Below are 72,089 nucleotides of genomic sequence, written 5' to 3' on the forward strand. Positions count from 1 at the left end.
CAAGAATAACATTAAATACATTTGAAAGGATAGAATGTAAAGATGAAAATTTTAAAAAGATTGTAAAAAAAAAAAAAGGATATGATTATATAGGTGAAGAAAACAGAGCCATACACTAGATTTTGGGTGTATTTTGATCTGTATGTTAGAAGAAACTGAATCCCAAAATTGTAAAGAAAGAAAATTTATGTATACACAAAAATTAAATTACAATGAGAGGAGAGAATGTAACTGTAAAAATGCAAATTAAAAAAGATTTTTAAAAAGATATGATAAAATAAGAAATTGGTTGAAAAAGGAAAAAAATGAAAATGGAAAATAAAGAATTATGGGGAAAACACCATGAATTCTATATACTTTATTCCCTGAGCGCTGGAGTTCTGCAGTTCTCTAGATTCAGTAAACTTGGTCTTGGCTGGATGTCCTTGCTGATCTTCCGGCGGCAGTGGGGGTGGGGGGGGGCGGGGGGACCTGTTGCATTGATTCTCAAGTGTCTTCACTGGGGTGGAGCTGCATGGCCCTTGCCAGGGGGGCCAGGCTAAGTAAGTGGATCCGGATTGCTTATGTGGCTTATGTTCCCTGAAGGCTTTCCATACCACTTTAGAGGATGAGTGAAAAGGGTGGCCTCCCAATCTCCAGCCCTGGAGCTGGGAGCTCAGGGCCCCACTCCTCAGTGCACCCTTAGGGAAGAGCAATAACTCATGTCTTCCCTGGTCTCCTTCTGCACTCCTTCCTCACCCAGCCCATGAGGGAGCGTTTCTATCTCAGGTAGGAGACCTCATTTCAAGTCTCTAAACACTGCAGACTCCTATGTCCCACTCCCAGGCCAAGGAAGGCAGGATCTCACAATTTCTGCCCTTTGTTGGGTCCCTGCCAGAGAGCAGTCTGGTTCAAGGTTTATGGCAACCTGAGCTGAGAGTCGACTCCTGGGCTCGCTGATTGCAGCTGGCTTCCCCACTCCGATGCCCAGGTGCTCTGCTACACTCAGGCACCCCTGGTCTTCCTGTGACCCTGAGGATCCTGAGACCACACCATCCCACCTAGGATTCCACCCCTCTTTGCCACTTGATCGTCTTTCAGGCAGGGACATCCCTCACCAGAGCAGTCTTCCACAAGTTCCCACTTGGTGCTCCACTGCTGTCACTTTCCAGTAACCAACTGCTGGAGGCTCTCTCCCACCCCTGTGGTCTATCTTCCCATATAACCTTGGATTCACTTCTCTACATCTCCTACCTGGCAGAAAGTGGTCGCTTTTCTATTTGTAGAGTTTCAGCTACTCTTCTTAGATCTCCGGTTGAGTTAGCCTCTGTTGAGAATGATTTAATAGCTATTTAGTGAATTCCTGGAACCAGATGAAACTAAGGTCTTACTCCTCTGCCATCTTGGACTCTCTTTGGATGATCATTAAAAACATCACTTGAGTGCAAGAAACCCGTTGCAAAATGTTCCCTTTGTTTATATTATTTATAAAGAGATCCACACTCATAATATGTGATGCACAGTTTATATGTATACTTATATATACAGTAACGTTGCAAAAACAGATGGCCAGCCTGTGACAGAGCGGTTCTATATCAGGTGATGAGACCTGTTTCAAGTCTCCAAACCCTGCAGATTTCTGCAGCTCTCACCCACACTACTCCTCCTGAGGAAGGAAGGAAGGAGGGTTTCATAGTTCTGCAGCTCACTGGGCCCCTGCTGGAAAAGCAGTCGTGCAATCTGAATTTATTAGATGTATGGGATTAGATGTATGGGATTCAAACATTTAAACATTAAATTAAACATTTAAAGCAACATCTTTAGATGTTAAACTATGGGAAACTTTTTAGAACGTTATGAGTGACTTCAAGCCAGGTTATAGGAAGTTTCCAGTGAGGCACCACCAACCAGATGGTATAGTACAAAGAATAAATTTTTGCATCAGGGAACTTCCACATAAAGAATAATGCACACCTAAAATAAACATCGAATGGTTATTATATAACACTCTGTTCTTTTGCAACACTAACAAATGAGTTGTGAAACTAAAAATGGAAACAGTTCTACATTTGCTTTGGTGTCCTGATTAAAGTGTTGTCAGATGTGTGAAGCCATAGTTTCTGTGAGGACCAAAATAATCTTGCACCTTTTCTTTCTGCACTTGATAGGGAAACTCACACATTGACATTTTAGCATGGTAGCTCAGCAGTGAGATTTGCAGGTATTGTGAGATATCAGAAAACTTAGCAATTATTTAGATGATTGATTCCTGGTGTGCTTTCCATTACTTGGAACTGACTCTCCTCATTGCAAGCATATTAGCTATTCATACTCACAAGACATTCAAAATGAATGTTTGAAATAACCTCCTCTAATGATGGCATTAAAATAAGGACAGCAACAGTAAAAGTTTCCCCTTCATCTTTTCTTTTGCTGTTTTTGGTGAGTTTTCTCTCAAATCTCAGTACCAGCATTAATTAATACAGGACACATACATAGGATACATTAATGGGAACAGATAAATGTTTATCTCAAGTCATAGTTGCATTTTATTTTATACAAGTATATGATATTTTCAGAGTCAAATTTTAAATAGTATTAACAGTTTAGAGAATAACTGTACTTGAGGATGATTTATTTTTTCATCCATCCCTATTCAATTTCCTCTGCTACATGCTCTGATATATTTGTTCTCCAAGAAAGCTCATCAGCTATTTCCCCAAAATGAATTACTTAATAAAGGGAGTTAAACTTTCCACTGAAAATTCCATTTTATACTTCAATATTTTTGTTCTCTTGATTCAAGAAGGACTTGTCATTGGCCCTTGAAAGTCTAGTTTTGACTTTATATTCTGTAAGAACTTTTCTTAAAAACTCGTATCTTGGGGTGCCTGGTGGCTTAGTTGGTTAAGCACCTGACTCTCAATTTTGGCTCAGATCATGATCTCAGGGTCTAGAGACCAAGCCCTGAATAGGGCTCCCTGCCCTCCTGCTTAAAATTCTCTCTCCCTCTGCTCCCTCGGCCTCCCCCCATATGTGCATGCTCTCTTTCCCCAAACAAACAAACTTGAAACCTAATGTTATTTCTGACATAGTAATATGTGTCAATGGATACATGATAATTTTTTTTTTACTGAATGATAACTGGCTGTGAAACAACTGTCCAGACACCTTAACACATTTAACCCTGTGTGGTATTTTTGGGAGTCTCAAATGTGTCTTCAATAGCATCCAAAGAAAGCCATTTTAGAAGATGACTTTCACATATGAAACCATCTCTTGATCTCTATGTCTCTCTTTCCCAATTATAGCACAAAGTAAAATACATGTAAACACTCTTTTCCACCAAGGTTACCAATATTCCATCAGAAAGACTTTTCCCTATGAGCTAAAGTGTTCACATTTCTATAAACTTAAAAAAGAAAAAACTGCCACCCGGATAAAGCAAAGTAATATGATGTAACTATTTGTGGTCAGATATGTGGACTTAGATTTTAGCTCTGTTATCCCCTAGTCACCTGACATGATCCTTTATTTTATTTTATTTTTTTAATTTTTATTTTATTTATGATAGTCACAGAGAGAGAGAGAGAGAGAGAGGCAGAGACACAGGCAGAGGGAGAAGCAGGCTCCATGCACCGGGAGCCCGACATGGGATTCGATCCCGGGTCTCCAGGATTGCGCCCTGGGCCAAAGGCAGGCACCAAACCGCTGCGCCACCCAGGGATCCCTGATCCTTTATTTTAAAATGTGGGAATTACTGCCTCCTGATAGAGGGTTGTGTGAACATTATAAATAATGATAACACACTGTCCCAGTCAAGGGCCCAGAAGAACAGATGTTAATTAGTGTGCATCTTGAAAACACTTGAAACTAGGAGAGTAGATGGAATTTCACAAGAAAAATACATTAGAGGGGTAGGCTTTACAGGAGGTAAAATAAAATAGGCTTACAGGAGGTCTTTGAGAGGCATTTGATGAACAATTAGGAAGATGGAAGTTACTGAAGATATTGAAAAAGAACAATACAAGAGGTAGAAAAGGAATCAAGAGAGAAATATATTTTATAGGTCAAGTATTTAAAAAACCAAAAAGAAAAGAAGCAAACTGTGTAATTTTTCATGCAGAGACAAAATGGCAGGGAGCATGTGAAGAGGTCACTGGATTTGGAGATTACGCAATTGATTATTTCTTAAATATTTTAGCAGAATGCAGGGAACAAGAAGAGGGTGACAAGAGAAATGATACTGGAAAAGAGATGAATGAGGAAAAGTTGAGACTGTAAAAAGAGTATAAAAACTGAAAAGTTCTATATTAAAAATGGAAAGAGAGGAAAAGGGAAATATTTATAGAGCATGTATTTATATACATACTGATACCGATATGGGCATTGGGGATGCAGTAAGACAAACAAACAAACAAATAAACAAAAAATGAGTCACAAATCCTGACCTAATGTGAATTTTAAAAGAATTCAAGGAGAGATAAAGGAGTAGGGGTAACAAGAAGAGATACTAATCTTGGACCTAGGATAGAGTCTTTTGTATTTAAAGCAAATACAACAAATGTAAAGGTGAATGAAAGAGTTGAAGGTGGGAAGAGATGAAACCTGAGGGAAATCATACATATTATTCTCATTTCTCCAGATATGGACACCAAATTTTTGTTGACATGGATGAGCTAGCTTTGTAAAAGGAATAAAGCTTGAAACAACTATGACTAAAATGCTCAAAAGAATGGAATAAAATATCTTCTAAATTAGGTTTTCTGCAATGCTGTTTCTGAGAAGCAAGCAAGCTACTGAATCAGTGCAACCTTAGGATGCTCAGTAAATGCTCCAACTGGATTTTATCACCACTTCTTCTACTCCCTAAAAGCTGTTAATTTAGGAGGAGATAAGAAACTGATGATATATTCTTTTAAATGCTTTATTTGATGGTTTGGTGCTTGCTTTTGATATTTTAAATAATTGTCCTGAAAGTCAGGAGATATCCAGAGAATGCAATCATAAAAACCAAAAATGTAAAAGTGTTGCCATAGTTTATCTAACTTTGAAAATGTTGCTTATCGAACTAAGAGGTAAGCTTTTGGCTCATAGGAGTGTATATTATCTGAACTAAATACTTCGGCAACTAAGCAGTTCTCTGAATCCTATCCAAACCTTTTCAGAAGCCTGCCTTCTTCCATGGGTAAAATGGGTTGTATGCATCCTAGAGTACCATCACTATTTACCTGAAATGTGTAGTATTTTAATAAAACTAAATCTTGCTCTGTGATGCTCAATCTTTGTTTTTAACATGAAATTCTGCTTTATTCAAAATGGTTTCAGAAACTATAACATATTATCTAAGATTTGATTTAAGCCTCTATTGCAAATATAATTTTCTTGTACTATAATCTTTATACAATTAATCATAACTGAAATTCCTACATTGTATAATGCCCTTAAAGTCAATATTGTTTGTTGCTTTCTTATAATCCCTCTAGAAAAATCTGTATAATAAAAATCCACTTGTCCTCACAATAAAAAGTATTTTAAGATAGAGCAAATACTTAGAATTTGTGCAATAATTCAGTACAATAGTATAAAAGAGTTATACTGCAATTACGTCAGTCGTTATTGGGTTATATTACTCTGAAACATCTGATGAGGAAGGGAAATGTATCTAACTTTAGTCAACGTTTAAATGCTATAAATAAAACTAATTACAAAATCTTCTAAATATGCACAATGTGAGAGTACTTAATGCCACTGAACTGTATTATTAAAAATAATTAAAATGGTAAATATGTATCCATACATATTTGCATAATAAAAATCTAAACACAAGAATGTACGTTTAATTTATATTGATTTGCAGAGATGTAGCAGATGTTGTTGACAAGGTAAACTGAGTACTGTTATAGTTTCTAAGATCTTTTAAATGTAGTGCTCTTAGTTATTCATTATTATTTGGCCTCTACTTTTCTCACATTGTGCCCTTGCTGTAAGAGTTGCCTTGTTACCTACATTGGATTCAAGCTACATGTGATCAAAAATTATGAGTATGATGAGCATTAATGTTGATGTCATAAGTGATCCAACAAATTTATTCAGGAATGTTTTGACATATATAATGATATCAATTATATAATATCAGTTTTAACTTAAAAATTGTAAAATACTCAGAGTAAGAAAAAGATGAAAAATTAATTTCAAATTGGTACATAAGTCTATGTACATGTATGCCTAATGAAAATAAATCTTTAATTCCTATTATGTACAGTAAATATATAATAAATAAAAAATGTGAGATCACATCTTTGAAGTATCAGGCATGATGAAATATAGACCTAGTATAATCCTTTTTGAATAAGCATTTTTATATATACTATGTGTCGATAGAAATAATGACATCCCTACAATATATGTTTTCTTAATTTTAACAATACATAAACAAATTTTATAAATATCAATACATTTAAAATTTTTGGCTGAGATGGGAAATTAAGCTTAGGGATTGGTATCTAAAATTTTCAGACACATAATACATACATAATATAGTGAATGAATGAAGAATAGACCTACTCAGGTTGATTTTTAAGTATGAGTATTAAAATACTACCTTATAATCTAAATTCTTCATACTAATTTTAAAAGCAGGAGGCTTTATTTTATCTTTGCATTGTGGAAGGATTCTTTTTTACCTGAATACATTTCATTTTTCCTTTAAAGTACATATTCAAGGCAAAATTTAACTTTGTAAAATAACTTTCAAACTTAATTCTTTTAAAAAACTGAATACTTTGAAACAGACAAAAAATCTGATTAGGGTAGTAGTATAATCATACAAAATAGAGTTTCTCCTGTACTGGTGAAGTGTGATTTAAGGGCAAGGATATATTAGCACACACATCTGTGCGCACATGTGCGCGCACGTGTGTATGTGTTTGTACTAGGATGTGTGGCTTATGAGATGGTAGGACTCAGGAGGTGGAGACTTGCTCAGCAATGTCATATCTGCCTTCTCTCTAATCCTGAACTTAATGAAGGATTATAAAATTTGTACTTTTAGGCAGGACTTGTCTGGGGTAAACAAGAGCTTTTAAATGCAGAAGACTTTGAAATTATTATTTTTAAAATTAGTCGCATCCTGTAGGCCTCTATGGAGCTGAATAAACATACTGGGTAGCAAGTCCCCTGCCAGCCTTCAGACAGTCATGGTAAATATGTATCTCATCTCTCTTTAGGTCTCATCAGAAAGTGAACAACCTAACCAAATACATACACACAAACACACACAACACACAACAAATCTGTTCATCTATTATGTAAACATTTATTTTCTTCTTAATATTTATGTTTCTCACATGCCTTATATTAAATTTCCAACATTGTTTTTTAAATATCAAAATATTTGGAAACAGAGGAAATAAGGGAAAGATCAGTAAAGTGGTAGTAGGAAGCTTTTACAAAGATTTAGATAGCTTTTATATTTCCAATGCAAATCATATATTTTATATTACTTGTTGAATGAAATGCACTGTTCCATAAAATAGTATTATCTTCCTCATTTTTCATTCAATTCACTTTTATGTTTATTTTTTCCTTTTAAAAATATTTTATTTATTTATTCATGAGAGAATACAGAGAGGCAGAGACATAGGCAGAGGGAGAAGCAGACTCCCTGCAGAGAGCCCAAAATGCGGAACTGGATCGCAGGACCCTAGGATCATGCCCTGAGCTGAAGGCAGATGTTCAACCACTGAGCCACCCAGGCATCCCTATTTTTTTTCTCCTTTTTAAATAGGTTGTGGCAATAACAAAATAATATGAGATTTACCCACTTAACAATGTTTAAGTATACAATACAGTATTATTAAGTATAGGCACATTGTAGATCTCTGGATCTCTGGAACTTATTCATCTTGTATAATTGAAATCTAATACCCGTTTAACAGCAACTCACATTACACCCTTGCCCCAGGCTCTGGCAACTGCAACTTCCATCTACTTTTTGCCTATATTAGTTTAATAATTTTTTTATTTATTTATTTATGATAGTCACACACAGAGAGAGAGAGAGAGAGGCTGAGACACAGGCAGAGGGAGAAGCAGGCTCCATGCACCGGGAGCCCGACGTGGGATTCGATCCCGGGTCCTCAGGATCGCGCCCTGGGCCAAAGGCAGGCGCCAAACCGCTGCACCACCCTGGGATCCCTGTCAATTTAATTATTTTAGATTCTTCTTAAGTGGAATCATGAAGTATTCATCCTCTGTGACTGGCTCATTTCACTAACCATAATATTCTTTGGTTCTTCCACTTTTTTAAAGAATAAATAGTCTTTCATTGTTTGTATATATTGCATTTTCTTTATTCACCCTTCTTTTTCTTTCTTTCTTTCTTCTTTCTTTCTTTTCTTTCTTTCTTTCTTTCTTTCTTTCTTTCTTTCTTTCTTTCTTTCTTTCTTCTTCTTCTTTTTCTTTCTTTCTTTCTTTCTTTCTTTCTTTCTTTCTTTCTTTCCTTTTTTAGTTATTTTTAGTTTAAAAAAACAAAAAAACAAAACAAAACAAAACAAAAAAAACAAACAAACAACAAAACCAGACTTTTCCAAGGGTGACAAAGTGAACCGAAGGTCAGACGGAAGGAAGCAGGGTGTGTGGGCTGCTCAAAGCTCTTGCTCCAAAATCTGGAGGCGAGGAAAGAAGGTCCTCCCAAGAATTCAAGGGTGACTGGCCAGCAGAGGGATGACTTTGATGACTTTGGTCACTGGATCAGTCTAAGTCGGCTCTAAGGTGATTTCCACCTGCCAGATGGTTTACATGATTAACATTATCACACTTAGGGGCTATTACATTAAGGAATGACGTAGGAAGCCAAGAGAGTGGCTTATTCAGTTGGATTCTGAATAACAGGAAATAGTCTTTATCTGGTGCAACCATAATTTCATTTTCCATGGAGCGAATTTGAAGAAAGGTAAGGTTATTCTGGGGGTCAATTTCACGCAGGGTGCTCCGGGCCTTCAATATGAAGTTGTGCATGAGGTTTAGCATACTGTGTGGTGGTGGGATTGTCCATGGTGCTCTTGATAGGAATGCCTTCTGTGTTCACCACAATGATGCCCTGTATTCCCTTCTGGCACTGAAGTCGCTTCAGTGTCTCTTGCACCTTCTGCCATTTCCAAATGATCCATTAGCTCCTGCGACACGGGCACTCAGTCCAGCTATCCACCTATCTGTTGATTGACATTTAGTTGTTTCCATATCTTGATTATTGTGAAAATGCCTCAATTGAAATGGGAAGTGCAGATGTCTTTTTGAGATCCTGATTTCAACTCTTTTGGATAAATACCCACAAATGGAGTGGGACTGCAGATCATATGGTACCTTATTTTTAATTTTTTGAGGAATCCCCCATACTGTTTACCATAATGACTGTACCATTTTATATTCCCATCAACAGTACTGATGTATTCCAATTTCTCCACATCCTCACCAACACTTGTTATCTCTTCCTTTTTTGATAATACTATCCTAATAGTTATGAGGTGATACCTCCTAACAGCTTTAATTTGAGTCAACCTAATGATTAATGAGATTTAATATCTTTTCATATATCTGTAGACCTGAAAGTATAAAACTCCCAGAAGAAAACATAGGGTAAAAGCTTTATGATTTTTTGGTTGTGACACAAAAAACACAAGTGACAAAAGCAAACAAAACGAAATCTAACCCTCAATAAAAAAATGAGCTAAGGACTTGAATAGACTCTTCTACATAGAAAACATGCAAATGGCCACCAGGTATGTTAAGCTTATTTTAGGGTCAATATAATCCCATATGCTATTGTCTCTAGGCAAGGAGATCCTCTCTCACCTCTTCCACTTAACATTGTGCTGGATGTAATAATTACTGCAACAGAAAAAAAGAAATAAAAGACATACATACAGATTTCACAGGAAAAAAAATAGAACTGTCCTTATTCAGAGATGATACAATTATCAATGTAGAAAATTCTAAAGAAAACAAAACCAAACAAAAACAAAGACCTTTTAGAACTAATAAATGAGTTCAGTAAAATTGCAGGATACAAGATTAATATGTGGAAAACTGTAAAACACTGATGAAAGAAATTTAAAAATATATATTGAAATAAGTAGGGATATGTGCTGAACATATAAATGGAAGACTCCATATTTTCAAGATGTCGACTATCTCAAATTAAGTTTATATATTCAACACAATATCAAAGTTACAAGAAATTTTTGTTAATATCAACAAACTAATTGTAAATCTGTATGGAAAGGCAAAGATATTATAACAGCCAAACAATACTTTAATAAAAAGTCAGAGGAATCATATTACCCAAATTGAAGACTCACTATAAAGCTACAGTACTCAAAACAATATGGTATTAGAATTAGACATAATAGGTACAATAGACAGCCTAGAAAGATACAAATGTAGTCAACTAATTTTTGACAAATTGGGATGTATCCAATGTAAAAGGGTTATCTTTTCTTAATATATGATGCTGCCAGCACAACTGGACACTCATATACAAAAGATTTTAAAAAATAAAATGAATAAAAGAGAATGGAAGAGAATAGACTGAAATAAGATAAAGCAAAATTAAAGGTAAGTGGGATACATAATTTATACCTTTCATAAAAATGAACTCAAAATAAGTCATATACCTCAATGTAGATTCCAAAATTATAAAACCTTGAGGAGAAAACACCGGAGAAAATCTTCATGACCTTTATTTTAGCAAGCTTTTAGATGTAACACTGAGAGCGTAACCCATGATGAAGAAAAATGATAAATTGAACTTTATAAAAATTAAATTAAAAACATCTCTTCTGTGAAACATACCCTAAGAAATGAGAAGACATACCAAAGACTGAGAGAAAATACTTTAGTATTAATACACATGTATGCTATAAATTCAGTGAAAGGGGTTTAAGAAACAAAGAGCCAACATGAATAATTTTGGAAAACATTGTTTTGACTGGAAATCATAACTGTATATAACCAATTACTGCTCTATAATCTACCTAACTTAATTCATAGCTTCAGTGCCATTTCTGGAAATAAAAATTTCCCTTTCCCAATACATCATTACATTAAGCATATTAAGAATATAATCAGTGATGTAATTACTAGCACATAATTATGTTTTGACAAAAAGATAGTCCCATAACATATATCCATAGTTCTACCTCCCTTATCTCTATACATTTATTTATCATCTATATATCTGCTTATACTTGTATCATTCATCAGTATCCATTATAAATGGTAACACTCAGTTTAAAATTTCAAAGAAATATTTTCTTTCTGAAAACTTTGAAACGCATGGCCTTTCTGAACGTTTTACTTGGGGATAATTTTTCAAGTAAATATGACCAAGTACAAACTTCTGATTAAAAGTATGTTTAAGGTTAAATTAATAAAACAACTCTAAAACTCAGGAAGTATTCATTTCTTTTTCACTAATAAGTTGCAAAATTTAAGCAATCTTCTTAAAACATGGGCTAGGAGTGTCAAATCTAAATATCTAAATCATACACATTTAAATAAAATACTTGTGTCTTATCAATATAGCCTATAAAATGAGAAATTCAACTGATGTTTACCTACATATGTAATATTTTCAGGGTGCTAGTATTATGTAATATTTGAAAATATTTTTCTCTCATGCAGAAAGCTATAATGTAATACATCTCTTTGATGTATTAAACTTTAATTTAGATAGTGAAAAAATTGAAATAATCATATTACTGTTATTTGTTTCAGAAATTATTCTCTTTTTTAAAGGTAAAGCTTTAATTTGTGCTTTAGATTTTTCTTCCTTTTGCATAAAGGATAGGCTTAAATTTATTTTTAAAATGTTTCTACAAATAAGTAGAAAAAACTTTCATTAATTGGATTGATATATTTTGGGGGGCGGAGGAGGGAATAGACTTTTTTTTCAAGGAGCTCAGACTGTTACTATAACTTCAATACACATTTAAAAAAATCAGTTTCATTTATATGTAAAATAGGACAGCCTTTCTCCTGTCTTTTGCCAATCAGTGTTTTTTCCACTCAAGCAAACCTGTATTTATTCTGTAAGAAAATATCTATTCATGTGAAAAAAATCTAGCTCTTCCAATTTTCTTTTAATTTGCATTGGTATCTTGGAGTTATTCTGAAATCTATTTTTCTTCCCCACTAAAAATGTCATTTTTCTTCACGCTGCTTGAGTTGTAACTTTAGAAGCATGACGTACACAGAGCAAGAAGGTGAAAAAAAATATTTCTTTTGTCTATAAATTTAAGTTCAGAAGCGAAAGGACATATCAGCAAAGCAAAAGGATAAGCCTTGATAGAGAAAGAAGAAATAGAAAGAAGTGGAAGGGAAGAATATTTCTACATGCTCCATTAAAAGAGAAACTAAGGATTATCTGAAGCCTGAAATTCTAATCTAGGTTCAATTTTCTTGAAGCATTTCTCATCTTTAATTCACTGTGAGAGAACAAGCAACATAATATTAAATTCCATGCTGGAAACCATGATATACAATATTAGTATATCGAATATACTCATTCAAATTGCATTAGTAGTTACTACTGCCTAGGAAAAACGGGCATATTTCTGCACTAATAACAGATGAGAGTGAGGGACTAACAGCAAATAAAACTTCATTATCATCTGCTTTTATTTAAAATCAAATTCAGGTCTCTTTCCTAGTTGCAGATTGTTGTTAGAAAAGAAAGAACCTGAAATTATTTGTTTTATAATTGTGCTTCTATTCACATTCATGTTTTATATATAAGATTTATAACCACAAGGTTAACTTTGGACAATAAATATGCACAATGAGTTTCTCTGCTCTGCAGTAGCAAAAACTATATTGAGAGAGAAAGGTGGAAGAAAGTAAGGAGACAGGGTGGAGGGGAGAGAGAGAGGAGGGGGAATCCAAAGATAAACCAGAAATATCAAAAATTTGTATATATAAAACATAGTCACTCTGAAAATGCATTAATTCACCAAATGTTTATTGAAAATCTTGCCATAAAAGAGTTAGTTTGTGAAAAGTCAAAAGTCTCTGTTCCCCAATCTCACCACTACTTTCCCAGCAACCTTCCCCAGCATGTAGATTGAGATACAAATTTAAACAATGTGGTAGGGACACCTGGGTGGCTCAGTGGCTGAGCATCTGCCTTTGGTTCAGGTATGATCCTGGGATCCAGACCTGTATCAGATTCCCAGCTGGCTGTCTGCTTCTGTCTCTGCCTCTCTCTCAGTGTCTCTCATGAATAAATATAAATAAATTTTTAACAAAAACAAACAACAATGTGGCAGTTATTTAGGTTTGGTTAAATGTCAGGGGATGAGGACACAGTGCCAAAAATTTTTTCTGCTTTTAAAGATGATAATACATTAAAAAATTACTTTTGGTCATATTTTGAACAATTGGCTGAATTAGTAAATCTTTTCACTTTTCATGACATCTGGGAATTATTTTATTTTTCATGTCTCTTTCATGTATTTTTAAATTTTGGTAAAATATACATAGCATAAAATTTACATTTTTAAACTTTTTAAGTGTACAGCTCAGTAGATTTAAATACATTCATACTATTGTGCAACCAATCTCTGTAACTCTTAACATCTTGTGAAACAGCTCTGTAACTATCAATTACATAATAACACTCTATTCTTTCCTCCTTCCAGCCCCTGGCAACCACCGTTCTACATTCTGTCTCCATAAATTTGACCACGTTAGGTGCCTCATATATGTGAAATCATACAGTATTGCTCCTTTTCCACCGATCTATTTAACTTAGCCTAATATCCTAAATGTTCATCCATATTGTAGCATGTGCCTGATTTATTTACCTTCCTTTTAAGGCTAAATAATAGTACACTCTACGTATATTTCACTTTTTGTCTATTTATTGATAGACACTTGGATTGCTTACACCTTTTGGTTTCTGACTATAATGCAATGAACACGGGTGTACACATATCTGTTCAAGTCCCTACTTTCAATTCTTTTCCCAAAAGTAGAATAGCTGAATCATAAGATAATTTACATTTAATTTCTTTGGAACTGCCAAATTGCTCTTCATAGCAACTGCACCGCTTTCCATTTGGACTAGCAGTGTTGCAAGGGTTCCAATCTCTCCATATTCTTGCCAACAATTTTTACTTTCTAATTTTTTAATAATAGCTATCCTAATGGCTGTGAAATGATATCCCATTGTGGTTTGGGTTTGTATTTCCCTATTGATTGATTCAGTTGAACATCTTGTTGTGTCTTTATTGCTAATTTGTGTATTTTCTTTGAAGAAAGTTCTATTCAAGACCTTTTCCATTTTTATTATTAATTAATTGATTGATTAAATTTATTTTTTTAAAGTAGGCTACACAGTGCAAAGCCCAATGCAGAGCTTGAAATCATGATCCTGAGGTCAAGATCTGAGCTGAGATCAAGAGTTGGTCCCTTAACTAAGCCACCTAAGCCCCAAGACCTTTTCCATTTTTTAAACCAAGTAGTTTGTTTTGTTGCTGTTTAGTTGTAGGAGTCCTTTATATATTCTGGATATTAACTCCTTATCAGATTTATGATTTGCAAATATTTTCTCATACTTTATGTATTGCTGTTGCACTCTGTTGATCACATCCTTTGATGTACAAAATATTTTGATTTTGATGTAATCCAACTTTTCTGTTTTGTTTTGTTTTGTTTTGTTTTTTCCTTTTGCTGAGTTTTTGGTGTTATACACAGTAAATCATTACTGAATCCAAATCCAAGTGTTATGAAGCTTTTCTCCTATGGTTTCTTCTAAGTTTTATAGTTTTAGCTCTTATGTTTAGGTCTATGATCCGTTTTGAATTGCTTTTTTGCTTTATTTGGTTTTAATAAATGGTGTAGGTAAATGTCCAACTTCTTTCCATTCTTTTACAAGTAGATACTCAGTTTTTTCACCACCATTTGTTGAAAAGACTGCCCTGGTCATGACACCCTTGTCAAAACTCATTTGACATGATATAGTACAGAATGACTATATCATATTCCACTAATCTATCTGTTCTTATGTATTCCACTATCTTACTATTTTGATTATTGTAGCTTTATATAGTAAGCTTTGAAATCAGAAAGTGAAAGACCTCTAATTTAGTTCTTCTTTTTCAAGAAAGCATTTGTTATTTGGGTTTTCAAAGGATTCCATGTGAATCTTACAATGGATCTATTTTTGAAAAAAAAAAATCATTGGGATTTTAAGAGGGATTGCATTGAATCTATAGATTGCTTAGGGTGAAATTTAGAATAATTTATGTAGGATTGGTGTTATTTATTCCTCAAATGTTAGTAGTATTCATCAATGAAGGTATCTGGCCCTCAAATGTTTTGTGTTGCAAAGTTTTTGAATAGTAATTCTATCTCCTTATAGTTATAGGTGTATTCATAATTTTTATTTCTTAATTATAGAGTCTTGATATGTGTGTGCTTTCTGGAATTTGCCCATGTAATAAGGTTATCTGATATTTTTTTTGTGTACAATTTGTTCATGGTATCCTCTTATAATCCTTATCATTTTTGTGTATTTGGTAGTAACATCTCCTCTTTCATTTCCAACTGTAGTTATTTGAATCTTTTCTTTTTTTATTAAAGAAAAATATTAGTATTTATCTATTAGTATTTATCTATTAGTATTTAAATTAGTATTTATTAGTATTTACTATTTGACTAGTATTTATATTAGTCAATATAGATAAATATTTGTCAATTTTTTGAAAGACTAAGTTTGGTTTCATTGATTTTCTTTGTTTATTTTTTCTTTATCTAATTTGCATTATCTCTGCTCTAATTTTTATTATTTCCTTCTTGCTATCTTTGGTTTAAGTTTATTCTTCTCTTTCTAATTCCTTAGGGTATAAAGCTAGGCTATTGATTTGAGATCTCTCTCTTTTTTAAATGTAAGTATTTACAATGTAAATTTCCCCTTTAGAACTGTTTTTGCTGAATCTCATATGTATTGGTATGCTGTGTTTTCAATTCCATTTATATTTTCTAATTTCCATTGTGATTTCTTCTTTGACCCACTCACTGGTTGTTTAAGATATACTGTTAATTTAGTTACATTAACTAAACAATAATAACAATAACTAATGAATAGTTAACTAGTCACTTAAATTTACTATTGGACTCTCCATTTTGTTAACTGCTTTTTTGTATGTCATATATTTATCTCTCATTTTCTTCTTTATGATCTTCTTTTGTATTTAGCTGTTGTTATAGTTTTTGTTTTTTGAGGGTTTTTTTGTAGTGACACATGTAGATTCCCTGCTCATATCTATATTCTATAGATATTTTCTGTGTGACTACTTTGAAGATTATGTATAAGAGACTTAAGCTATTAACAATCTATTCTAAACTCATAAAACTTAACTTTAACTACATTTAAAGACATTACCACTTTATAGTTCTGCCTCCACCACTTATTTGTTTATTTATTTATTTATTTATTTATTTATTTATTTATTTATTTATTTTTTTTAAATTTTATTCATCCACTCATGAGAGCCACAGAGAGAGAGGCAGAGACATAGGCAGAAGCAGGCTCCCTGTGGGAAGCCTGATGCAAGACTCAATTCTGGGACCCCAGGATCATGCCCTGAGCCAAAGGCAGACACTCAACCACTGAGCCACCCAGGTGTCCCTGCCCCCACCACTTATATTCTTGACATTACATATTGCATTTTTATATATCACATATTCATTGACATAGATTTATATCTATTTTCCTGCTTTTGTCTTTTAAAACATGTAAGAGATTCAAAAGTTAAGTAACAAACCAAAATTAAGTTATTATTGGATTTCATAGTTCTTTATCTATTTACCTTTACCTGAGAGCTTCGATATTTTTGTATGGCTTTGAATTACCATCTAGCTAGCGTACTTTCATTTTAGCTCAAAAGATTCCCTCTAGAATCTCTTGAAGGGCAGATGTAATGATTTGGAAGTCAGATTTTATCTAGAAATTTTTTTTATTTCTCCCACATTTGAAGGGCAGTTTTGTTAGATATAGAATTTTCAGAGGATAGCTTGGGTTATTTTTCCCAGCCTTTTAAATATATCATTAAAAAAAGAGACTTTACTTATTTATTTGACAGAGAGAGAGAGAGCACACAAGCAGGGAGAATGGCAGGCAGAGGGAGAAAAGCAGGTTCCTTGCTGAGCAGGTAGCCCAATGTGAGGTTTAATCCCAGGAGCCTGGGATCATGACTTGAGCCAAAGACAGACACTCAACCAACTGAAACACTCAAGCACCCCTAAATATATCATTTGCTGCCTTTTGTTTTCCATGATCTCTCTTAAGAAACTTATAGAGGAACTCTTAGATGTGATAAGTCAATTTACTATTATTGTTTTCAAGATACTGTCTATATTGGGCTGTGATATTTTGATCATAATGTATCTTGGTGTGGGTCTCTTTGAGTTCATCATATCTGAACATCATTGAGCTACTTGTATTTGTATATACGTTTCTTTCCTCAAATGTAGGAAGCTTCTGGTGATTATTTCTCAAAGAACCTTTCCTCCCCTTTCTTGCTTTTGCTCCTGGGACTCTCATAATATGTATTATGTTCCAACTGATAGCATCTCATAAATTCCTTAGGCTTAGATTACTCTTCTTTGTTTTTTTCCCTAAATTTTTGCTCCTCTAATTTGGTAATTTCAAATTTATTCTTCTTAATTTTATTTATTTATTTGAGAGAGAAAGAGGGAGCACAAGCATGTAAGAGAGGCAGGGGGAGAGGGAGAAACAGATTCCCCACTGAGCAGAAAGCCTGATGCGGGGCTCTATCCAAAGACCCTGAGATTTAAACCTGAGCTGAAGGCAGACACTCGACTGACTAAGCCACCCAGTTTCCCCAATAATTTGAAATTTCTTGTCTTCAAGTTTGTTCACTCATTCTTCTGCATGTTCAAGTCTGCCATTTAACATATTTAAGACAGTTGTTTTAAAGTCTTTGTCTAATAAGTCTAAAAAATGTGTTTCTTCAAGGATAGTTTCTAGAGATTTATTTTATTCCTTCACATGAGCCATATTTTTCCTGTTTCTTTGTATGCCTTGTGATCTTTACTTTAAAACTGGATATTTGCAAAAATAGCCATTTCCCCCAGTCTTTGCAGACTGAGTAAGTGTAGGGGAAGACCGCCACTACTCAGCCCTGCATGGAAGTGTAAGGTCTTCTATGGATTTTTCTGGGAATATGTCTTTCCTGGAACTATTTGTGTCTTCTATTTTCTCAATTCCACTTTCCATATATAGAGCCTTTAAACATCTTAATTTCCCTAAGAATCTTACCCCTGGTTTGTCCTGTAGCCTCTGCTGTTTTATTGAACACATTGAGAAATCTTTTCTCCCAGGTGTCTGTGGGGTTTTGCCCCCTGCAATTTTAATAAGCTATGCTTGATTCTCTTAGCCTGAGATCTGAGCTATTATTAGCCATTTGAGCTGTGATTTAGTCTTTACATAGACCAATCTCTTTGGCAGTCTACAGACAGGTTAGAATCTCACTCTGCTCTCTCCAGTTTGCAGAAAATAACTTAAGTTGGGTCACTGCATCCTCCGATCCCACCCTGGAGACAATATGGAAAAATGTTAATAAAATATTACAATTTTCCTAATATTTCTTCATTGGATATTCACCTGATTGCTTTAGTTTTTTGACTAATTTCTAGGGTTCCTATTAAGTTATTTTAAGCAGATTCTAGTTGTATTTTTTCTCCATAAATTTATTTATTGGTGTTCAATTTGCCAACATATAGAATAACACCCAGTGCTCATCCCATCAAGTGCCTACCTCAGTGCCCATCACCCAGTCATCCCCACCCACCACCCTCCTCTCCTTCCACCAACCCTAGTTCGTTTCCCAGAGTTAGGAGTCTTTCATGTTCTGTCTCCCTTTCTGATATTTCCCACTCATTATTTTCTCCTTTCCCCTTTATTCCCTTTCACTATTTTTTATATTTCCCAAATGAATGAGACCATATAATGTTTGTCTTCTCCAATTGACTTATTTCACTCAGCATAATACCCTCCAGTTCCATCCATGTCGAAGCAAATGGTGGGTATTTGTCGTTTCTAATGGCTGAGTAATATTCCATTGTATACATAGACCACAGCTTCTTTATCCATTCATCTTTCGGTGGACACCGAGGTTCCTTCCACAGTTTGGCTATTGTGGACATTGCTGCTATAAACATTGGAGTGCAGGTGTCCCGGCGTTTCACTGCATCTGTATCTTTGGGGTCAATCCCCAGCAGTGCAATTGCTGGGTCGTAAGGCAGATCTATTTTTAACTCTTTGAGGAACCTCCACACAGTTTTCCAGAGTGGCTGTACCAGTTCCCAACAGTCCCAACAACAGTGCAGGAGGGTTCCCCTTTCTCCACATCCTCTCCAACATTTGTGGTTTCCTGCTTTGCTAATTTTCCCCATTCTCACTGGTGTGAGGTGGTATCTCATTGTGGTTTTGATTTGTATTTCCCTGATGGCAAGTGATGAGGAGCATTTCCTCATGTGCTTGTTGGCCATGTCTCTGTCTTCCTCTGTGAGATTTCTGTTCATGTCTTTTGCCCATTTCATGATTGGATTGTTTGTTTCTTTGCTGTTGAGTTTAATAAGTTCTTTATAGATCTTAGAAACTAGCCCTTTATCTGATACATCATTTGCAAGTATCTTCTCCCATTCTGTAGGTTGTCTTTGAGTTTTGTTGACGGTATCTTTTGCTGTGCAAAAGCTTTATTTAATGTTTCCATTAGGGAATGAAAGTTTGTACTTTCTAGACTGCCATCTATCTGATATCACACTGCTGCCATTACTCTTCAAGTATCATTATTGCTAATCTCATTTCATTTTCTCCCATAATGTCTAATATTATACCTCTATAATAGTAACTGTTTACAGTACACTATACTTGACTGTTTTCTTGTGTATATCTGCCACTTGATTGCAAAATACATTACTCTTTATTACTAGTGTCTTCCCTGTGATACCAAATAGTAGGATCTCTAAAAGAATTTGTAAGACAAAAGAACCTACATTTGTCAGTAGGGTAGCCACCAGACAAATGTGGTTACTAAACAATTGTAATATGGTCAGTGCTACTGAGGAATTGACTTTTTAATATATTTAATTGTAATTAATTAAGATTTAAATACTAATTTTCAGTTATTTTTGTAAAATTTTAAGTATGTTGGAACAACTTGTGTATGTGAATCTCTTTTTTACTATAAATTTTATAAACTCTAAATCCATATCAAGTTTTGTGATGAAAATCTATCATCAAATTTGTTGTATTTAAGTGGAAAATAGACTCAAAATTTTAGGGAAGTTTAGAGAAAAACAATGTAAATTATTAAAAAGTATTTATATACAAACATGATATTTTTACATGTTACATTAGATATTTTATTAAAAATTTAACATTTTCTGTTTGCTTTTTTAAAGAACTTATTAGAAATTTTTTAATTGGACCTGGATTTCACATTATATTTCTATTGAATATCATTGATCTGGGCTTTTATAAAAATCCCAGATCTAGTTCTTCTCTTCTATGAAACTTTAATACCATTATGCTGTATTTTTAAAAATACTATTTTATTATTTATTTATTTATTTATTTATTTATTTATTTATTATTATTTTAAAGAGAGAAAAAGGAAGGGGGGAAGGCAAAGGGAAAGGGAGAGAGAGAATCTCAAGCAGATTCTCCACGGAGTGCAGAACCCAATGCAAGGCTCAGTTTCAGGACCCTGAGATCATGACCTGAACCGAAATCAAGAGTCAGATGCTTAATGACTGAGCCACTCAGGTTCCTCATGTTGTATGTTAAATATGTATTTAATTTCTTTTTTTTTCAAAAGTTTTATTTATTTATTCATGAGAGACACAGGGAGAGAAGCAAAGACATAGGCAGTGGGAGAAGCAGGCCCATGCAGGGAGCCTGATGTGGGATTCGATCCTAGGACCCCGGGATCAGAACCTGAACCAAAGGCAGAAGCTCAACCACTAAGCCACCCAGGCATCCCAATTTCTTGCCAATTTCTGACTTAGATGCTCAGAATAAGTTAATTTGCCAAATGTGTGGGGGAAAGTGGAATGCATATGCAACCAACACATAGACTATTTTCTAGAGAAAACAATTTCAAAGACCATTTCTCCTGACTGTGATAATAATAATATGTTTAAGATTTAAACTAACAGTGATGAAGAAAAAAGTTGAATTAAGCAGAGGCTAAATCTTCCCATGTACTTAATCAAGTATTAAAATTTCTTTTGTAATCACACTGCTAATCAATTTTTCACTAATATGGAAGATTTTTTTCTCCTTTATATCAAATTATTAATGACCCCTTATCCCAGAGATACAATTAAAATTTTATAAAAGAATTATTCAAGCAATTCTAATTCTGATTTTTCTTATATGTATATATGTTTGTATGTGTATACACATACACATTTGTGTATGTATTATTTTTTTCTATATGGTATCTTTGATTTAGGTTTTTATGTAAAAAATGCTTTGAATGTTCCTTTAGTTATTTCATCTTGCACAATATAAAGAAAGTAATCAAAAGAAGTTTTAAAGTGCAGCTTGAAATACTCAACTTTTCTGAGTTGGTGGAAACCATTGATACTCAGCCTCTTTTCAGTTAGATATTGGTGTTTAGAAAGGATCACTGTAACTTTTCAAGATGTTTTCCCTCTCACTATATGCCCTATTTGAAACAAGGTTCCTCACACTTATTTAGTCAAGAGTGGGAAATAAACCTTATATTATACATGGCATGCTGGATGTGCACATAAACATGATCATACACTTTCAACCAAGTTAGAATTTATTAAAATATATAAATTGTCAAATACACAGCTTTCCCAATTTGACATACCAGAAACAAAATGCCTGATTTAGGCAAAGAACAAGTTATAAAAAGAGCACAAATTAAAATAAAGAGCTGTTGGTACCGAGGATTTCCATTACTTATCCTTCACTATCTATGTTATTTTGTATCTAATTAACTGAATGTGAAATTGATTTGTTCTTCCAGATTAAATCTACTGCTAAATACAATAAGGTCAGAATAAATTTATCTTTACGAAGATGGGTATAAAACTTTATAAAACGGCAACTAGAGTCAACATATGATCTACTGTTTCACGAATCAAATTTGTTACATAAGCTGAAAATTATTTTATGCAACACTTTCTTAATGAAGGGAGCAGTGCCTTAAATTTCATTCTCAGATAAATATTTTAACATGTTGAGTATCAGCACTTTTAATATCACTGGTTTAGAGTAACACATCCTATTGGAGGCCTTCATTATTATACAGCCAGAGATTCTCAGGGCTCAAAGATCTAGTAAATGCCTAAAATCCATGCAAAGAAATAAAATAAAGTTTCCATTGGTATGGTAGGACATCCCCAAATTCTTTACTGAATGAGTGGGACTTAAAAAAAAAAAAAAAAAAAAAGAACAACACAAACTATTTAAACCAAATTTAAACTAAATTAAAAACACCTTTCCTTTGGTGTTAATAATCTTTAAAAGGAAATGAAATCTTATTTCTAAGTACTCTTAGCATTTTTTGTTATTTCTCTTTTCCTCATACTCTTTGCAGGAAGTGTTAGTTTGAAAAATACAACTTCAAATAGCAAGATGAGAGAATAAAGATATTTTTAAAGCACTTAGAAAATTGCTAAATGTATGTAATTTAATTTTTTAGGAGAAGCAAGGTAGAAAATAGTCCTTATAAAGTGTCATTATGGAAATGTTACATTCTGATTAGTTAACAGCTCTGATACTATTCTAGATTAGAACAAATTTAGGCAATTGAACCTTTTTGTATTATCAGAAAATTTTCCTAGGTTTACTAAGAGAAACTTTACTAAGCTTCTCTCAAGGGATTTTTTTTTTTCCCTCAAGAGATTTAAAAGTCACTTTTTTATATTATTTATTTTCTGCACTGTGTAGCATGTACAGTCTTGATTAACACTGACAGCAATCATTTCTGTTACCTTTCTCATCCCTCAGTGACTTTCACTTTCACCATATGTATTTACTCTATTCTGATTCTTAACCTCTCTTTTGGTTTGTAATTTATTGTCCCTGGCTCATCAGCCACATTACAAATTTCTCTCCATGTATGTTATTTATTCAACCCTCATCCTTTACTTGGAAAGCAATAAAAATTAAGTTCCAAGTGAGAAAACACATATGAAAGTATTATACAAAATGTAAAAAAAAGTAAAATACTCTTGACGATAGTGTTTATTATAATGTTTAGCAAGGTTCTAATTTTGAAAAATAAAAGATTTTATAAGAGTTGACAACAGAGATCTAAGACCACTTTTTTTTTTTTTGATCTATGAGAGTTTATAGCTATTACATTTCTGGGAAGTTAAGATCAATCCTCTAAATTATCTTAATTCAGTGTAGTAGGGAGAGAAAATCAGAATTCTTTCCTACCTTAGAGATTTCAAAAGTTAGTAGTTTCTTCATTTCTTAAAAATGGTATTTTCCTTTCTTTTAAGTTATGCAAAGTTCTTGATTTATACTACCAAATGGCTTATTTTGAAGAATTTTATAATTGGAAAAAATGTTAGGTATTTTATAGAATATTTAAGATGTATGACGAAATCATATTATGCTAGATCATAGAAAGAGTCATTTAATTCTTTTGCTCTTATGAATATCAAGACTAGAAAGGATATTAGATAAATAGGTACTATTTGTAATACCCACATCAGCTTCCTTCTAAGTGAAAATCAAAGCATAGATGTAATAATAATAATCAAATGCATAACCAGACCACATAAACTAAATAGAATGTAATATAAATATATTTACCATACTTTGACAGTTGCCTGAGGTTGTCTATTTCTACATATGGAGCACTATGTAGAGGATACGCTCTCCATCTATTCCTTTAGGTACTGCAAAAAGAAACCTAGTTATTCTTAGATTCACTCTAGCAAAAGTTTATAAGGTCACATGACATTCCTGACTTATTTGCTCATATTTGGTCTTGGTGATGTATACATATATAAAAATTATTATAACTAAATTAATCACTGTTGGTATATTCGAAAGCCACACTCCCAAAATGTATTCTACCCACACCAAAATATTTTTTTTAGATATTAACCAACTTTTTGTATTCACACCTCCCTCACCTCATTTTAGTTCTCTTAATTTTTTTTCTCCTCGCCTTTGATTTGTTAGGCCATTAGATTCTTAAATCCTACAAAGGGAGAATATGAATTAGGTAAAAACATAGAAAGGGAAGCTCTTCTGATTTTGCTATCAAAACCTTAGCTAAATGGAAAACCGTAGTAAAGTAAGTTAATAAGATTTTAGTAAGTGTAAAGATAGAACACAAGTATCATGTCATAAGTTCTGGGCATTTGCTAGACATGGAATACACACTGAAATTTTTCTTTTCCAGGGCATGTGTAAAACACAATCCTGAGATGGTCAACACCACTGCTAATCTTTCAGTCACAGAGATATTTTTTTTCTGCATGTCTTCATAAAGAAGAGTTTTCTCAATACCTTATACACACATTTTCTAATATTACTTATTTAAAAAATAAAATATATATTTCATATTTAATTTTTTTTTATTCTGTTGATTTATAAGACATCTTTGTGAGCCAACAAATAATTGTTTGGAAAAATAAATTAAAGAAATTTTTAAAAGGAACAATATGTAAGTAAGAAATAAATAAGATAAATATTAATGCCATGGTATATTTTATTAGGATTTTATTTAGATTATAGATTTTGTGATTAAATCAGTATTATTTGTTTAACTCGTATAAACAAAAGACTATTCTCTTCCAGAAAGTGTTATTATCAGGAAAATATTTGATTTATTTTTATTCCAGTTTGTTTCTACATAGTTCTTTATAATTGCTATGCATATGTGGACATCAAATAATATTGGGTAACAATAAATGTGTGCCTTATTATTATGATGAATTATGCATTATTCGCTTCCTTTTACTCTTATATAACACAAAATATAATAACTCCATGGTTATGATTGAAACACTTTCTTAAATCTCAGTCAGTTATCAGTAACATTCATTCACATAAAACAAAAAGTTATAGGTATCTGGAGAGTGGCTTTACTTTCACACAATGCACATCATATCAAAAATGCTGTTTAACAATAAGAAGTTGCTCAAGAATGCTGAATTGTAAAATTAAAATTAATTTCTTAGAGTGTTCTCTTTTTGAATTGAGTATCAATGTAGTCATCTATTTGCTGCTGTACATATATATGCATGATGTAGGAATGATCTAAAATAACAATGTTTATTAACATTTATATTAATTGATATAATCAACACCATCTTCATTGTGTGTCTGTATGTTCATTTGTGTTCCAACTTTTAAAATATATTTCTGATTATTAAAAAATTCACATTTTATTTTAAATAAATATAAACCTAGACTAAGATTGAGAGAATTACTTGCCAAATTTGTACATATGGTTGGGCAAAAAATGTCACTGACTTTTAATATTGATGTGTCTAAACAAAATAGTATTTTAACTAATTGTTAAATTAATTAAAAATAAGATATCTGAGTAATATAAGTATGAAAGTAAGTAATTCAAATTAAAGTTCAAATCGATTGCCTTAATAAGATACAACCTTCAATTTTATCTCAATAGACTCAGCAATAAATATGCATAGGTCCAAGAAACCTATAATATCATGGCTACAACATCAACATTTCTGGTGAGATGTTGATTTCAAACTTCTTTTTTTGTTCTTTATTTTTTTTAATCATGGTAAAACATAGATTAAGTTTACCATTATGAGAATTTCTAAGCGTACAGATCTTTGACTTTAAGTACATTCACACTGCTGTGCAACCAGCAGTGGTTTCCTCCTCCTTTCTGCTCCTGGTAAATACCATTCTACTTTCTGATTTTGTAAATTCGACTTCTTTAGGTACATTATATAAGGTGAAGCATACAATATTTGTTTTCTTCTCTCTGGTTTATTTCACATTGCATAGTGTCAAGTTCTGTTCACCGTTAATTCATTACACAAAAGCAATGAGTTATTACATGACACTTATGGCTTTTTTATCAAAGTTAAAGGTACCTAGAAGACTCAGGAAAGTATACATTCATGGGTTATTTTCCAAGGAGAATGGTGCCCAAGAAGTCTGCTAGGATACAAAGCACAATGAAACATTAACGGGCAAGTAGTATCATTAAAATTTGAAACTTCTTTTTGGAATAATTTCTTACTGTGTTTTGTTTCTATTTAGATTCCCTCTTCCTGAGCATTCAACTTGCAGTTTCTTTGAAAAGATTCGTTGAATACTTATAATGTCCAAGTCATTATGTTCTACCTGGGAATACAGTTTAGCAGAGAAATAGTCATGTGCATACTTTAATAAGTAATTTCAATTGTGAGTAGTGCCATGAAGGCAAAATCCAGAATCCTGTGAGGACCCTAATAGAAGGACATATCCTGGTATGGGCTCAGGTAGGAGTACTTCTCTTAACATTCAATCTCAGATTCCATTCTTGTCTAGTACACCCTCCTGACTACATTCCCTGATCTTGTCTCTAACCTTATGATAGTAACAGTGTAATATTGACATAATTTCATTGGTTTTCATATTCATACTTTCATATACTGGATTAAGTTATCTAAATCATAGTATAACATCAGAGTACAGAGGTTGCAATATATTGTGGCCCAGTCCATTTTTCTTACAGGGTTAGTGACAAGATATTAGGAGTATGACAGTTTGTGTTTAGAGCCTAGTCCTGCTATGAACTACTTGCATCACCTCAGGTAATCTCTCTGAGTTTTATCATCACCAAATGTGGATGATGATAATAATAATTTTCTTCATCGAATGACAAAATTTAAAAATGATATATGTAAAACACTATTTTCCCATTACCTATTTCTTGGCAATTTTTCAACCTCTAGACTGGCTACAATTGAACTACAGATGGGAAAGACAAGATAATCTTTAATGATAAAGACAGTTATGCTCATACTTGAGTTTATTAGTCTTTCATTCTTTGCACCAAGTGAATTTCATATTTGTTCTTTGATATTCAACATATTCAAAAAGCAACTAATGAAAGATTTTTTTTTCATTTTCTTTGAAACAAAGCCAAGATTCTATCATCTGTCTCTGCTCACTGCAGAGAGTTTGCTATCACTGTTTATGTCATGTTAAATAAGTGTCACTGTAGCACAGAAAAGCATCAGCCTTTCCTGGCCAAAATAACCAAGTGGTGTGCCAAACTGAAAAGAGGCGACTCGGCGTGACTGCCTACGGGACACTTACTGAAGGTGTTTAGGCACACCATCTGTGAGCTGAGAGAAAATGTAGATTTTTGTCAATATACTCTGGTTTCTTAGAATATTGACTTTAGGAACCAACAAATTTGGACAGTAAATTGACAAATTTTTTCATATATTTTGGTCAAAGGCCAAAGCACAGTGAGTTGACATCACTGATATACAATCTTTAAAAATGAACATATTTCAGCCAGAAAATTCAATAATCTTTCTCTAAACAAGTTGCTTCCAGGAATCATAATATCTGTCATATTTTAATAACAGATGGGATATTTCTTTTGTAATTACTGATTCCTATTTAAACTGAGTTACTGATTGTAAGATTCTATCTTGTGTCAAAATAAAATCTTTTAAAAAGACACGTCTTCATTTGTGGCTGATCCTTAGTAGACACTATGAGTCTCATGCTCTCCTAAATATATGATTGCCTTTGATTTTACTTGAATAAGACATGGGTTTCGGTGTGTTAGCTTACAATGCATTGTGCTTAGAAGTTATTTCATGCCAAGTCTTAAAGATTTTGAGTTACTATACTGTACAATAGCGACCTCCCACAGGCACATTCTTCTAACCATCTGAGGTCTTCCTGTCTGAACACAAAGTGCAACATATATCCTGTAATTCCATAATGTGAGATAACAACTTCCTCTAGGAACTGCCATTACCAGCAAACAATATATTGTACTACCTAGTGGTTTATGTGATCAAGGAAAAAGAATTTTATTTTTCTGTCTCTTTATATAAAATGTTCATTTGAATAGCACTTACCAATCAATATTTAATGAATGATCATGTACAGATATATTGAGAATAATGTTTAACTATATGTTAGTAGAAAAAATTTCAATAAACTGATATTTATATTATACTGATTCTATTGATTATTGGGAATGTGAAATGCTTTTTTTTCTTTTCCTTTAAAAATTTTTTAAAAAGATTTTATTTATTTATTCATGAGAGACACAGAAAGAGACAAGCAGAGACACAGGCAGAGGGAGGAAAAGCAGGCTCCATGCAGGAGCCCAATGTGGGACTCCATCAATCCTGGAACTCCAGGATCACATCCTGAGCCAAAGGTAGACATGCAGCCACTGAGCCACCCAAGCGTCCCTTTGCCTTCTTTTTTTTTTTTTTCTTTTCCTTCTTTTAAAGAGTTGCTATCTTTTCTTCTAAGTTTTTTTTTTTTAAGATTTTATTTATTTACTTGAGAAAGAGAGAGAGAGAGAGAGAAAGAGAGAGCATGAGCAGGAGGAGGGGCAGAGGGAGAAGTAGACTTCTTGCTGAGTGCAGAGTTGCTCTGGGGCTTGATCCCAGAACACTGAGATCATTACTTGAGCTGAAGTCAGATGCTTAACCGATTAAGCCACCCAGGCACTCCAAGATGTTTTTTATTTCTTTTAGAAAATTGGAGGATCAACTTATATTCACACCACTCTACAAAAATAAGATGCTTTATAAATTTATTCTTTTTTCTAATTATGATCATATCCCTTTACTGAGGTCTATAACTTTATTATTCAGTTTTGTAAATTACTTGATATAGAATCTAAGGAACATTTTTTTAAAAAATTCAGTGGCCATGATATTGTAAACTTAAGGACGTACACAAACCATTGGTCACCTGGAACAGTAAGAATGCAAAAGATGATGAAAAATGCCAGGTTTGGGATTGTGCTGAGCCTGCTTATTTAGGTCTAGCTTGGTTGGTAAGCAGAACTAGAGCATCTAAAGCATAATCTTCCTTTGACCACTTCCATAGTATTAAAACAGACTGAATGACACCACTGAGTAATAAACCAAATAAAATGTGCTGAATAGTCAAGGTTTATAACAGACGCCATTATGAAAGGCTGAGATACACACTTGAAGTTATTTTTACTGGATTAAGTATGAAATAGCCCAGAAATACATTATGTATAATGCATACAATTATGTCTTATTTCCAGATAATCTTTATTTTTTATAAACATCATGCTGTAAATCTAAAAAAAATGAACCTCAAATTATATTTTTTAATAACACAATAAGAACATGTCTTAATTCTGAAATAGTTCACTGAGTAAATATCCAAAAAACAACACTTTAAAATGATAAGATATTTAGAAACTCTTTGAGGTAGTTACATAAAGTTATGACAACTATTTTCCAATAAAATCACAAGTTTTCAGGGGTGTCTGGGTAGCTCAGTGGTTGAGCATCTGCCTTTGGCTCTAGTCATGATCCTAGGGTCCTGGGATTGAGCCCCACATCAAGCTCCCTGTAGGGAACCTGCTTTTCCTTCTGCCTATGCCTCTGCCCCTCTCTGTTTGTCTCCCATAAGTAAATAAAATCTTTAAAAAAATAAGTTTTCAGCCTTAAATCTTATGAAGAAATTATAATTCTTAAACTCTTTTTAGTAATAAGCAAACTTGTTCATAGAATAGTGAGTCAATCTCCATTCCAGCTACCTCAGAAGTTTGTATTCTATCTATATTTTATTTTTTTCTATCTATATTTTAAAATATCATTCTGTCTATCCACTTGTAAACCTCTTAACAACTGATCAAAATATGCTGAATGACCTGGATTCATTCATTGTTCAATGTTTAAATATACGCCAATTATATATTATATATTACATATATATATCAGACTTTAAATATTGAATTAACTGGTTATTATAATATTAACATTAATAGTAGTAGTGATATTGTTAATAATAATAAATACTGAGGCTGAAGTTCAGGAAGTTATACTAATGCAGCCTTGAATCTAGAGAGCCTAACCTGAGTGATGCATTTAACCACTCTAGACATGTTTAACTATTTGTTGAAATTGTACTAAATGTCTAAACTACCTTGGGGCTTGGTGTTTGTATTGGTCTCTTTCCAGTGTTTGATCACCTGAGTTCCAGTCTTAGCTCTACCAATATCATATGGGTAACTTTCATCAAGTTACTTTATTTACTTGTCAAAAGAAAATAATAATAATAGTTCTCACACAAGTTTTTGTGGAGATTGACTGTGTAGCACTTATTACAGTGCCTGGCATAATGAGAAGCACTCAGATAATGTTAGGTAATTTTGAATCAGCTGTTGGCATCAAGTTTAATTCCTGAATCACTTAATGCCTATCAACTACCATCAATAGCATTTATTCTGGACTCTATTTGTTCATAACCTCTCAATGATACTTAGTTGTCTACTTTTCTTATGTGCCTTTAAAATAAATTATTCTACATACTTCAGCCTCTTGTTGCCTAGACTTGTATTTGCTATTTGATTTGTAAACTGATTTTTTAAGAATGAAGATTAGCCTTTGACCCATTGGTTCTCACTAGCTCACACTTTAGTTGAAGATACTTTTTATGCTGTCATTCATATGAAAATATAGAAAAGGCAAAGATATAATGACAGAACCTAGGTTTGTGATTGTTAGAGCTAGGGAGAGGATGGGACACAGATTGTGACAAAAACATGAGAGAATTTTTGGAGGGTGATAGGGAACTGTATATCATGATTGTAGTGGTATTTATATGATTGCATCTCATTTTCAGTCTTTAATTTGTAAATTAAAAATTGATGATTATATGCAAATATACCTCAATGGATTGAGTTTTAAAAACTGAAATATCACCTGAGAGGTAGAACAAAGGAGAGCACAAATATCTTCTTTTTTAGTTAATGGTAGTGCATTTATTTATTTTTTATTTATTTTTTTTAGAGAGAGAGCAAGTATGAGTGAGGGGGAAGGGAAAGGAAGAGGGAGAGAAAGAATCTTAAGCAGGCTCCACGCTCAGTGTGGAGCCCAAAGGAGGAGGGCTCAATCTCATGACCAGGAGATCTGAGTTGAGATTAAGAGCTGGATGCTTAATTGACTGAACCACCCAGGTGCCCCAGTAATACATTTATTTATAAGAAGGGCTAACTCATATATATTCTTTGAAAATAAACAATGAAACTAAGTTTTATGTATACTAAGTTTGATAAAACCAAACTCTTTCATAAAGCAACTTGTCACAAACAAAACAGATTTAATGGGATATCACTAGCACAATCACTTTTTCATAAAATATCTCAAAACAATGTTTTTACAATGTTCTGATGGGTGTCTCTGATAGTATTAGTAGCCATCCTCTTAACTTTTTTTTCCAGTTTTTTTTTAAAGATAAGAACTTATTTCATAAAAGAAAAAAGATGTTACTGCCTTTACAGACAAAATATAGTATAAAATATTTTTTAAAAAGAGTAGCAATGATGATGTAGATACACTTTTTTTCTTTTAATAGACTAGTTTTAGATCTGTTTTGAATTCACAGCAAATCTATGTGGAAAAGATATTTTCCATACACCACCTATGTCCAAATATTCCTAGCCTTCCTCATTATTAGCATCGCCCACAGAGTGGTACATTAGTTAAAATAGATGAAGCTATATTGACACATCACGATCACTCAAGTCCACAGTTTAGGGTTCACTGTATGGTTTTCGACAATTGCATAATGACATGTATTCATCATTATAGTATCATGCAGAGTAGTTTCATTGCCTGTAAAAAGCTTTGTGCTCCATCTAGTCATCTCTCCCACCAATCAACTCCTGGAAATCAGTGTTCTTATTGTTGTTGCCACAGTTTACCTTTTTCAGAATGTCATATTGTTGGAATCATACAGTGTGTAGACTTCTCAGATTGGCTTCTTCATTACTTTTTAAATTTTATTCATTTATTTTATGTAATCTCTACAGCCAGTGTGGAGCTTGATCTCATGACCTGGAGATCAAGAGTCACATGCTCTTCTGAGTGAGCCATCCAGCACACCTGGTTTGACTTTTTTCAATTAGTATTATGTATTTAAGGTTCCTCCATGCCTTTTCATAGCTTGATAGTTCATTTCCATTCATTTATTTATTTATTTATTTATTTATTTATTTATTTATTATTTCAAGTTTTTACTTAAATTCCAGTTAGTTAACTTATAGGGTAATATTAGTTTCAGGTGCAGAATTACTGATCACAAGTGCCCTCCTTAATCCTTGATATCCATTTAACTCAACCTCTCACCCACTACCCCTCAAAAAATTCTCAGTTTGTTCTCTATAGTTAAGACTGTGCTTTCTGGTTCCCTTCTCTCCCTCTCTTTTTTTTTTTTAAGATTTTCTTTTATTTATTCAAGGGGGACACATACAGAGAGAGAGAGAGAGAGAGGCAGATACACAGAGGGAGAAGCAGGCTCCATGCAGGGAGCCTGATGGGACTTGATCCTGAGTCTCCAGGATCACACCCCTGGGCTCATGGCAGCAATAAACCACTGAGCCACCTGGGCTGCCCTTCTCTCTCTTTTTTCTCCTATGTTTATCTGTTTCATTTCTTAATTTCCCCACATGTGGGGGAAATCACATGGTTATCTGCCTTTTTCTGACTGACATGTGTTGCTTAGTATACTAATCTCTAGGCTACTACATTGTTGCAAATGGCAATATTTCATCCTTTTATGATGGCTGAGTAATATTCCGTGTGTGTGTGTGTGTGTATCACCTCTTCTTTATTTACTCATCAGTTGATGGACATTTGGGCTCTTTCCATAATTTGCCTATTGTTGATAATGCTGCTGTAAACATTGGGGTCCATGTGACCCCTTGAATCACTGAATCCTTTGGGTAAATACCTAGTAGTGCAATTGTTGGGTCATAGGGTAGTTCTATTTTTTACTTTTTGAGGAACCTCCATACTGTTTTCCAGTGTGGCTGCATCAGCTTGCATTCCCACCAACAATGCCAGAGGGTTCCCCTTTGTCCACATCCTCACCAATGCCTGTTATTTCCTGTGTTGTTAATTTTAGCCATTCTGACAGGTAGAAGTGATATATCATTTTAGTTTTGATTTGTATTTCCCTGATGATGAGTGATGTTGAGCATCTTTTCACGTCTCTTACCCATCTGTATGACTTCTTTGGAAAGATATCTCTTCATGTCTTCTGTCTATTCTTTAACTGGATTATTGTTGAGTTGTACAAGTTCTTTATATATTTTGGATACTAACTTTTTATCACATTTGCAAATATCTTCTCCCCATTTCAAAGGTTGCCTTTTAGTTTTGTTAACTGTTTCCTTCATGGTGCAATAGCATTTTATCTTGATGAAGTTCCAATAGTTTATTTTTGCTTTTGTTTGCCTTGCCTCATACCTAGTAAGAAGTTGCTCTGGCCAAGGTCAAAGAGGTTATTGCCTGTGTTCTTCTCTAGGATTTTGAATGGTTTCCTATCTTACATTTAATTTAGGTCTTTCAACCATTTTACATTTATTTTTGTGTATGGTGTAAGAAAGTGGATCCAGTTTCATTTTTTTTTGCATGTTGCTGTCCAGTTTTCCCAAAACTGTTTGTTACAAAGACTGGCTTTTTTCCATTGGAAAAAAAAAAAATCTTCTACTTTGTCGAAGATTAGTTAACCATATCATTGTGGGCCCATCTTTGGGTTTTCTATTCTGTTCCATTGATCGATATGTCTGTTTTTGTGCCACCACTATCTTGTACTACAAGATACTGTAGTTACTTGTAGTTACTACAGCTTTGCCATATAATTTGAAATCCAGAATTGTGATGCCTCCAGCTTTGCTTTGCTTTTCAAGATTGTTTTGGCTATTAGGGTCTTTTACTGGTTTCATATAAATTTTGTATTATTCTAGCTCCGAGAAAAATGCTGTTGTTATTTTGATAGGAAATGCATTAAATGTGTAGATTGCTTTGGGCAACATAGACATTTAAACAATATTTGTTCTTCCAATCCATGATTATGGAATGTCTTCCTATTTCTTTGCGTCGTCTTTGATTTCCTTCATAAATATTTTATAGTTTTCAAAATGCAGATCTTTGACTTCTTTGCTTAGGTTTATTCCTAGGTGTTTTATGGTTTTTGGTGCAATTGTAAATGGGATTGATTCCTTGATTTCCCTTTCTGCTGCTTCATTATTTGTGTATAGAAATGAAATAGATTGCTGTATGTTGATTTTATATGGGATCATATACTGAATTTGTGTACCAGTTCTAGAATTTTTTTGGTGGAGTCATTTGGGTTTTCTACATACAATACCATGTCATCTGCAAATAGTGAAAGTTCTGCTTCTTTCTTGCTGATTTGTTGTTTCTTTTTGTTGCCTGATTGCTGTGGCCAGGACTTCGAGTTCAATGTTAAATAACGGTGATGAGAGTGAACATCCCTGTCTTGTTTGTAAAGGAAAAGGCTCTCAGTTTTTCCCCATTAGGAATGATATTAGCTGGTTGTTTTTTTTTTTTGTTGTTTTTTTTTTTTTTTTTATGGTCTCTATTATGTTGAGGTATGCTCCCTCTCTCCCTACTTTGTTGAGTGTTTTTATCATGAATAAATGTTGTAGTTTGCCAAATGCTTTTTCTGCATCTATTGAGAGGATAATATTTTTTTTCCCTTTCTTTTATTAATGTGGTGCATCCCATTGCTTGATTTACTAATAGTGAATCACCCTTGCAGTCCAGGAATAAATCTCACTTGATCACGATGAATGATTTTTTTTTATTTAAGATTTTATTTATCCATGAGGGACATAGAGAGAGAGAGAGAGAGAGGCAGAGACAGAAGCAGGCTCCATGCAGGGATCCCAAGGCAGGACTCTATCCTGAGACTCCAGGCTCACAACCCAGGTTGAGCGGTGCTCAACTGCTGAACCACCCAGGGGTCCCTGAATGATTCTTTTAATGGACTCAATTTGGATTCAGTTTGCTAGTATTCTATTTAGAATTTTTGCATCCATGTTCATTAGGGATATTGGCCTGTAGTTTTCTTTTTTAGTGGGATCTTTGTCTGGTTTTGGAGTCAGGGTTAGGCTGGCCTCATAGAATGAATTTTGAAGATTTCCTTCCATTTCTATTTTTTGGAATAATTTGAGAAAAATAGTTATTAACTCTTCTTTAAAAGTTTGGTGGAACTCCCCTGGTGAGCCATCTGCCCCTGGACTTTGTTTGTTGGGAGATTTTTGATTACTGATTCAATTTCTTTGCTGCCTATTGCTGTATTGCTGTTCAAGTTTTCTATATCCTCCCATTTCAGTTTTGGTAGTTTATGTTTCTAGGAATTTATTCATTTCTTCCTGACTGTCTGATTTGGTGGCGTATAATTTTTTTATATTCTTTTATAATTTTTTTTTATTTCTATGGTGTTGGTTTTGATTTGTCCTCTCTCATTTACAATGTTATTTATTTGGCTTATTTCTTTTTTCTGTTTAATATATCTGGCTAAGGTTTCATCCATCTTATTAATTTTTACAAAGAACTAGCTCCTGGTTTCATTGATCTGTCCTACTGATTTTTGCTGTTGTTATTTGTTTGCTTCTATATCATTTATTTCTGCTATAATCTTTATTATTTCCTTTCTTCTGCTGGCTTTAGGCTTTATTTGCTGTTGTTTTTCTAGCTGCTTTAGGTGTAACCAAATAAATATAATGACCACAAAGATGGATGAAGTAGAGGAACAAATAAGTGATATAGAAGACATAATTCTGGAAAATAATGAATCTGAACAAAAGAAGGAATGAAAAAGCTTGGATCATGAAAGTAGACTTAGTTCAGTGACTCCATCAAATCTTATAACATTTGTATCAAAGAAGTCCCAGAAGAAGAAATGAGAGAAGGGGGCAGAAGTTTTATGTGAGGAAATTATAGCTGAGAACTTCCCTAATCTGAGGAAGGAAATGGACATCCAAATCTAGGAGGTGCAGAGAATTCCTATCAAAATGACCAAAAACAAGTCAACACCAAAACATATTGTAGTTAAATTTACAAAATATAGTGATAAAGAAAAAAGAATCCCAGAAGCAGCAAGACAAAAAAAAAAAAAGTCCCTAATTTTCAAGGAAATATCCATTATAGTAGCAGCAGATCTCTCCACAGAAACCTGGCAAGCCAGAAGAAAGAGGCATGATGTATTCAATGTGCTGAATGGGAAAAATCTGCAGCCAAGAATACTCTATTCAGCAAGGCTATCATTCAGAATGGAAGGAAAGAGAGTTTCCCAGACAAACATAAACTAAAGGAGTTCATGACCACTAACCAGCAAAGAATATTAAAGGGGATTCTTTGAGTGGGAAGGGACAACCAAAAGCAACAAAGACTAGAAAGGAGCAGAGAAAATCTCCAGAAACAATGACAAAACAAGTCATAAAATGGCACTAAATTCATATCTATCAATACTTATTCTGAATGTAAATGGACTAAATGCTCCAATAAAAAGACACAGGGTATCAGAATGGATTAAAAAAAAGTAACCCATCTATATGCTGCCTGTAAGTTTTGTGTTTTACATTTAAGACTGTGATCCACTTTGATATAGTTTTTGTGAAGGGTGCAACATCTAAGCCTTTTTTTTTTTTTTTTTTTTGCTTTGGAATATATAGTTGTTCCAGTTAGAAGGATTATCTTTGCCTCATTGTATTGACTTTGCTCCTTTGGCAAAGATCAGTTGACTATATTTATGTAGATCTTTCTAAGCTTTCTGTTCTGTTCCATTGATCTGTTTATTCTTTCAATAATAGTACACTGTCTTAATTACTACAGCTTCATGATAGTCTTGAAGTCAAGGAATGGCAGTCCTTTGACTTTGTCTTTCTTCTTCAATACCATGCTGCTTATTTTGTGTACTTTACCTCTCTACGTAGTGGAATCACTTTGTTAATATATACAAAATGAAGGTGCTAATGCTGTTATTTTTTATTAGTATTGCATTGAATCTATTCCAATTTGGGAAGAATTGACATCTTGACAATGTTGAGTCTTCATATCATGAATATGGAATGTTTCTCCTTTATTTAATTCTTTGATTTTATTCATTGGAGTTTTGCAGTTTTCTTCATACAGATCTTTTGTACATTTTGTTATATTTATTCATAAGCATTTCATTTTCTGAGTGCTAATGTAAATAGTATTTTTTTAATTTCAAATTCCATTTTTTCCTGCAGGTGTATAGGAAGGTGATTGACTTTTGTATATTAATCTTGTGTCCTGGAAACTCACCATAATCTTATTTTAGTTTCAGGAATTTATTTTTGTCAGTTCTTTCAGATTTTTTTTTGTGGACAACAGCATCATCTGTGAACAAAGACGGTTTTATATCTTTCTTCCTAATTGTATGCCTTTTATTTTCATTTCTTGTCTTATTTCATTAGCTTTCCAGTAAGATGTTGAAAAGCAGTGATGAGAGAAAACATCCTTGTCTTGTTAGTGATCTTACTGGGAAATTTCAAGTTTCTTATCATTAAGTATGTTATTAGCTGTAGGTTTTTGTAGTTACTCATTGATCAAGCTAAGGAAGTTTTATTCTTGGTTTATCTTGAGGTTTTTTGTTTTTAAATCATGAATTGTGGTAGATTTTGTCAAATGCTTTTTATGCATCTATTTATATGATAGTGTGAATTTTCTTTTTAAGCTTGTTCCTGTGTAAATCATATTAATTGATTTTCAAATGTTAAACCACTCTTGTATAGTTGGGATAAGTCTTACATGCCCATAGTTTTATAAAAATAAAGATGTAAGAAAATAACAAATCAAAGACATAGTAAAAAAATATAAAAGGAAGAAACTATTGGAAAAGTAGTATGGTACAATAAGAATTTTGATGAAGATAACCTAGATTCACAGTTTGAACTGAATAGTGAAATAAATGTTAGCTAGACATAAAAAGTCTGTATAAAACTATTACAGGATATTAGAAATAAAGTGAAATTCACTGAGTTACATATATTATTTGTAAAATGTTAAAAGATGATGAAAGTTATCTTTCTTCAAGTACAATATGACCTTTTGATACAGACCTTTCCATATTAATTTATTTGTGGGGTTTCTTCCTCTTTTACCTTTTTTCATTCTTTTTTTTTTTTTTTTTTTTTTTGATCCTGCCAGAAAAAGAAAGGCCTTCCCACAGTGCTTCAATTCATAGGGGTTCTAATCAGCATAGACTCTCTGATATTGAGATAGTTGAAAGCTATACCCAAAGGCCATAAAACCATAGCATTCACTTACATATTTCCTCACTGGGATGAATTCTTTGATGAAGAATAAGTTTGGAGATATAACAGAACTTTTTCCGGTTTGATCCCTAACATTCATAAAATGTCCCTCCATATCACTTGTAACGCTTACATGTGAAAGTTTTCTTACTAGTACCACTTTTGGGATGCTCAGTAAGATATGGAACTTTCACATTGCCTTTACATACTCTTTATATGGTTTCTTACCTATGTAACTTTCTTGATTTTGAGCAAGTTATAAGTCCTGTGGAAAGATCTCCCCACTTTCCTTATATTCATCAGATTTTTCACCTGGATGAATTACCTATTAAAAGTAATTATGTTTGAAAAAAAACATGATCCACTATTAAAAACCTTCACACATTTGTTAAATTTTAAGGTTTACCACTCATGTCACTATAACAATATAAATAAATTATATGTGTTGATTATAGATCTGCCTAGACTCCCTCCATTCATAAAATTGGTCACCAAATGACTCTGGTTTTGAGTAAATCTGAGCCACCAATAAAGCTATTTCTATATTTCTTAGTACTCAGAGCATTTTCTTCATCATTTATACTCAGATGTAAAATAAGAGATGTGTGCTGAAAGTGAACATGTATTATTAGGTGGACATTATATGCCTGAAATGTCCTCCTATGATCTATTTTTTGTTTTTCAAATTGAATATTCTCTTTCAACATCTTCAGCAGGAGAATTCAGATCTATGTATTGAAATTTTTCCATTCTCTATCATTTTCCATTTGAATGATCTTATTTCATCTATTTCAGTTTTGCTGGATAATGTCTAGGCCTTATCTCTTGATTCCTAATTTGAATATAGGCTTCTTGTCTTCTATCCAAGATTCCTTCCTTAACTCCAATAAAGAGAGTAATAATGGATTAGAAATATAAAGTCTTATTAAAACTAAGTATCTGAAATATACAGCCTTCTGTGGTCACATTACAGAAAATGACTGTCCCTGGGACCATGTTGTTAAATTTTCAGGAGATGATTAGTTCTCTTCTAGGCTCTTTTTTGAAACAAACATCCTGGGAAGTGAGGGCTCCGTGGTATTCAATGTACTATATGGCTTTTGTGGCTAGGCTATAATGTCTTTTTAAATGATAGGAAACTTAAAAGAGACAAAAGAGACCAAATATCAAACAAGATGAAATACTCTTATTCTAAAATTGAAGACTGATGTTCCATTCAATAATACTTGTCTAATCTACTAATTTGTCTTTGTAAATACATCAATAAACACATTTCTCCTTTCTAACCATCATGTGTTTTAGTCTTTATTTTTTTTTATTTAGTCCCTAAATTTAAAGATAAAATTAAAAGTTTATTGGGGTTTTTTTGTTTGTTTGGTTAATTTTAAATCACGTATTTGGCAAGGGTTAATGTGTTTCCTTAAAATTTCTTAATGTATCCACTGTTTTGTATTTTTATGATATATTGAGAATAGAAATTCTAAAGATCTAGAAAAGGTATGATTTTATAATGTCTTTCACAATACAGGTTAATATTTCATAACTTCTACCACTAGAGGTTAATTTAACCTGCTCATGAATAATTGTGCTTTCTTTAAAAGAATGCAGACTCTTGACTGGGGACCAAAAGCAGACTCCTCCTAAATCACATTCATCTGAGAAATTACCATTAACACCAAGTAGTCCAACAGTATTCCATTCTCTCCAGTTCTCTTCTCCAAATCTTATTAATTTCAAGGGGCAAGAGGAGACTTTAAAACTTGACCATTCATTCGAAGTAATTAGCCTTTGAATTCATAGCTTGAAAAATTAAGATTGATAACCCAACATAGCATGTCAGGTGGGTTATCAAACTTATATACATGGCTAACTCGTAACTAAATACACTAATAATTTCTAGTTTGTTGAAAAATATAAAGTCCCTCAGAAGAATAACATCACTTTTAAAATAACACTGTGGCATTATAAGGTGTTAGTTTAAAATAACCCCAAAATAATTATTCCTGAATAACAGCTGATTGCTATATCCAATGCTACAGAAAGATACCTTACACCTTTAGTGTCATCTTTGCAGATCAAACCTTCCCTGAAACCGTAATATTTTAATAAATAATACCCTCCTTCTACAATTTTTTCTCTTAAATAGAAATTTTAATGAATTCATCCTTTCTGACATTTGCATTTGTCTTCAAATGCCACAAGGTAACAGGATTTTAATCATTCCAAATAGCTTTTTAATTATAGAACTAATTACTTTTGCAGAAGGTTAAGCTCCACAAACAGGAATAAAACTGTTTGATTGCACTTTGTGTGAAGAATGCTGCTGTGCTCCTAATTTAGGTATTTGGTAAATTTATTCGGTCAGTTTTATCTGACTTTTTAGTATAAGATGAAAGAGTTCAGTTTTAAGAGAATTTGACATTATGTAGTGTGAATCAACTAATGTTACTTTAATTAATTATAGAATCAGAGAGGGAAGAAAAGACACTCTGCACATGAAACAGCAGATAAGTAACTGCTAACTCCAGCCTCCAAGGCTGTACCAGAAGCACATCATTTCAGCCTTTAGGAAATACACTGTTGTTGTCTTTAGTGTTCACAAAAGAATTTACAGTTAAGTTCTTTGCAAAAAAGGGGATTACCTATTTTGGAGCTGTGTTCTGAGTGAGGATTCAACTAATAATTTGTAGAGAGAGAATCTACCAAATTATTTATTTGAGTGGTTGTTAAATATTTCTCTCTCTTTTTTTAAGATTTTATTTATTTATTCATGAGAGATACAGAGAGAGAGGCAGAGACACAGGCAGAGGGAGAAGCAGGCTCCATGCAGGGAGCCCGATGTGGGACTCAATCCTGGGACTCTGGGATCATGTCCTGAGCCAAAGGCAGACACTCAACCGCTGAGCCACTCAGGCGTCCCTTAAATATTTCTCTCCTGTATGCTTCCCACTGCAAGGCTCAACTGAGCGATATTTTTAGTGTATAGTATCACATAAATAAGAAATTTATTGTATTTCGGCTGTCCTATTTAACTTTTTCAAAAGCTTACATGTGAATACTGAAAATGTGTCCCAAATAGGACAATCTTTATACATTATGTATTCTCTTCTATTAAAAAAATGCCATAGTTGTTTATATATGCTCATTTACTGTAGGTAAAAATGGTCAAAGTTCATGACAATTTGATTGTTTAACTATGTTTTTAAATCCATCACTATGGAATATATTTTAATATATTTCTCACACTCATTTTAACTGCAACTGACAGGGAAAAAAAAACCCACGATATCATACTGAGAGACTAAAATCCACTGAAAAACAATCATAAATCCTTTAATTAGGCAGCTATGTTTAACAAAGAGTGTCTGATTAGTGTTTACTTCCTAGTCACATCAAATACTACAAACAAGATACAAAACAATACAATTCCTGATAGGTGAGGAACTTGTGGTTATAGGGGATGCTCCATTCATAGTACTTGACAACCAGTCACCAACATTTCAAGGTTGGAGAAAGATGAAGTTTCCATTGCTAGATCACATTTCACATTAGGATAGTAAGTCTCTTCAAGATAGAGTCAAATGAACAATGATTGTAAACACTGGTAAATTTTTTTTTTTTTTTTTGGTAGAGGATTTTCTAAAGACTAATTGTATGCCTTCTGCCATAAGGATTTCTACATTCAGCTTAGTTGAGCCAGTTTTTTTGTTGTTGTTGTTGTTTAAGATTTTATTTATTTATTCAATGCGAGACACAGGGAGAGAGGCAGAGACATAAGCAGAGGGAGAAGCAGGCTCACTGTGGGGTGCCTGAATTGGGACTTGATCCCAGGACCCTGGGATCATGACCTGAGGCAAGTGCAGACACTCAACCACTGAGCCACACAGGTGCCTCTGCAGCATATGTTTAATAAAAACCAACCTTACAATTAGAACTCATGGCATGTAATATAATGACATTGCTTTTTCCATTTCATATTTCAGAATAAATTGTTCTCAGTTTTATAGAGATTTCTCCTTTTTTGTAAACAGCCTGTGCCAGCATTTATCCTTCATATTAAATATTATGAAGGCTAACTTATGAGTTTTAATACTAAAATTTCAAGTCACTTGCATCTTTAAAAAAGTTACATAATCTATGAGAAATGGATTTTGTAATTTGTATAAAATATATATTAATAGCCAGGTTTCTGTGCAGAATATCTTAGTGACTATTTTTGATACATATTTGGAGACAATACAGCACATTTATATATATGTTTCGCTTATTTGAGGGAAAGCATAACTTTTTTAAAAATACATAGAAATTGGAAAGTGTGGTTTTAATCATGTTACCATATTTAGAAAGTAGGTTTGTTTTTCCTCAGGTGACCCCTAAAGAAAGCTGGTAGTGAATATAAATATGAATTGTAAAATCTTATCATCAAATGGACAAAGGTTAGATTTTTTTTTATTTGAAAAAAATACAGATTTATCTTTTGCTAAACATTTTACACCGAAGCAATGGAAAATAGTAAATTTAAATTAGATAAACAAGAATTACCTTGATATTTTCTTTTTTATTTCTTTCTTTGGAATTTAATTATAAGAATTCTAGTAATTTTTCTCTCATATAAATAAATATTTTATTATTTTTTGATTCATAGTCATTTGTTTACTCATATACTTATGGAAACTTATCAACTCTATTCTACCACTGTAAAATAGTATTTTATTTTTTTAAGATTTTATTTATTTATTCATGAGAGATACGGAAAGAGAGGCGGAGACATAGGCAAAAGGAGAAGCAGGCTCCATGCAGGGAGCCCAATTTGGGAGTCGATCCCTGAACAACCAGGATAATTTCCTGAGCTGAAGACAGACACTCAACCAGTGAGCCACCCAGGCATCCCTGTAAAATAGTATTTTAAATATACCATTATGTAGTCTATGTAACATAATATTTTAACCTAGAAAGTTTATTGTAAGTAGTGTCTAAAAATGTCCTTGAAGAAAAGCTGTCAGTATATATACTTCATGATCCATATATCTTGGTTAATTTTTGATAGAAGTTTTCTCTACTTAGTAATAAATTACAGGTAAGGGCAAATCACCCAAGAATGCAGTGTGTAAGACTCACACACATGAGAAAAAGAATAAATTATGAGAGGTGTTAACAGACCATTGCTAAGCAAATTTGCTAGAAATTGATATCAATTCTTATAGATATTTGTATATTTCCACTACACTTTTAGCTAAACTGAAAAAAAACCCAGGATAGAATTAAAAGCTTCAGGTTGTTGTTTTTTTATAAGATTTTATTTATATATTTATTTGAGAGAGAAAGAAAAAATCATGAGCTGGGGGAGGGGCAGAAAGAGCGGAAAAAGCAGATTCCCCCCTGAGCTCCATATGGGGCTCCATCTCAGGACCTTGGGATCATGACCTGAGCCAAAGGCAGACACTTAACTGACTAAACGACTTGGGACTGCCAAAGTTCAAGTTTTAAAATTCCTTCTAACAATTGACTCAGTGTATATATATTAGTGATGATGAGGTTTGCTGCTAATTTAGTAATTTTTACTTTTCCTCAGATTTTCTCTTCTCATATCCATTAACTTCCACGATACCCAAGTTAGCCCAGCATACATAATTAATATGGTGCATATGCCTCACTGTTTTCACTTGCTTAGTAGTACAATGATAAATCTGAGGCTTGCTCTATCACACTGTTTGCATTAGAAAGATGATCCACCAATTTTTTTTTTTCCCTAAGAAAAAGATAGCAGATAATGATTGAATTTGGAACTTGGGCTGTTTGTTTAGTTTTCCATTCTTTCTCACCAATAGGAAACATATTTTTAAAAGTACTACTAAATCTTTCAGTAGTCCGGTAGTCTTTAAAATACATAATATATTCAGTGTAAGCCTTTTGTTTATTTTTTGGTCAATGGCTATTACAGTTTTCAAAGGTTGTAATCAGGAATGGGAAACAATGGTGAACTCAAAGAAGATCAGGACATATAACCATGTGGATTCAGTATTACCTTCTATTGATTTGAACAGGAGTATTTAGAAAAGAACCTATCCTAAGAGGTGTGTGTGTGTGTGTGTGTGTGCGTGTGTGTGTATAAAAACTAAAAAATTATATTTTGTCACATGAATCTTGGTCTAGTTTGAGATGGAAAAAATTGAGACTTTTCAATTTGTATATTGAAATTAACTTGTAAATTTCAAGAAAATTCAAGAAAGTCATCCTGCTTGTTTAATGCACTAATCCTAAAACACGGAGGGAAGAATTTAACATGGTCCTTAGAAAAACACCATTAGAAGTTGAACAAAACCAATGTTAATATTTGAAAAATAAATGCTTACTCACATAATATAAAATTAAAGTTGTAAATCAGCTAAATCAACAGAAATTTTAGAAGTAACAAAACTTCATTTTTTAAAAGTGCAGATACTACATAATTAAATATTTATTTAGCAGGATAAATGACTAGTCTTCTGATATTAGTTACTCAGATTATTGTGAGTATATCATATCAATAACTATGACATATTTTATAGACTGAAGCTTTTATGTTTATCACAGGGCATACAAGAGCTTACACATATTTTATCACTTACATTCTAACATTTAATTAATAGTCTAAGTTGGCTTGGCCTCTTGCCATTAATGAAGGAAACTTAATAGAATTCAAGTTGTAGAATAATACAATAGTATGAAAGAGTTTCCAGTAGCAAGTCCCATAACGGGAGCCCAAAAATGTCCTTTTGAATGTCTGGTTCCCCACATAATTTTCCTGGTATTCTTTTTGGGAATGAAAACTTTCCTTTCCCAATGTAACCCTAGAAGTAAATATATTTTGGGAAATTAGATCTGGATCAGTTCAGGTGTTTGAATTATATTTTTCAAGGTTAATTTATGATGAAGGTAAGAATACCTCAAAGTACCTCTTCATCAAAATTTTATAACGGTATACATAGCAAGTTTACCTGGCACATAAGGCAGTTCCCTAATGCTAAGACTCAAAAAACTGTAACCCTCAGTCTTTCATGCGACATATTACTGATAACATACACAGAGAATGTAGTCACGTCCACTGTGTATATTTCCATGCCACCACTGATTTGTGAACAAAGGAAAAGTTAATGAAGAAAGAGTACATCAGACCAACAGATAGACATATTTCTCATATAATGGAATGTGGCTAACTCATCACATATGACTAGTAAGAGGAACATCAATCAAAAGAGCAGTTTTGTTCAAGGGACTTTGAAGATTTCATTGGAATCTATTTTTTCCCCAATATATTAGGAATGGCAAGAAAAAGTTCTCCACTTTGTAAATCAGCTTATTTATTGGCTAGAAATCACAAAATATTAAAGTATGAGAGAGATCATTGAGATTATTTTGCTATAAGTTATTAATTTACTATGTAGAGAAATGAGACTTAAGTAGATTAAGTGGTTTATCTAAGGTCACAAAGATAATTAGTAAAAAGAGGAACAAAACTCTTGGTTCACTGTCTTTGCGTACTTTTAAATATGCTCTGTTGCTTTCTTGTTTTCCAGAATTTGGAAGAGTGCAAACACAGTTAGGAGTGACAGTAAATGATCCACACTTGGAAAAATTTTTCGGTTGAGGTAGAAATTCACGTCTAAAATTTTGCAGAGATGAAATGTTATTTCTCTAAGTGAGAGGAGAAAGAAGTCTTGACACGCTGATTACTTGGAACAGAGAAATGGATGACTATTTGTAATTACAAAATTAAATAAAATGTAGGCAAAGAAAAGAGGAATAGTCTATTTTACGTAGCTTTTGCCCTAAATATTGTCAGAGTCAGAAAGGTTATTTCTTTTACCAGAGTAGCCTATAGCTTCATATAGACAATAAATCATACTTCTATTTCAGCACTATATACAGTATTTTATTTTCTCCTGGTGTCTATGAAAAATTCTCTTTTCTACATTAATGACAAAATATGATAAATCATATATAATTACTTGGTGAAATACTAAAGTGATACCTCTTTATAAGTTATTACCAGCAGTATGGTTATGTTTATTAACTATTTACATGTATTTAATTAACTTTTGAAATGTATATCCAATACTGAATTATATAAATATAATAGCAAATCTCATTCCCATTATAGTTTGTGAAAAGCACTAAATCATTATCAAGAAATACTAAGTCAACTATTTCCTTCTTTTTTTCTCCTGAACATTTTCAAAGTTGAACATTAAAAAGTCTTGCTTTTTATTTTTAGAAGCTATTATTGAATGCTTCAATTTGTGGTATATCAGCTAATAAGGAAATGAGAATCATTTCCAAATACATATTTACTGTATAATTTTTATTGTCAATCAATAAGAAATTCAGATAAATCCAAATAAAAAATTTAAGTTGAAAATATTGAAAAAAAAACTATGCATTTTGATCAGAAGCATACATGTTAGAAAAGTTTCTGGAAATAAGCCAATTCAGTATATGTTTTTTATGGCAAAGACATACTAATCTGTTCAAATTTGGAATTTATGAAAAACACTGTATTTATTTAAATATTATTTTGTTAAGAGTACAGTAGACAAGAGTATTTGAATGAGATATACATGATACTGAAGTGTATGAATTAAGCACATTAATTTGAGTTTAATAATGCTTGAAGACTGATTTGAGGTCATTGTAGATCAAATTTTAAATACCGAAGACTGTGGCATATGAGACTGAGTTGGATAATAGAAAGCTCTAGAGGAAATTGGAATAACAGAATCAAGATCATTAAATGAATGGAAAGTGGTATTTATTTTTTATCAGTACAATCTAAAATATAGTTGAAAAGGAAAAAAAAGGAATCAAATGGCACAGAAAAACCACAAAGAGATTGATTGTTCTGAAGAGTAAATGAGCTATTATTGTTTTGAATATTAAAATGAGCATTTCTGGATAGCCCAGGTGGCTCAGAGGTTGGGGCCTGCCTTCGGACCAGGTGTGATCCTGGAGTTCTGGGATTGAGTCCCACCTCAGGCTCCCTGCATGGAGCCTGTTTCTCCCTCTGCCTGTGTCTCTGCCTCTCTCAATCTCCCTCTCTGTGTGTGTGTGTCTCTCATGAATAAATAAATAAAATCTTTAAAAAAATAAAATAAAATATAATAAAATGAGTATTTCATAAAACTTTAGGAATATAGACATTTAATTATTTATATTATCACCATTTTCACGTTATGAATACATTTTTAGCTCAAAATTAAACTTGTACTTCATTACATAACTGAGTATTATGTAAGATAATTCATTCTTAAAATTAAATATCCACGATATGCATTCATTTGAATGAAATATGTGCTGTATTTTAATAGAACCTTACTCTAAAACTTAAAATCAGTTTGATATCAACTTATCTTCATAAAAATACAATCAAAATTTTAGTAATTCAAAGACGATTCCCTCTCTGGAGTCCATTAGAAATGTCATGTTGCTGAGGAGTTATATGTACCTTGTAGATCTTAATAAAGAACCTCAAAAGATTAATTCCAGTAATAGTGTGAATTGAATAACTCTCATGTTATTTTCTTTAGTAATCTGAAAAAAATAAACTTAAATTGAAGAAATCCAATCAATTATGACTCTGAGAAGTCTGAATTCACAAATTAATCATAATTTCACATAGCCCATTAAAATTTACGCCGACATCCCTTAATGTTTTGGATTCATTGGCACTCCAAGAATTAATCAGAGAAACCAAAATCCAAAAAAAATAAATGTTTGTTTAATCATGAGGGTGGAACATATATGAAAAAGAGCTCATGGTTAGGTGCAAACTATTTTTCTCTCTGTTTTGTTATTTATTGTCTTTTCTGTACTATTCCTATAATCACACTCTTCTTTCATTTTCTTTAGGGAACTTGTATTTTCTCCACCTCATCCATTTGTTTTCATTGGGAATACCTACATTTTTACCTGACTCCACTCTCAACCATAGTTGACTAGTTCAAGAGTAGGCTGAAGTCAAGCAGAGTTTTCCTAAGAATTTTCAAAATATTCAGGCTTTATGGTGGTAGATATTAAAAAAAGAGGGACTTGAGATTTATGAGTAGTCAAGTGTCCTCCCTTATGAGAAATGAGCTTTCAGTGAAAGAGAAATATACTTGTGGAGAAAGGCATAAATGAAAAACTAAGAAAGAGACCTGGCAGCATTCAAGTTTCTGATCTGGTATGAATTTAGTTTGTTTGCTTTTTTTAAGTTTAGAAATCTCTTTCTCTTTTGTTTTTTTCCTTTGATCATTTAATCCATTCGTTTTTGGAACATCCTGTTTTTCTACATGAGTTCAAGTTCAATTTCTGTAATTTCTAATCAATAGAAATGAACAGTAGAATGGGCTTGAATAGGATTTTATGTTTACACATATTTTAGGAAGATAGACACAAAGCAAGAATTTCTGCTGAATGATTCACTAGATTAATTTTATTTAGCTATTCTCTTAATATCTGTCTGCATAGTTATCATGTTTTGTCTCTATGGTGGCAGAACTGACTGATGGGACACCATTCTCTCCCTTCACTTTCTACCTTACCACAAACACCACTGCTGGTTTCTCCTCTCCTTGTCCTTGACCTCTAAATTTTTCATAAATCCAGAGTTCAGTCTTAGAACTACTGTTCAATACCATCTATACTCACTTCCCCGTGTCCTCAGGGCTTTCAATAATACCCATATGATGACTAGCCTAAATTTAATTCAATGCCAAGGCCAGGCATATTCTCTGTATGCAAGACAAGTATACCACATGCCCTACTAGAACTTCTCACTGGAGATGTCTAGTAATCATCTCAAGATTAACATCCACGTTTAGCTTAAGTATCCACATATCCTAGACTTACTGTTCCTACAATCCTCATCTCAAAAAATGCCACTGCAGCCTCCCAGTTGTGCAAGCAAAACGGACTAGAGTGATTTTGGAGGTCTACATATACCATATATATATAGGCATACCTCAGAGCCTGTTGATTTCAGACCACTGCAACTCAGCAAGTATCAAAACAAAGCGAGGCAAATAAACCTTTTGGTTTCCAGTGCATATAAAAGTAATGTTTACACCAGGCACCCGTGTGGCTCAGTTGGTTAAGTGTTCCAATTCTTGATTTTGGCTCAGGTCATGACCTCAGGATCATGAGATGGGGCCCTGTGTCAGTCTCTGTGCTCAGTGGAGAGTCTGATGGAGATTCCCTCTCTTCCTCTTCCTCTGCCCCTTCCCCTGGTTTCTCTCTATAAAATAAATAAGTTAATCTTAAAAAAGTAATATTTACACTGTACTGTAGTCTATTAATTGCACAATAATATTATACTTAAAAAATGTACATACGTTAATGAAGATATAATATATTGCTAAAAAATGTTACTTGAGCTTTTACTGAGACATAATCACTGATCACAAATCACCGTAACAAATATAATAATACTGTAAAATCTGGAAATATTGCAAGAGTTACCAAAATGTGACACAGTGAACAAATGCTGTTGGGAAAAAGGTTGCTAATACACTCCTCAGATGCAGGGTTGCCATAAACCTTCAATTTGTAAACAATACAATATGTGCAAAGTGCAATAAAGTGAAGCATAGTAAATCAAAGTATGCCTATATATTTTTTCTGTCCATGAGAAATTTCTATCCTTTCTAAACACAGTATTTATTGCAAATTTGACCTTTACAATCTAATTAGCCACTACTTGGTCAATACTTAGTTAAGTACATTATCTCTGCCAATTTTAGCAACATCTCTGACATTTTACCCTGCTTCAACTTTTTGCAAATGAATTATTGTATTAGTTTCAGAATGACTCCTTCACTCTATACAGCTGGAAAAGAGGTACTTCAGAAAGATTCTGCCATTGCTCTCCTCAGATCCTCTAACAGCATAACATCATTTAATCTCTTTCTAAATAAAAGCCCCGTCCCTACCATGACCTTGAAAATCTAACTTAATCTGGCCCAAAACTAACTCTGATTTCATCTCTTACAATTCTCTCCCTCTCTCTCTCTAACCAAGACATACTTGCTTTCTTGTCCAAAGACAGCACACCAAATATGAGTCCACTTTTGTGACCTTGAATTCTCTCTTCTGCCTGGAAGGGGCAGAAATATTTATATGGCTTATTTCATTAATTCCCTTGGTTATAATATTTCTTCTCTTACTATAAATAATGTCCTATAGTTTTTTCTTACCTTTGATATTTTATAACATTCTTTTTAAAGAATGGATTATTTTATTTAAAAAATCCTCAGTTTAGTCATCCACACTTTTCATCATTTTAAATTTTCACATATTTATAATATGTAATTTTTAATATCTCATTAGATTTAGTGAATATTCTCCCTTTGTTATTTATATCATGAAGAACCACACATAGGAGTTTTTAATAGTTGATGTATGAAATTGTAAGTTTCAGTTAAGCTTTGTAACTCAGGGGAATAGGTGTTAATTTTCCATTTCAGTCATACAACTAAATATTTGAGAAACAGGATTCAAATATATTTTGTTCCTTAGACAAATTAACCTTCTCATTAGACTAGAGCTTTGTTCTGTATCTTTTGAAGGGTGCAACAGATTTTATCGCCTTTCAATTAAAATCCTTTCCCATAACTTGAATCTTTTCAATGTGTGTAAACTTATTACCTAATTTCCCTGATTCCTAAAATAATTTCATTAGGGAACTTTGTGAAAGTGTGTGATGCCCACTCTATACATGGGATATTGAATTGCATTTGTTCATCGTGTATTTCTCATAGCAAACTTTACAAAGCAATAATTAAAACTTTATATCTCACCAGATATGTTGAATTTAAGGGCTGATTTTTTTCCCCTCTTGACTATAATCTCTTTGAGGACAAGATCTTTGTCTCTATTTGCTTTTAATGCAATCTGTTGCTTTTTATTTAATTCAAACAACATAGAAAAAAATGCCATGCATAATCTCTATCTCCATTACCACCCAGCACACAATCAATACAATCTGGTTTAAGTACATTAAAATGGTATGCAATTTAGCAACAATTGATGAGTATAAAGAATTTATTTTATAAGATAGCTTAATTGGAGAAATGTTTTAATTTGGTGACAGAAAATGTTTAAATTGGGATATTGTTTATTCTAAAATGATTTATATTGCTCATTTAATAAGTATTTGCCCTAATCATAGCTGAATATCTTTCATTTTAGTATTAATGTCAAATTGTTATGATTTTATGGTTTTACAATATTCTGTCTTTGATTTATTATCTTAATTCTATGACATGGGGAGAGAATAAATATTAACCTCATTTTATAGATTAATAAAATATCCCATATAAAGATGTACTGAAGGGCAAATAACCAGTGTATGAATAATCAAATTTGGGATGAGTTTATTATGACTTTTATTCTATTGTAATTTAATATACTAGGTATAAGTCACTGAGGATCTAAATCATTCTCTTCAGAAGCAAAAATTAAGAGTTTAGATTTCTATTTATTTTCCCATAGTAAATAATTGTATAAATGATGTATAAATGATATAATGAATAAATTGTATAAATGATACCCTAGTTGTATCTATAAAACATATTTAAAATTTTTCTGTTAAGATAGCATTCTTTTATAAAGGCCTTTGAATTGATAAAATAAGCAACTAACACTCGTATCAAGAAATGGCTAATATATCTAACATTTTCAATATTTATATGGCTTTTCTGCGAAACTTTAAAAGTATTATTAACTAAAATAGTCATTGATGGCTGTATTATAACTATTCTTTTGGACTCAGACATTTGCTTCTTCAAACAGAGTGAGAAGAGATAAATGATAAAGAGCAAAAAGTAATCATAATTTCCTCTTTTAAGACATGATTAAAAGGGCAATTTAGAATGTAATAATTAATGTCAGTGATAATTGCATTACTGTATGACATGCTGAGACATTCTGTGTCATTTAATAGGTTTGGATTTGCAAGGCAAACTTCTAAAAGCTGGTTAATTCCTCACAGGCAGTATGCCTACAATTTAGATAAGAGCCACCAGATTCATTATTTTGGATCCAATGAGGTGGACATAAATGAATAATTTAGACTTGCACTAGGCAGTACTCTGAGGACATTCTCCACATCATTCAGTATTACTTTTTTGTTTTGTTTTGTTTTGTTTTTAAGGAATGAGACTTTGATTAAAATGATGCTGTATCTGCACCCACCAATTTAAAGTTATAATAAGGTACATACTACATTAAGTAAGCATTAAAACACTGGTGCACATGAATACACATTGGCAAAAGTTAATTACTTATATTTATTCACTTATTTACATATTATTATTGAATACCTAATAATAATGGATCTAAAAATCAAAACAGCTACGATTTGGTGAAGGATACTTACCAGTCAAAACTAAATCACATCATTCTGTAGATTGACAAATGGTACAACAAATTATCATGAGTATAATGAGAGCAGGAACAAGTAGCAATACACAACCTAATTTTATGGGTTCAGAAAAGACTTCTTAAAAAATGTGTTACTTCTCTTGATAGGTAAAGAATAAATGTGTGTTAACTAGGTGGAGATGGTAGTGTAAATCAGTGAAAATTCTTACATACCCAAAGGCAAGAGTAATAGGAAATTTTTCAGGAACTTAATGTATATTTGGATCATAAATCATTAGAGGATAAATGGAGAGAGATCAGGAAGTAGATCACCAAGGGGCTGGTGAAACACATGAGGAAACTGGACTTTATCCTGGGGGTGATAGGAATGACTGATGGGATTTATTAGCAGTTTATATTCTGATCCTTCTTTTAGTATGGCAATTCTGACTATACTGTGGAAAATGAATTACAGTGAAGTAACTTTAGAAATAAAGAGTATTTATAAATTTATTGCTATGATCCAAAAATGTACTGAATCATAAACAAGGTAGTAAAGGTATAACTGGGAAAAAGTAAATAGTCTGCAAGACAAGGAGGTAGTGATCATAAAGTCATATGAGAAAGGAAAATGTATTAGTTTCCTATTGCCACCATAATAAAATATCAGAAACTTGTTTGCTTAAAACAATACAAAACTATTGTTCTACACTTCTATAGATTAGAGTCTGACAAGGTAAAAAAAAAAAAAAAGTCTGACAAGGTCTCACTGAACTAAAATCAAGGTGTCAGCAGGGCTGTGTTCTTTTCTGAATAGTTTAGGGGAGAATTTGTTTATTTTCCTTTTTTAGGAAAAGCTTATAGAGATAGTCTTTATTCCTTGGCTCATGACTCCTTCTTCCATTTTCAAAACTAGTAATGTTGCATCTTTCTGACCCTACTTCTCCCATAGTTTCTGTTTCTCACCACAGTTGGAAAGGTTATTGGATTTCAAGAACTGGGTTACACTGGGTCCACTCAAATAGTCTAGTATAATCTGCTCTTCTCTCAGGGTCCTTAACTTAATCATGTTTTCATAGTCTCTTTTGCCATATACACTAACATATTCACAGGTTCTGGAGATTAGGACACAGACATTTTTGAGGACCATTATTCTGAATATCACAGAACAAGAATGGTCCAAGGTGAAATATTTTTTTCTGATCTGGGAAATTCAGAGGTGAAGACAGTAAAAATTTTGCATACCAAGATAGATAAAAAAGAATTAAGAGCAACACGTCATTATAACTAATGTAATGGGGGAGGAAGAAGAAGAAGAAGAAGAAGAAGAAGAAGAAGAAGAAGAAGAAGAAGAGAAGAAGAAAGAAGAAAAAAGAAGGAAACGAAGAAGAAGAAGAAGAAGAAGAGAAGATAATGAGAAGACCGAAGAAGTAGAGAGAACTGTTTTCCCCCCCCGCCTCCCCCCTCCTCCCTCCTCCGCCGCCTCCCTCTCCTCCTCCTCCGGTTTGAGAGAGGAGTGAATTGGTGACTGATCATGGCAATATTAGTAATTGGAAAAGGAAATAAGGAAATATATGATTCTGACCAGGTTTGAACAAAAGATATTGAACTCTAATAATCCTCTCAATCTTCTCAAGTCCACACATATGTGAATCATTATTTTTTATTAGAAACTTTTGAAAGTTTTTAATTGGGAATCCCACAATACACTTTTCCTTCTTTTTTTAAGGTAAAATTCACATAACATAACATTAACTACTTTCAATGGCACTTAGTATAGTCACAATGATTTGCAATCATTACCTTTATCTTATTATGAAATATTTTTATCACCCAGAAATAAAACCCTATACCCATTAAAGAGTTGTTCACCATTTTTTCCAACCCCACAGTCTCTGACAACCACTATTCAGCTTTCTTCTTCTTTTTTTAAAAAAATATTTTATTTATTTATCTGACAGAGGGTGAGTACAAGCAAGGGAATCTGCAAGCAGAGGGAGAGGGAGAGGAGGCTCCCCACTAAGTGAGGAGTCTGATGTATGATCCATGTGGGAATTGATCCCAGGAACCTGGGATCATGACCTTTGCCCAAGGCAGATATTTAATCGGCTGAGCCAGCCAGGTGCCTCTACTACTCAACTTTCCATCTCTATGGACCATAACAGTTTTAATTTTGGGGATATAGATTTTTTCCTTTTTGTTCAAAAACTAGGTGGACTAGGACAGCAGATATACATGAATAATGGTGGACAAGGATATATTTCATACATTTTATCCCATGGCTAGCTATGACTCAGATGGTGACATCAACTCTGTGTAACTCAGATCTCACAGACATAACATGTTACAGATTTATTGGAAAACATGCCTAATCTTTATAGTATATTTTCATAGGCAATTACTAAAATGACAAAGATGGAGAAAAACATATTTATCTCTGTGCTGTAAATATCAAAGTAAGATTATTGTTTTATTTTAGAAGGACTAAATATGAATAAAATTTCACTATTAAAAGGAAATTGTCAAGTGTACCAAGTGATCTAGAAGTTCATGATGCAGATAAAATGTGATGGTAATGCATCTCAGCAGTTAATAAGTTATGGATAAAAAACAGAGTATGCCACTGTTTGATTGTTGTATAATATTGCTTAACTATAGGAGAAAATAAACTATGTTTTGTAAATTGGTGAACATTTATTGAATAACTAATGCATGCTGAAAATATGCTAGAGGAAAAAATATAGGCCATAGACCCTATTAAAAAATACTAAAATTCCTAGGAAGGGAAAGTATCTTGATAGAGGACTATATTCATCGATGTACATAGCAGGTATTTAAAATATGGTCCAAGAATGTCATTGGGATTCATAAGAAGTAGAAAAAAAGATTTCACTTGGTTATTGAGGAAGGCTAAATAGATGCAATGATTGGAAGCTGGAAGTGGAAGAAAATCCTAGTTTTAAACAGCAATAGCCCTAATCATAATTCTACAACATGAGCAAGAAACAGATTATCATTCATATTTTCTCTATACTCAAAGTAAGACTTGCACTTGTGTTTAGCAGTGAAGCACAGTGATGTCCTTTGATAGAGTCTTTTAGAAGCTAGGATGCACGGGTGGTTTGGTGAGTGACACAGAATCATTAAAAATCATGTAATACAAATTAAACAAATAGCAATAGGAAACTAGGGAGGCAAGAGGATCTATATTGTTTTAATATAAACATGTTCCTAAGATTCATGGCACTGTGAGTATAGCATTACTACCTTTTCCTCCTGTTGAGATAGGGACAGATAAAATTAGTGGGCAATAGCACATCTGAAAATAAAGAACATGAAGAGAGATTTTCTGGACACTACAAAGAGTCTTCATTTGTACTGACGAGACAATAAGCAAGTATATAACTATTTCTTTTCTAATAATTATTCTAAAATCTTCATCAATAAATCACTATCACCCACACTGAATTATGAAATTTGTGACTGATTTTTTTCATCAACTTCTTTGTCTAAACAGAAGACTCTGAAAATGTTTTGGTGAAGTCTCAGCATTTCATAAGTCTAATGTGAATAAAAAGTACCTATATGAGAAAACAATACCTGACATTTCCTGAGTGAGTACTGATACAGTCTCGTAGGCCTTCTAACTAGAATGTTCCATTGCTTAGAGCAACACTCCAAATGAAGTGCTACTATTATCTTTATCCTCTTTTGATAGTAAGGAAATCGAGGACATTGAGATTTCTAGAATTCAGTACAAAAGTGTTCTGTACTTTAGGTGCCCAAACATTTTTGTGCAACACATAGAGATTGGCAGATTTGCCCCTTCTCACCAGTTTTGCAACATCCTTTTTCATCTGGCTCCAAAACCCTTCTCCTTGGATTTAGCACCTGATAGTCTCTCTTGTTCAATACCCTTCCTATATTATATATCTCATAAAAATAAATAGCCCTCTCAGCCTCTGACCCTCATGCTACTAAACAGGAGAGTTCAAATCATGTGAAAAGAACACATTAAAAAAATGAAATTGTAGTTAACATACAGTGCAATATTGGTTTCAGGAGTAGAATTCAGTCATTTGTCACTTATATACAACACCCAATGCTCAACACAGGTGACCTCTTTAATACCCGTCACCCATCTAGCCCATTCCTCTCCACCAAACCTCAGTTTGTTCTCTAACATTAAGAGTCTCTTTATGTTTGTTTCTCCCCCCTTCTTGTATGTTCACCTGTTTTGTTCCCTAAATTCCACATGTGAGTAAAATCATATGGTATTTGTCTTTCTCTGATTGATTCATTTCACTTCGCATAATACATTCTACCTCAATCCACGTCATTGCAAATGGCAAAATTTCATTCTTTTTGATGGTTGAGTAATATTCCATTATGTATATACACTACATCTTTATCCATTCATCAGTCAATGGACACATTCTTAAAATTTCATACCTTTTGGGTCTGGCCAGCCACCAAATCACCAATATTCTTGCTACCCTCCCTCCTTCAAAAGGAAATAAAATACAGCAAAAACCTCCATGCTTATCAGTAATGAAGATGGTGAGGTGCCAATTACTAAAAACACATCCAAATTCTGGGTGTTAGCATGAAAAGTATGTTATTTTTGCCTAATCTGTAACACTTGTATATATAGACACTTTGGGCAAGTATGAATAAGCATCTTGCATAGGAAGGGATGACTTATTATATCAATTATGTCTATAAATACTTAGTTTTTGTATTGACTGACTTTAAAAAAAAAAATTTACCAGTAGATTATTTGTTTTGTAGCTTCCAAGAGCAAAAGACCTATCACTTAACTAACAGCAAGTACACAAATATACTTTCAGTCACCATTTTACTACATAGAAAACATACAAAAGAGAATTAATAAATAATATAGTATAACACTCACACCTCAAAATAAACCTCTCTGAAAAGAATTCATCAAACAATAGGCAGAGGGTTAAAGCTGATCATGGGGAGAACATTAACTGACATGTCAGCAAATCAATGGTCCAAAAGTATTTCAGAATAAAATCTATCACATAAATACTCACTATTAATACATATTTTATTTAATATTATGTACTTTATAGTTTCCTAGTATTTACCTTCAAGTTAGCCATAGAATTTCAGAACAATCACGTGTTTACTTTAGAGAAAACAATTTGCAACCACAAATGAGAAAAATGGGAAAATCTGTTAATCTGTTCTTAAATAGTTAATCACCAACAAGGGAAAAGTTTCTACGCAATGTAGTAAGTAGTAGAGTAGAAATATGTACAAGGTACTAGAGTCAACACACATAATGTTTGCAAAGCCAGAACTCTACTGTATGTCTTCTCTTATTTTAGACTTTCTTGGAATATACAATGTACCTCTCTAGCCATAAAGATATTCATAAACTGATTAGGATCTAGAGCTTTCTTTAAAGAAACAGAGCACATCAATGCATTTATAGACCTATAGTCTGGTCTAACTCTGCACTGGGCAATACTGGGCAGATTGTTTCCTATGCTTCTTTGGAACCATTTTCTCATCTCTAATGCCAAGGCTCTGATGAGATAATCTCTTGCAGTTTAATAATTTTATCATTTAGTGGCACTTGGGTGGCTCAGTCAGTTAAACATCTGATTCTTGGTTTTGGCTCAGGTATTGATCTCAGGATTGTGAGATCCAGCCCTAAATTGGGGGCTTTGAGCTCAGTGGGAAGTCTGCTTGAAGATTATTTCCTTCTGCCCCTTCCCTCACTTGTATATGCTCTCTCTCTCTCTCTTTCTCTCCCTCTAAAATAAATATATAAATCTTTTTTAAAAAAATTAAAAAATAAATAAAAATCTGAACACTCAATTCCTGGACCTGATCACTGTACCCAACCTTTATATCCCACCCCTGATACTGAGCCTGGAACTTAAGCTGTGGGTGTACAGTGAATAAGGAAGCCAAATCACCCTGATTATCTGTCAAGGCTTGGTTCAGCATGCCAGATCCTGATGCTTATTCTTGGAAAGGTTTCCAGGGCCCTTCCTTCACTCTCCAGCCTCCTCCCTCATATTTATCAAGCAGTTACACAGAACAAGAATAAGGGAGTCTAATAAAAATGCAGATGAAGGAAGTAGTTTTAGCAGATAAACTTAGTAATTGATGCCTCCACAGACTTCTTGCCCTAGGACATCTTTGTGATTGAAGTTTTGCAGATTGCCCTGAGGAGAGCACTTGACAGTGGAAAAGGGTTGGTTTTTACACACATAGAGGTGGTGAATTTGTTATCTAAATCTACCTCTACCACCCGGAACAAGGTCTTGTGCTCCACTCCACTCCACTCCCTCAAATTAGGTTAAGCTCTATCTTTGGCAGGAATATATTTTTAAATTCTCTATTCATGCCCTTACCTATAAAAATAGATTAGGCTGAGTTCATGCTAATATTTCTTTCTGGAAATTTATTTGGTATAAGACCATTCCTTATACTATATGAAATCAGAAGTTATGCTATGTATATAGTGATGTTTCCTTTATGGCTCCATTTAGATAGCCATTCATTTTATTTACTTTTCATGTTTTTACTGCTGCACGTTTTATTTTGGTGCCAGGCTTCAGCCTATTGAAATGATATTTGCTCATATTCATCTAATTTTTTCCTCTTCATGTTTTTCCTCCCTTGAGGCCAGCTGGAAAAAAAAAATACTCAATCTATAGACATTCCCCAAATCATCTAACATTTCTGCCTCATCTTCTAAAACATGGCTGTTATTACCTCTCTGCTCTGTGTTTTGTTTCTACTTTAAAATTGGATTGGTGAGAGCATGCCTGAGGCACCAAAAGACAATTATTTCTCTTATGTTCTGTTCACGGTGATTTTTTTTTTTTTTTCAGAAACTCCTCTTACGAAGACATGAACTCCCAGCATTTTAAGTGCTACAAAAGCCACTGTGAAATTGTCGCTGATGTGATTTCAATATAGGGACTACTAAACATCTTTGCGAGAAATGCTGACAATCATCATTATGGGGCAGAACCTATAACTAGAGTGTATGTTTCTAATGTTACAACCACATGAGACACGTATTAACCAATAGATCTGAAGTGTCTGCAAGAATAAGAAGGCCAAAAAAAAAAAAAAAAAAAAGAATAAGAAGGCCATGACTTTCACTTTTATGTGCACAAGCACACTTAACTCTGTGTCCTCTTGTGACTCCCTCAGGCCCCATTTATTTGAGGATAGTTTAGCCATTCAGCTTAGCAGCCTATGTCAGTGTACTGCTGAAAAAAATATGGATGCTCATTCTTAAAAAAAATCAGACTCCAAGGCATATCTTTTTCCAGACTTAACAATCACCGCCACCAAATATATTGGGCCTGAACTCATAATAACCTGAGTTTTATTTTTTTAAGTTTTTATTTTATTCCAGTATAATTAGCATATAGAGTTTTATTAGTTTCAGGTGTATAATATAGTGATTCAACAATTTCATACATTACGCAGTGCTTATGATGACAAATGTACTCCTTAATCCCCTATTTCACCCATTCCACACCTGCCCTCCCCTGTGGTGATCATCAGTTTGTTCTCTATAATTAAAAGTCTGTTTCTTGGTTTCTCTCTCTCTCTTTTTCCCTTTGCTCATTTATTTTGTTCCTTAAATTCCACATATAAGTGAAATCATATGGTATTTATTTTTCTCTGAATGACTTAATTTCACTTAACATTATAATCTCCAGCTCCATCCATGTTGTTGCAAATGGCAAGACTCCATTCTTTTTTATGGCTGAATACTATATATATATATATATATATATATATATTATACTCTACAGTATATATATATGTATATATATATGTATATATATATGTGTACACATATATATGTGTATATATATGTGTGTACACACACACACACACACACATACATATATAGTCTCATATCTTTATCCATTCATCAATTGGCAGACATTTGGGCTGCTTCCACATTTTGGCTATTATAAATAATGCTGCTATAAACATGGGGTGGATGTATGACTTCAAATTAGTATTTTTTGTATCCTTTGGATAAATACTTAGTAGTGTGATTGCTGGGTCATAGGGTAGTTCTTTTTTTAACTTTCTGAGGAATCTCCATACTGTCTTCCAGAGTACCTGCCCCAGTTTGCATTACCATCCACAGTGCAAGAGGATTCCCCTTTCTCCATATCCTCACCAATATTTTTGTTTCTTGTGTTACTGATCTTAGCCATTCTGACAAGTGTGAAAAAAGTGCTACCAAAGCCACTGTGACATTGTTTAAAATCTAGTTTACCTTGAGTTTATGTAATTTTCTAAACTTCAAAGTTCAAATTCCTCCACTTGAATGAGAGAAAATGAATACCTCTCTAAACAAGGATTTTAGGATAATTTAAACAAGATAATTCATGGAAATGCATACTATGGTGCCTAGCCTGTACTCGTTAAAAAATCATGCACAAAAAAAAAAATTTAAAAAATCATGCACATGTAATTTATTTGTGCCGGACACTGTTCTAGGTGTCTTATCTATATTACTTCCGTTTTACAGATGATAAAGATTAGGACAGAGATATTTCAGGTAACTGAGGCTTCAAAGCTAAGGAATGAGATATCATGATTCAAATCCAGCAACAGAATCCAGTATTCCTCCCCTTGACAGAAATCAAAGGCTTCCAATCACAACACAGTCCTCATGAAAAGTTTAATATAAATCATGAGCACTTGGCTACTACTACCCAAATTCTTCTATGGTAATGCATAACTCCCAAAAGATTTTTGGAATGCTAATTTTCTCTCATTCTTCTTTAGAACAGCCTAAGCAGTTTAATAGTTCTCCAAGTGCCCATAGGTTTTTTCCTTTGGCACTGAGAATGACTTCAATTTGATATCAAGTACTTGTGAACCACTTATGCCATTTCAGAACAACCACAAAGGACCTTGGAAGAACTGATTAGGTCAAAACCCATTAACCTCTCTTTGAATGAGTTTTGATGGTTCACAGAATTTATGAGGCCAGAATGTGTCTCTAAAAGGCTTTACTTGTACCCCTGAGAACATTCAATAACTCTGTAAGCATCTATTTACCCAGTTTTGCTTTTGTTTGTTTTTTTTCTCTCCAAGGGAAGGAAAATAAAAGACAAGAAGAAGAATGGGAAACAGGGTAGTTGATTAATGAGCGTTTAGTGATGAGAGAAAGGTAGGGATTTATAAGTCTTACATTTTGTTTTTAAATTTACACAAATTGGTACTTTTGTAAATATTAGGAGAACATCAAGCCTACCTTATTCTTTCTGACTAACACTGTGCCTATGCTTTGGCATTGTAAGACATCATAACACAGCTTCAGTGATTACCAGAATACTGTAACCTCAAAAGAATTTGGATACTTGATCGCAACCAAAACTTTCAAAAGAGGCATAAATTAGTTAATGTATCCTTTTACATAAGCTATGGTGACTCTCTAAGTTTACTTAAACTGTTTACTGGAATATTTGGAAGATATTCTGTTCTTTGAAATTTTACCTCCATATCTACTCATTTTGTTTTACAAAATTGCAGTTTGTCTTGTAGCCCTCAGCCATCTGCAAGTGGTGTTACTCTAATAAGTCCTCTAACACTTGTCACTGGTTTTATTTGTGAGAATACATTAGAGGATATTGTTTCATTGAGCAGAGTTATGTTTCATCAAGCTACGGTTGCATTTGATGAAAGAGAAATACAACTATTTTAAATTGTTGCCACAATAAAACTTAAATGCAAAACCACTATGAAATGTATAAGGTATCATCATCATGAGCATATTTGGTATTTATTGAACATTTTCTATACTATAGATATAAGTGTAAATGCTTTTTGACATTTTATAATTTGTTTTTTTATACCATCTCTGTGAGGCAAGTCCTAATATATTAATGTATATTTGAGACTACTGAAGCTAAGAGAGTTATAGTAATCTGCCCAAAGAAGGTTAATTTGCAAGCAGGAATTTAAAACTAATTCAGTTTAACTCCAAATCTGTGCTCACATTGCTATAATATTCTGCCTTGCATCCATTTTTTTTTCTAGTACTTTCACTTATACTTTCCGACCTTCATTTTTTAATTTATTTTATTTATCATCTAATTCAAATATTTTTTCTTGTTGAATTATATTTTCTCTATATGTTTATAATTCTGAATAGCACTAAATCTAAGTGGCCACAGGGAAGAAAATAAATTAAAAAATGCATAGGACATGGGAAAATGTGATTAATGGAGGTGGTGGGTATAGAAATAACAAACCAATAAATAAGATGAAACAACACAAAAACAACTAATGACAAAGAAACATACAATCTCTAAATATCCCTTGCAATCCAGAACAACAAAAATGCAATTAAAATTGCAATATTATATTTCCAAGCAGTGCTATTCAACTTTTTAAATGATAAGATACTGAAACCAATCAGGTATTTATATGGTCACTAGGATATTTCCTGGTCAACTACATCATGGATTTTGGCCAGTCACAGGACCTTAATTACATAATTTAACAAAGTCCCTTTCTAGTTTCCTTATCACTTTTGTAAGAATTAAATATTTCCGTTTTCATAAGAAAACTGATAAGAATCAACATGTAATTAAAAGTGACTAGTTGAATGTTTAAAAAATTGCACTTCTGGTGATCCCTGGGTGGCTCAGTGGTTTGGCGCCTGCCTTTGGCTCAGGGTGTGATCCTGAAGTCCCGGGATCAAGTCCCACATCGGGCTCCCTGTGTGGAGCCTGCTTTTTCCTCTGCCTGTGTCTCTGCCTCTCTCTCTCTCTGTCTCTGTCTCTCATGAATGAATAAATAAAATATTTAAAAATTAAATAAATAAAAATAAAAAATAAAAAATTGCACTTCTATTTTTTAAAAAAGCTCTAAAATCCTTGTTATTGACACAACTGATTAAATTTCACTTTTGTTTAAGCTCTTGGCCTTAAAATATGTTTCTTTGACAAAGCTTTCTCAACTATTTTTTTTTACTATAAAGAGGAAAAAAAAAAACCTTCACCCTGATTAAAAGTACACTATTTTTTAATTCCCATAGCTTCTTATATAATTATGTAAACAGATATTTGTAGGATTGCCCATAATTCTATATTGTTTTCCCTGAACACATTTCACTTACAAGCACCATAGGACATGAGACATCTGAACTGAATTCATAGCTAAAGGTAGCAAATTTCACCTAATTAGGAACAAAAGTGATTAACCTTTGCAATAAGATTTTGCTTATATATTAAAAAATAGCTGAAGATAAATGAAGCAGGGATGGAGAGAGGATGAGATACATGAATTTACAAATGGCTGATAATGGTTTGCCTTTCTGGAGTATATTATTCAGTTAACTTTTAAGATAGCATCTGTTGTCCTGGTAACCTTTTTGAAGCATCTAATCAGAACATCTCCACAAATGTAAGGAGGATGCTGACAGAACAGGTTTTTGGCTTCTCAGTTCATGTCCTGATGTTGGCTTTGTTTATCTGAGCTATGAAAGACAGAATAGATACGTAACAAAATGGCCAAAGGAGTCTGATATAAATACCTGGAGTTCATTTGAATGATATTTATTCCCTTCATTAATATTTAATTTACTTAATATCATTATGTGGTAAGTAAAACTGCAAAATTTTAAAAATTATTAATAGAAAATTAAGAGGAAATGGTTCTTAACACACTCATTTATTGAATGCTCATGAGGATTGGGCTTTGTTTATTTGTCTCTTCTGTATACTATTTAGTTTAATCTCCCCAGAACTCTATGAAGTGGGTACTAATATGATGCCTACTTTTCAAATAAGAAAACACTGCCACAATATTCAAAGATATATAACTAATAAGGCACATAATGGGGTCGCAACTCCAGCACTGTGATTCAACTACTAGGCAACCATCCTCTTCAGCTCTGCATCATTTGAAATGATGATGCTCTCCTTAGTATTCACATTCCTTCAACCTTCTCTTAGAATTATCATTAGTGCTTCATATTACTAGGACATTCTCAATTCAATGTAAAATCTATCAGTTAGGTGATCTACTAAAGAGTAAAACCACAAGGTTAACTGCTATATGAAGGGATCATTAGACTTATTAGTAATCAGAAAAAAAAAGTGAATTGATAGAAAAGGAGAAAGCCTATACTTTAAACTTCTTCCATCTATTTGAAAAAAATCAGAGAACTGGATAATGCTATTTGTCTGTGGGAATGTTGATTTACACAAACGTTCATTTTTCCTTTCAGAATGTTAACAGTTGCAGCCATGGTAGCAAGCAATATGGCAATAGTTAACTAAAAATAAAATAATCTCATATCCCATAAATATGCAATTCTATCGTATAATTTCTTTCTCTCTGTCTCTCTCTCTCTTACACAGATTTACTAAGGGCTAAGCACAAGAATGTTCCTTGCGGTAATGTTTGTGGTAGAAATTAGAGTATGAAGGACATCACAGTATAATGTCCACCAAATTACTGGTTGGACAAAAGTTTAGTCACATGGATTAAACTTAAAAAAGTATGTCTCAATGAAATACAAAAAAAGAAATATGAGATGTTATAAATTACCTTAATGAGTGTTAACAAAACATATGTTACCAAACACATTTCACACTAACAAATGAGGTCTGCCTGAATGGTCATCAGTAGGATGAGGGATGAAGGGGAGAATATATGAGAATAAAATCAAATTAATTGTCAAGAGAAGATCTATGTGGGTACTTATGATGATACTGTGCCAAGAACTATGATTAACTTAATCCTTAGGATTGTGGTCTAACTGGATTGGGTGGGAAGATGGGAATATTTATTTAATTTTTTATTCAGCAATCTCCCTTATTTTCACACATTCTAAAATGTTATGTAGCCTATTCATTCTTGGTGAGTCTATATTCATCATAACTAATTGCCCCAAGGAAAATCTCTTTTTTCTCTTTAGAGTTATTAATAGAGATACTCTTATGCATTCACATGAATTTGCATTGTTGTAGTCCATAATATTCGAAACTAAAATTTGTTTTACTTCACTGGGCAGATGGTATCTTTGTATGGGACTACCTATGGGGCTGAACACAAGTGAATTTCTGAGCCAAGATACATAAATACTTCATCTCCTTAGGGGATCCATCTTTTTCCTTTTCTGTTTATACTATTTGTTAATGATCTTCCTACTAACTGGTTTGTCATGAACATATTTCTTCATGCAGGCAACCATATTGTTTTATAACAGATTGTCTGACATTTCAAGATAAATTCCAACAGACTCTTGGATCTTTGGAATTAGCCTTTATATTCTAAATAGAAGGTACTATAATTATGCTTTTCTTTTAATGAGTTTTGAAAAGGGCTTCCCTCTACTCAGCTCTTTTAGAAGACAGTCTGTTAAGCATGTCACAACTGTCAGTTAAAAACATTTAACTTTTGGGGCACCTGGGTGGCTCAGTTGGTTAAGCAATCCACTCTTGGTTTCGGCTCAGGTTATGATCTCAGGTTCCTGGAATCAAGCCCCTCCTCTAGCTCTGTGGTCAATGTAGAGGCTGCTTGAGATTCATTCCCCTTCCCACTTCCTTTCTGCTCCTCCCCCTGGTCACATGCTATTTATCTCTCAAACAAATAAGTAAATTAAAAAAAAAATGTAACTTCTTACTTCTGATGCATATCCATGATTCTAAATAATCATACACTTTTGGAATATAAGCAGATATCACTAAAACACAGCAATTACATTGCCATAAACTTTAATTCAACTGTCCTTATTACTCTGACTATTCAGAGTCAAATATCTAGATTGGTATAAAAGATATATCAATTTGTATAAATCTGAAAATTACTTAATCTTTAGAGCAGACTCAGAAGTGTAAGAAAAAAGCAAATTTCTGATTTTTTCCCTAGGTACCCTAACTTCTGTTTCTAATCCCGGTGTTTTTGCACATGATAGATAATCTATCTAGAATGGAATAGCTTTCCCCTGCCTTTAGTTTCATTGTTTTTCTCAATTCTCCTGGGGAGATTTTTCAATCTGATCAATACCACCACAGCACGGTTTTGAACAGGTTTTTTCTTCCTGGAGTCACAAACTTCTTACTTTATCTTCTCTGGTCCCTTCATACTTATTTAAATGCTTGCAGAATCATCCTTTGTTATTCTATTAGCCCACCTTGGACTACACTTCATATCTCATCTGGATTGGGGTCACATCATTGTACATTAAAAATGTGGGAATTCTTAAAAAAAAAATGTGGGAATTCTTGCCATTTTTCTCATGTTCTTCTGAACTAGTTTCCAACATAGATTCTATTTATCACTCACATTCTTGTTTACACACATATACACAGAATGTTATATACATACATTGAAATATTCTTTTCTTCTAACAAGTATATATGTTCAAAAGAATAATTTAGAAAATATACCTAGCATAAATATTTTTTTTAAATCTCAAATCCAACCACACAGACATATAACAACTATTAACATTATTCATGATTTTATTTTTTATAGTAGGGGATGTTTTCCCCCCAGAGCATGCAGAAAAGATATAAAAAGGTACTAGTAGACAATTATAGTTTAAAAAGAAAACTTAAATGTAAATCTATCTAATAGACACAGCTGTATGTATTGGGAATGTTCTTGAGGCTGATAAAAGCTGAACAAACTAAGTTATCAAGACTATTTTTGTTGAAACAGGTTGATAGGGATAACCTAAAACTCCTATCAACTTTGTTACATTTTATCAGACCCAATGCTTACTTAAAGAAATCTATGAGTTTATTGTGAAATTAAATCATAATAAGCTCATTGAATGAAGTGGGGCAAAACATAAAGTAATCAGAATATTTTCATGTTTTCCTTGGAATATGTTCTTGTACTTCTATTTGATTTTTAAAAATTGAGTGTGTTCATACGTTTTCCTGTGTCAGAAAAAGGATTCTTCTAAAAAAAAAATTACTATCTCTGGATATTTATCTTTCCTACTCTTTTTCTTACTCATCCAAACCTCTTGAAACTCCTTCATTCCCTATTCTTTAAGATAAATTTTGTGAAGAGAGAGTTTTCCTATTGATAAAAAACGTGATTGCTTTTTTAAAAATAATTTTTTAAATGTTATTTATTTATTCGTGGGAGACACAGGGAGAGAGAGAGAGAGAGAGAGAGAGAGAGAGAGAGAGAGGCAGAGAGAGGGTGGGAGAAGCAGGCTCCATGCAGGAAACCTGATGTGGGACTCCATTCCAGGACTCCCAAGATCAGCCCTAGGCTGAAGCTGCGCTAAACCGCTGAGCCACCCGGGTTGCCCACGTGATTGCCTTTTTAAACATCAATTTTATTTACACTTTTATCCGTCATATGAACATGGAAAATTTTAATAGAGGAAAGTGGAAAACCATGAAATCTTCACCTGTTCCAATGTCACACTTTTTATCTTCAATCATTTCGTGAGTGATGCTCAGTAATCCTCTTACTCTTACTTATTGCAATTCTTATAGTGCTATTTCCAAAAGCCAAGCTCTCTTCAAACTCAAAATCTTATCTACTGTTGCCATTCTCAGAAATAAAAACTCTGTTCACTAAAGATTGAAGTCCATTTTACCCTTCTTTTCCTTCCATTTGCCTAACATATATGTATATATATCCATCTTTTCTCTGTCTAGAAAAAGAATATCTGGTCCACCCCACCTGCCTTCAAACTGCTTCTTTCACAAAGATCCCTGAGTGTGAAAAAAAAAAAAAAATCCCAGAGTGTGGAAGATCAAGTCTATCCTTGAGGACTATAGGTGGCAAGGACAAGATGTGAAATAAGGCTGAAAAACCCAGAAACATTCTGAAGTGAATAAAACCAAGTGCAGGCTTGATAATTTTTATAGTAATAGGAAGGAGAGCTTGGCTTCTTTGTGTTGTTTATGGTGGGAAATTTTAAGAACCATGAGACCTGAATCTTGGCTACTACAGGCGTATCTTTCTTTATTAGCTCTTTCTTGACTGGTTTGATTAGGTCTTTATCGAGACTGTTCTTTGCATCATTTGTATCACCTATTCATCTTATTTTATAGTAAAATCTTTGTTTCTCTCTTTAATGTAATACTCTGTCTTCACAGCACGTAAGCATAAGTGCCTACTTCTGTGGCTTGCAAAACTTCATTTGACACTGACGTTCCTTCCCTAAACGGATTTATTTTTCTCCTTGGTTTAGTGAAATATATACCAATAACACTATTTTCCAACCTGATTTTGTATTCAAAAATGCACAAATAAAGGCACTCATGAAGTTTCACTGATGAAACTATCATTTGTCCAAAAAAACCTGGATTTTTAGCTTTCTGCAGTTTGTAAAAATTTTAACCACCCTTTTTGAACTTATTTGATATTCTTCCCTAATATTAAACCTTAAAATTTGCCAAGAATTTATGAAGCTTTTTTTTTTTTTAATCCTTCACACTGCCAACATTTTTTTTTTTAGCTTCAAAGTCAACCTCTGGGTGAGTACTCTAATATGTTTATGATAGTGCATTCATTATTTTCAAGGGAAGTATATTTTGGGGCTTCAAAAATCATGTCATAAGCTTTAGGCTCTCTTAGGTATAATAAAAAGCACAATGTATATTTCCATAAGCATTCTTTAAGTATTTGGAGATAGATATTGATATATCCTTCCAATTGCCAGCACGCCACCTATTCTTTAAGCAAAGTGATTATAGTTTTCTCAATGATTATTCACTTGACATTTTCCAGCCATTCACTATCATAATAGCTCTCTTCTTTACTTTTAATATCTTTCTTATAATGTGGTACCTAAAATTAAATTCAGTACTTTCAGTTACAATATTAATAAAACAGGGCTGAACTCTTGTTTCTTCTTTTCCTCCAGCCCACACAGTGGTGGCAGCATCCCGCTGTTGCTAATTCCTGGGTTGTGTCACCATTTTCTGTCGTCTTTTCAGCTCTCCCATTAAGACCAAGGAGCATGAGATGCTTATTCCATTTTATTTTATTTTATTTATTTTTTTTATTTTATTTTTTTTATTGGTGTTCAATTTACTAACATACAGAATAACCCCCAGTGCCCGTCACCCATTCACTCCCACCCCCCACCCTCCTCCCCTTCCAACACCCCTAGTTCGTTTCCCAGAGTTAGCAGTCTTTACGTTCTGTCTCCCTTTCTGATTTATTCCATTTTAAATTTCCACATGGAACTAATATCAACTGTGATTTTTTGACTGATCTTGACTGATATAAATGTAAAACAATAGTCCAAATTAGAGAGTCCTAAAGGAAAGATCAACAACAGTGATGGCAAAAGTCTGAAGATAGCAAAAGAAAGAAAGGACAAAGCACATATTATGAAAGAAAAAAATCAACAAATCTGGATGTTTGGAGATATAAGCAAAATGGAATAAAAAGTGATGGCAGGGACAGCCCAGGTGGCTCAGTGGTTTAGCGCCTGCCTTCAGCCCAGGGTGTGATCCTGGAGACCCAGGATCAAGTCCCACATCAGGCTCCCTGCAGGGAGCCTGCTTCCCCTCTGCCTGTGTCTCTGCCTTTCTCTCTCTCTCTCTGTGTCTCTCATGAATAAATAAATAAAATTATTTTTTTTAAAAAAGTGATGACAGTATTTTAGTGCATGGAATAAAAAAAAATATTTACAAAGCAAATGAAGACAGGCAATACAGCCTAATAAATCAATTTTTGAACAATAGTTATGAGTTTGCTTTTGGACCTAATGAGAATGCGGTGATAATAGAAAGCTGAAGTAAAAATTACAAGTAGATAGTTGCCAATTGTGTCAGAATTGGACACATAAAACTAATATGTAGTTTTTAAGATATTATGTAGGACGAAATATAAAGCATTAAGAATCAATCTTGGAAAAAGTCAGTTGTATGCATGGGGAAAGGAAAAAGAAAAGCCAGTGCAAAATGATACACTAATATATGAATAATTCTTTACAGTTTACAAATCACTATTAAATGCAGATGCTTATTTTGCTTTCACAGAAACTCTGTTAAGTTGGTAGGACAGATGGCAATGGTTCTTATTTGTAGGCAAAGAAAGAAAGTAGGAGAATAAGAGAGGGAACAGTAAGAAATGGAAACAAATGGGAAGTGGAAACTGGATAAGACCAAGGAGCATGAGAGTAAAAAGTTGGTTTAAATGTTAATGACATTAAAAAGTATTAATGACATTATTTCTACTCATTGTATTGGGAATTTATTGAGATGCTAAAGTACCAACATTAATTTTGAAGTATGAGATTTAATTCTATTAATAATATTTTATATCTAAAAAGTACACTTACAGATTAAGAGTGGATGGTTAGAATGATAAGTAGCCTGGAAAAATGCCACGTTAGTAATGATTGATTTCTGGATGTGGGGTGAGGAAGGAGAGAAATATTTCCAAGTTACATTTTGGGGTAAACTAAAAGCTAAAATTCAATATAGGTGTATAACTAATGCCCTGTATAGTAATTTATAACTATAATGGTACTTTCTTAAGCATGATTTCTTTGATCATTAGCCACAGAACTCGATGCTGCCTAGTGGGAAATGGAACCATCAAGGAAACAGAGATACTTCTGAAGTTACTGATGGAAACAGAGGAAAACAGGGAAAATATCCTAGTTTATATCTTACTCTCAACTCTCAGTCTCCCACCAGGACTGCTATTGGTCAGGCCTTGCTGGAAGCCAATGGTCATGGAAGCTTGAGAAACACAGAAGGTGCACAAGTTTATTTAGCCCCTGAAATAATTACCAGAGCAGATGAAATGAAGGAAATGCATCTGCAAACAAATGACAGACACTCCTATGATATCTCATTTAATATTACTGCAATCTCATGAGGAAGATATTATTTTCATTTTATTGGAAATGAAGGCTTTAAACAAGCTGTCTAATTTTCTCTCACTACATGTTCTGGAATATTACAAATGTTAAATTAAAATTCAGGGATCCCTGGGTGGCGCAGCGGTTTAGCGCCTGCCTCTGGCCCAGGGCGTGATCCTGGAGACCCGGGATCGAATCCCACGTCAGGCTCCCGGTGCATGGAGCCTGCTTCTCCCTCTGCCTATGTCTCTGCCTCTGTGTGTGTGTGTGTGTGTGTGACTATCATAAATAAATAAAAAAATTAAAAAAATTAAAATTCAACAAATATTATTTCAAACTTGTTATCTAGACTTACAGAACGATTTAAATATTTACTGTTTTCTTTTCTTTTTAAAACATGTTGAAAACATCATTTAGACCCCCAAGTACCTCACTGTTCTGTTCAAATAAGAACCAGTGATTAAATAAATGAAAGTAAACATAAATTTTGT

At 33.2% G+C, this 72,089-nt stretch overlaps 1 pseudogene; it reads right to left on the minus strand.

Moving 5' to 3' along the window:
- Positions 1-8,848: 8,848 nt before the first annotated feature.
- On the minus strand, positions 8,849-49,036 carry LOC100688415 (annotated as a pseudogene).
- Positions 49,037-72,089: the final 23,053 nt, after the last annotated feature.

Source organism: Canis lupus, chromosome 7 (assembly GCF_011100685.1).
Source record: "Canis lupus familiaris isolate Mischka breed German Shepherd chromosome 7, alternate assembly UU_Cfam_GSD_1.0, whole genome shotgun sequence".
Classification (NCBI taxonomy): Eukaryota; Metazoa; Chordata; class Mammalia; order Carnivora; family Canidae; genus Canis; species Canis lupus.